Here is a 60948-nt window from a genome sequence, read left to right as displayed (position 1 = left end):
TAGAGCCTTCTACAGCTCTCTCAACTCTCTCCACCCCCCAAAATTTCGGGAGCTTGGCAGGACTCAGCATAATAAATTAACAGGAGAAGGTGGAAAAAGAAAGACTAAAAGTTTCTACACTAAGTGCTTATAAAGAATGATAATAATTGTTTTCAATATATGGGTACAAATAGTACCTAGCTAAAATTTTTAATGAAAATATTTCTAAACCCTGGCAAAATTCAGCCCAGCAATTGAATGAGATAAAATTATCTGAGTGATTAGCTTTTTACCTCCCCTTCTAAACCTTTGAAATTTCCTGTAACAAGATCTGACCTGTAAGTACTCTATGAAGAACTTCTGCCAACTTGCTTCAAAGAATAGAAAAAAATTACAGAAATTTAACAGTTTTAACCTGCCGATACAGGTTTGATTTTAATCACTTAAAGTAGAACAATGTTTTGATCTCAGTTGCTAATGATGATGGACTAATCTTTAAAAGAGCAGAGTGTGGGTTTACATGCCAACAAGCAACAGATCTTGTGTTGCCTCTACTTCAGTAGTCTATTTTACTTTCTGATAGCGCCTACTTTATAAACATTCATTAAATCTAATCGTGACGGTGCTTTGCTAACCATAAACATTTTACAAATTGAAATCATCTTGCTTCTACCTTACACTTTCTGTAGGAATACATACAGATCTTTGACACACTACATGCAGATATGCTAAAATAAATCGGTGGCCTTGAGATTTACATCAAGTTAATTTCAACACCATCTTTGGGTTTTTTTGCATTAATCTTTGTGCTGTGTTCAAATTTCATAATGTTATTTATTTGGTAATGCATAAAAGCCGATTTAGTTATTATGCAAAAGTGCCAGACGTAAATCATCAAAAACTCGTTAAGAAAGTGATCACTTAAGAAAGAATAGTGTCTTCTATAATTTAGTGTGATTTAATAGTTAAGTGATTCTTTCAAGTTCTTGGTGAGTTTATGTAATGCCTGTAGAAAAACAGGGGCACAAGGGCAAATCAAGAAGATTCTGAGCTCAAGAGAACAGGAGACCTGGTGGTTTTATACACCAACTGAAAAATCAATGCTCGATGCTAGCTACTGCATTATAGGAAGCAAGTAATAAATACTTGATGAATGTGTAGTTAAGTTTAAAAAAGAAGAGGCCAGGGTGCGGGAAGACCAGAATGGCCACAATAATGGCAATAGGTTGCTGTTGTCTCATTTCTTCATTGTATGCTGGACAAAGCCACACACCATGGCAAGGACTGAACACCCAGCAGTACCTAATGTTATACAAGCTCATTTTAACAATATACATGACCAACATAATGAGAATGAGATGCATTTTAACAAGGCCAGTGTTACATAAGACATTTTGTATTTCAGTTTTTGTAATAGTCATGACAGCTACCAGCTCCTTACTTCCAGTAAGTGGATATCGCCATTGATTTCCAGCGTGTCAATATCGCTGAGTTCTTTAAATCTGTGTTTGTACTCCAGGCTGTGTACACCATTTATTGCAACCTTGAATTCTCTAACATCACAATAAATTATCATCTGGAAGGCAAGGAAACATATCATTAGTGGTTCCCACTGATTTAGCAATTTTTGCTTTTTGCACACTAACAGTGTCAAAAAGTAACAACCATTTGGTTTGCTTTATACCTAGCGAAGGTCTTTGAGCCTGTTGCTGCGAACTTCCCTTCTGTATCATATAAGATCCTAATCGAACTAAAGTATCAGGTAGTGGCACTTTCTGCCTTGTCCCACTCAGGGACTCGGAACCCCACACATCCCTGGGGCTTGGCTGGCCTGCATTCCCTCAGCACAGTCCCTCTTCTGCATTCCTGACTGTTGCTTCTGGGGAAGCAAAGAGTTGCCCTTCCTCGCCCATGTTTGGGAACCCAAATCAAGGAGGAAAACTGCTGAATCATGGCTGCCATTCCTGGAGACATATGCCAGACTGTGGCAATTATATGTGTGTGTAGTACGGAGAAACCAAACAAAGGGTCAGACAGAGCAAACTAAGAGCTAACCCTAGGAAGCTCGCTGCAGAACTGCGGCTTCCAGGAGGGGAGGATAAAGGGTGAGAGGCAATGAGGAGGGAGCGGAATGGACTATGGTGGCAGACCCCGGTGTCTTGGTGCTGGTGTAGTGTGGTAACGACACCTGAGGGGATAGATCCTATACTTCTAAAATACAAACAATATGTAAACCAATGTTACCACAATAAAAAAAAAAAATGGTCAGTATTCTTTGAATCTATGGTGTAATTTAAATTAACATTCTGGTAGATTTCTGTTCAGTCATCACTGATGTTGCCCTTCACAGTTGTCTTTGCCTAAAACTCAAACGATAGAAAACAAAAGAAACCACTGCCCCTAAGTCACCTTCACAACATCCTCAGCCTTTGAATACCATAGTCCCAATGCCAGTCTCAAGATTCTACCATTTGCTTTAAATCCACGCTGAACAAGGCAGTTCAGTGAACCTCAATTCATCAAGAATTGAGAGCAGCAGCACAGCCTTGCTGCCAACCTGGCTCCACCCCCAGAGGCCAGAATGAGGCACAACATCTGAGTCTGCAAAGAAGCAAACTGAATCTTTACTCTTCTGACAGGAATAGTGGAAATGGCTACTAGGAGAAATTCAATGGATAAAAGAGCTGTTGATAAGATGTGAAGATTCTAGGGCCACGCAGAACTGGAAAAAATATTCATAAACTGGGATTATATGCCTACAAGGATGGTGAAATTCCAGTTTCAAGCAGGGTGGAGGGGACCTGTGGTAATGTACATTTAACAAAATCTCAAAACAGTCTGATGCTCAGAAGGGAAAACAAGTTAGCATTAGGTAGATGCAGTGAAAAGTAAATTAATTACTAATCAGAACAACTCCGGCGCCAACACACCACAAACAAAGGAAAAGACACAGGACACTGACAGGCAGACACACTATTGCACAACTAAATGAGAGAAGAAAAGTACATAATGGGCAAGACCCCCCAGTCAGAAGAAAACATGTAACAACAAAATCCCTCAGAAACATCTGATATTATTTAACAGCTGGTAAGAACATGATTTTGATTAAAAAAAGCCTCAGATGAATTTACAGAATTGAAAGATATTTTTTAAAGACTAAATAGATCTAATAAATTTGAAACAACAAGGGATAGAAAATGTTTAAAATCAAATAAATGACATAATGGAAAGATGGCATAATCTCAGCGTGTATTAAAAAGGCTGGAACCTGAGACAACAAAAAATCAACTCAGAAATTGAAAATCCAACAAGCATAATTCCTGGTCCTGAAGTATAAAATTAACAAATGATGATTTAAAAGAAGTTGTACTTTTTATTTTAATATAAACAATTTCAAACTTGGGAGCCAGACAGGTCAAAAAACCAGTCACTGATTTCCTGTCACCAACCACAAGAATCAACTTCCTTCAGCAGTGTTCAACTCTCTCCCCGTCCACTGAACCCCAAAGCGCCTTCAAAACCTGACAGCTGACCAAACCCTAATGCTGCCCTTTCTACCTCCAGTAATTAGTTCAAATCATCCTCAAAGTCTGGACAATTCAACTTTACCTTCAACCTCCTGCATCCCTTCATAATTCCAACCAATATCCACAACTTCCAGGGAACTTTCTATAATTAGCTCACATGTCTTTTAGTCCACAAACCGGGGCACTGCATTAGGCTGGGATGAATAAATACTGACGTCAACTCACCATTTTCTACTCAGCCTTGACATTCATGCTTTTAGCAACTAGTTTTGATGAATCCTTAGGAACTCAGATGGGCCAATGCATGTGACAGCATGTATTGCAGAAGCATGCCCTAAGTCAGCATGACATGAGCAACCACGTGTGGCAATAGTCACTTAAGCTGGTGAGTGAACTTGCCAACCCTCCAACATCACATGTCAAGGAGACTATTCTCTCTTCAGCATCCCAAAAACATTTTGGAAATGTTCTGTTACAATATTCACACCCTTAGGGACTCAGGACTACATGCTTTCCAGTTCCAATGATCTAAACATATCTTTCCTTTAATAGATAACACAAGACCAGCTCCTTGGAAGAAAGGACTGCGCCTAAAGCTGTGTATTACTGAGAAGGGAGACGGGATTGTTTAGGCAGCTGGATGGTTCTTATGTTCTCATGTTCACTTAGTATTAAACATGTTACTCCAATCCTGAGACAAGGTTCCTGTTAAAATGCTTATAGCCAATGTACAGCTACACAGCAATTTTCAATATGACAGCAAATAATTCCAAAAATGTGGAACTAATTCCAGTTCAAACAATTCCAACAAATAAGGTGGTACTCTACTGGCTTTGCCATTTATACTGAGTGGCTTTATAAAAGGGCACTCGGAATACAATCACTAGGTAAATCAAAGATCCCATACTTCTGCAGGACTTATTTGAATGCACCCTGCTGGCAGGATTCTTTTTCTTACCCCAGTTTTCAAAAAATATAATCTTACCTCAAAGTACATCCCAGGACTAAATGGGAAACAGGTAATATTTTTCTCTTCTTCTCCCCAGGACTCCTGAAGAAAAGAGTTTCTTACAAATGCTTTACTATTCAGGCGTGGGTTCAAGTGGAGAGCAATATCCTTTGATTTTCCTGATACTAGATCAACATTAAAACTTTCGAGAGAAAAAAAAAAACACATTAACCACAAAGAAGAGAGTTGTGCTGTTTCTGCAGAATTAAGCTCTGATTATAATTACACAAAACATATGCATGGACAGAGGAAGGCTGGTGAAGGTGAAATTTAAATTCTGAGTTAGCATTCCTGTGATATGTTATTTACAATATAAAAAATGTTAAAATCAATACTGAGATAATAGATCTGGTTGGGAAGAAACTGAAGGGTTAGAACAAAGAAACCAAATAATTACTTCCAGCTGCAGAAGTGTGGGATCCTTGCAAGTAGCTGTTCTCTTGTAATATTTACACGTGTCCTTTTATTTTGAAAGTGTACTGCTATCTGGGAAACAGTTCTAATTTCAAGCTTTTAGAAGTCTAAACATCTCTGGAGGTTTTTAAAGTAGAACTTTTATGAGGCACATGACAAGAGGAGTTCTAACAAAAGTTACCTGATCTTGGCCTTCCTGGAGTTCTACAAAGCAAGAACCAGCCTTGACAAATGCCACCCTCTTGTCTTTTTTTTAAAAAAAAGATATATTTATTTATGCATACAAGAACTGGGATACAGGCCAGAGGTGCAGGAGGTGAGAAGAGTCACCAGAGACAGTGTGGGGAGTGGAACAGGCAGATCTACTGAAATACACTGCTGAGGGGAGCAGTGGGTGCGACTGGAGAGGTCTGCTGCACCTTTGGGTCACCTACCTGGCCAGGGATCAAACTGGTGCTACAATAGTTGCAGATTGCTTCATAGTGCTGACACTTAACCCCGTGCACCACCAGGGAGGCCCGCCACCCTCTTGTCTAGCTACAAAAAGTCTAGATCAGCAGTGCAATTTCCTCTTGCATTCATATTCTCACTTTCCCAATGGGGGGTATGGCACTAGCGCTAGTTAGAGTTTATAAGACTATTATAGGGTGTAAAGCAATAAAGACATATTATTACTGGAACTTAGTGACACTGACCCTTTTGCATTTGTATTCACTTCTCCTTTAATGACAACAGTTCGTCCAGGGCCCATTGAGGTGTTCAACCTTGCAGCAAATGGCAGGGTCTGAAAAGAAACCATAGTCAGCACCAAGAAATCTGCAGAAAGGGATCTTATGGAAAAAACTGTCCAAAGACACTGGGGATTATTGAAAGGTCACAACCCTGTAAACCCTATGAAGGCACAGACTAAATATGCCTTGGTCCCAGACAGGTCCCCAGAGTCAACACTCCGGCTCACAGCACACGATGAGTACATTTCAGTCAATTAAATGAATGGACATGGAATGGGAACTGATGGCCTTTGTATGAGTGACACTCACTAAGAAAGTCACCTATGCCTGGGGCATAAAGCTGTGCTCTGCCTGAAGGGATGCAGTCAAGATGGGAGGAGTTAAAGAAATACTAATAGCTCAGAGACTTTATGCCTGGGTGACAGATATCTGTGCAGGGACAGCTGACAAATGCAGAGTGGCACCTTTAGGTTTCTAGTGAGGACAGAGGTTACACATACCAGTTAATTAAAACTTCATTTGTTATACAGGATTAAGAAAATTTGGGGTTCTTCAAACCTTTGGCAAACAGTTGATAGGTAGTATTTTGGCGCAAGTCAAAGTATGATTGGCAGTCGAACCTTTGCTCTTGGTGTAGACAGTTCTGGGTACGATTTTAGAAATATCTCCTCTATTACTAGGCTGTAGGGAAACAGTTCTACAATAAGGTATGGAATGAATGAAGCTGTCTTCCAAGGTTTAAACTACTCATTTCCTGGGCAATTTTATAAAAGGTTCCACATGTTATAATCCAGGCAAAAATACTTACTGAATTTTATTAAATTTATTAATTTATTAATTTTATTAATAATACTGAATATTATTCAGCAATCAAAAAAGATAAACTTATGCCATTCGCAGCAACATGGATGGAGCTAGAAAAAATTATGCTCAGTGAAATAAGCAAGAAGGAAAAAGAAAAATATCGGATGGTTGCACTTATAGCAGGAATATAGGGGAACCAAATAAGACATCAGTGTAAAAAAACAGTAACAATACAAACACAAAAAAACAATAACAGACAATTATAAATCAGAGACCAGAGACATCCTGCAGGGGAGGAGGAGGGAAAGGGATGAGAGGGAGGGAGGGAGGAGCACAGGGGACTGAGGTGATAGTGCACGGGTGCACTGATGAAGGAAATTCTATGGGGACACACCTGAGGTGGAGGGGAAGCAAATATTGTTTAAAAATGAACAATAATGTAAAAAATAAAACAAAAAGATACTTACAAGCTGTGACATGCCAGCATTTTGTACCTATTGGGAAAAGAAAGACAAAATGAGGACATCTGAAAGGGAAGAATTATTTTTATAGTAAGAGCAGTTCCCTTGGTGCTACGTGACAACTGGTGTGGAGCTGTAAAGGGGACTCCAGCTATGAGCAGGCTGCTGGGAGTGTTCACCTGAATGCTAGTTAACATGGTTTCACAGGACCACATTTGAGCTTCAAATGCATTTTAGTTGTTCCTCCAAGGTCCTCCCAATCTGCTGAGATTATATTCTATCTCTGAGGTAACAGGTCCAGTAAGATTTCATTTTATCCACTAACAGCAAATTTAAATGTCATTTGTTTAAAATCCATGTGGTAGTTCATTTGCCAATGTACTGATTGTGTTTAATATTTATCGTGTTCAATATTTATAAATACCTCACGACAGTACTATTCAACAGTTGAGAGTTCTTTTACAAAAGAAGAGTGGCAGGTGGTGGGCAGATACACTGGTAGTTTGAGCACAGCAAACCTCACAGTACTGGCACCACAGAAATTTACACTTCTTGTATAATTTTCAAATGATTACTCCCAGCTTATTAATATTAAAAATACAATTTCTCATATTAAAAATATAATTTAAAAAAGCTCAACCACCTGCCACCTAATCTACACTGCATCTAAAAGAGTATTTTTAAATTAGTGGTTTATTAAAAGATTTAATATTTACATTTTCTCTATTAATGTTCTTCAGTTCCAGATTACATGCTTGGCCACTTCTTAACTCCTGAAGAAAAGATAAGATTAATTTTAACACCCATCAGAATTCTAAATACAATCTACTTAACATAACAAAAAGAATTACAATGGTGCTAACCATGAAATATGCTTGAAAATTATGGTTCAAATACATATAAATAAAGGTCCTTCCCCTCCTCTCCCAAAGCAAATTGGCAAACATTAAAGAACTTAAGAATGTGACAAGTGGGCACTGATGCTGAGAGTGCAATTTCTCATCTTTTTGTGGGGCAGATTAATATTACCAAGCCTAACTTAAAATGCAAAAATACCTTTTGACTCACACATTCTACTTCTAGGAAACGAAATATTCCATTGTACTCCTATGCAACTATCCCTTATCTAGCCAAAAGGCTTTTTTGTTTTATTGTTACTGTTTGGGGCTTTCTGGTTAGAAACATAATAGATTTGAGATCCCTTAGTCGATAAGTAGCATCCTGCTAGTCTGGAAGATTTACTTCAAAAAATTAATATGCTAATGAGGGAGGCATTTATGTTTTTATCATCTTAGAAGATGCTTAAGCTGTTTCCTACTATTTCATCAGAAAACATCATCAAGAAGATCCCAAGCTACGGCAGGGCACTCACCGAGCTGAAGCGAAAGCCAACTGAATGAATATTCACTTTGCCATAAATGCCCAGAGTATCTATTTTCTCTGGGCTGATCCTATAGGAGTAGAGCAGCATGTGTCTTCCATTTACAGCCACCTAGACAGACACAGAAGACAGTCACACTCCCACACACAAAAGAACCATTAATAAATCTATTAATTTATTCATATTGAAATATTTTTTGGGTTTAATTTTGTACCATTTCCCACAGACCTCCACATTACCTATCTGCCCCAACTGAGACTGAAAGCATCCACAACACTAGCAGTGCTTAACTTCTCCTGGTCTGGTTAAATGTCATGTACCCTCTCCTCCCTGACAAATGAATGACACATTCAGAATCTATGTCTATATGCACATGTATACCAATTCATATACCAAAGAAAACCTGGGATTCAAAGATTCCCCAAAGTGCTCTAGAGGCCTCTGGACTCAGATTAGAGATCTGCCCTGCGCGCTTGCCACCCCACTGTCCTTGAGGATCCCAGTCTAGGAGAGGCCACCGTGAATGTGGCAGGCACTCAGTAAGTATTTGTTGACTTTGCTGAATGAATGAACATGGGCAGTTACCCAACTTAGTCTGAGATTTCTATTTGTAAGGACAAGTTCCCCCTGAAAGGGCTCCGATTATGAGGAAATAAGATCACCTCTGAGTCTCAGCACAGTGCCTGATGCAGAGCAGTGTCCAGCGCACACAGTCCCCTCCCTCCCCAATGTCAGATATTGTGTTAGGGAATGTCACGAAAATACAAGCAATGTACCCTGTGATCTCTGACCTCAAGGAGTTTAAAATTTCACGGGTGGCAATATGAGATAGGAAAACACCGAAGCACAATAGTGCAGTGTTCAAAAGCATGACACAGACACAAGCACTCAGAAGGTGTGGGAAGGGAGTGATGAATGGGTTTCAGATTTTGGGGCAATGTCTGGTAGCAGTTGAAGGACAGGAAAGAGCTGCACCAGAGGTGGGAAAGTCTTCACTCTAAGCAGTACAAAGATCTAGTTTAGGAGGCTGAACCTCTACAGTGGCAGAGCCTCTGGGACCATATTCTACCTTACATACCCACACCAGGTATAAAATGCTCCATGAAGCCTGTGACAGCATTCACTACACACAGGATTTCTAGAAATCTCCTGTGGGTCTAAAATCTCATGATCCTAAAGAACTATCTTGTGTCAGGACTTAACTTTAAAAAACCCTTGACTTCTATGCTAGGAGTCCCTGTCTGTCTATATTAGTTTTAGACTTTACTGTACTTTGGTCATGGTGGTTATAATTTAGTATTTCGTGATTAATATAATGCTGGGCCAATTCAGAAGTAAGCTCAGCCCAGCTTGAAGTATGTTAGAATAAAAAGATCTGGCAGCACTGAACCGACTGTATATTCCACGTGGCAACATTGACAAGCGATAGTGCCCCATCTCGAATTTAGGTACCTGCCTGACTTTGAGAAAAATTACAGTCAACCTCTTTCTCTGGATTTAAGAAAGGTAAGGGTGAGTTCACTAGTATGAAAGCTGCCCTGTAAGCCTATGATCATCCATGGTATTTTCATTCTTCAAAACCTACCTGGAATTTGTCTTTCAGTACCATAATTACGATTTCAAAAGATTTTTCTTTCGTGAAAGGCATGTCATAAGTGATCTCTTCCCATCCCCATTTTTCATTTTTCAGAGTATTGCAAACAATGCAGTTGGCCCTTTTGAAGCGCGGATTGAAATGAAAGGCCACGTCAGCTCGGGGCTTCACACTGCTGCCATACTGTAAGTCCACCTGGAATCTACAAAGGAAAGAGACACAGACCACTTGAGTCCTCAGCAAGCAGAACAATGCGGGCCAAGTGACCTATGACTGAGCCACTCTTCATATTCACACACAGCCTAAACACCTAGAGGCCTAATCTTCCTCTCCTCCTTCCTCAGTAAAAGATCTCTGAGCTGTAGCTGGGGTCCTATCTCTCCAGGATAAAAGTCTGTATTTTCTCACTTCCCTTAGTGGCAGGCACATTCACATGCTTAAAGCTCTGTCACAAGGTGGAAGTGTTCAAGGAAAACTAGTGCCACCTGCCTTAAAAGTTAGTTAGCATCTGCCTTTTGCCCCACCACCCCCTCCAATGCCCCATAAGCCATCCAGTCACCCACGACATGAGGTGAGTGCCAGAGTTCTGGCTTTTAAGTCTCATGAGAAAGAGACCTCACCCTAGGGGTAACAGAGGTGAGCCAAAAGAGGCCTACTTTTCTAACAACTTTGTCTCCTTTGGACTTATCTTTCACATATTATTGACAACACTGTTATTCAGGCACCAGTCACAAAGAGCTAAGCCCAACTCTGATACAGTTTGTATATCAGCCCTCTTTATCCATGAATATACAGTCCAAGAACCCAGTGGATGCCTAAAACGGTGGCAAACCTGCTACCAAAACCTACATGCACACACACCAGTGATTAAGTTTACTTTATAATTGAGGCATAGCAAAGATTAACAATAAATAATACTAAAATAGAACACTCATTACATACTATAATAGGTGTGTGAATGTGTGTGTGTGTCTCAAAATATTTTATTGTGTGTATTATTTTCCAACCTTGGTTGACTATAGGTAACTGAAACCGTGGATAAGGAGTTACTGTACTCATACTTAAAACTACAAGAAACAGCTTTTCAAAGGTGTAACTGTACTCTTTTTGTCCTCTGACCACAATTCCTTTCATTAACCATGTATCTAATTTTTTATATTGAAATCAGTCTTAACAGTAACAAAATAAAAAATTTAATCTTTCTTACAATCTCCTCAGCTGCTAACAAAAGCCAAATCAGGCCTCAAAATAGCAAAATGATCTCTTCCACATTATTTTTTGTTGTTGTTGTTTCACAATCAAAAAGAGACGTTCATTTATGTTCTTTCTTTCCTCTAACACATGATTTTACCTGTCCGAATCACTAGGAACATGTCCACGTATGACAATCAAACTTCCAGGCTCCAGTTGCTCAGAAATGGTCCCAACATAAGGAATTGTCTAGGGAAAAAATTTTTTACAAATGTATGTTTATATAAACAAAATTAAAAAACTACTTTTTTTTTGGTGCTGAAACCCAGGAACAAGAAAAACTTCATTTATATTTATTTATAATTTTTTTTTAATTTATGTCTTCTACATCGTTGTGTATTCCCCATAAAATTCTCACCACCAGTTCACCCATGAACCATAACCAGAATCCCTTGTGCTCGTATATCCCCTGTTTTGATCCCTTTTCCTGCCCCTCCCTTTCATCATGTCTCTTATTTAGGGGGCCTGCTAGTTTTGTTGTTTATTATTATTGGATTTTTTTTTTCTGAATATAGGTTCCCCTATATTCCTCCTATAAATGCAACCATCCGATATTTTGTTTTCCTTCTAACTTATTTCACTGAGCATGATCCCTTCTACCTCCGTCCATATTGCTGTGAATGGCATGAGTTTCTCTTTTTTGATTGCTGAGTAGTATTCCACTGTGTATATATACTACACCTTCTTGATCCAGTCATCTGTTTCTGGACATTTGGGTGGAGAACTTCATTTTTAAAGGCTTTGTATTAATCCACTCAGAATCTAGCATTTTCCATGTTGCCCGCACTATTCAAACAGTTACAATGGAACAACATAGCTAGGATGTTCCCAATACCTGCAAAGTCCTCTGAGTTTTTTGGGAATAGACACAAGATAAATAATAATAACAGAAATTTCTATTTGGCTAAGGGGTTTTGTGAAATAAAACTTCTACATAATAGGATAATTCTGATAGTAGAAAATTCTTGTCACAATGTCACCCCCCTTTTTTCCTTCTAACATTCCGTTGATGATCCCAACAACAGGATCAAGATCACGCCGGGCCTTACACTAATGTTGATGGAGGTACTGTCCATGGAGGGGCTCCAAAGTTAGCCACTCCTCCACACCTGGGATTTGTCAACCAACCTCTTTGCTGGGTTTCCAGACTGCAACTCACACAGGACTGCTAGAAATCAGAGAACTGCAAGATCTTAAGGATAAGTTCCAGGGGTGGTGAATCTCTCAGGACATGGCATTTACCTACCCTGGCCTGTCCAGTCTGCAGGCATGGGCTCCAGTAGGTGGTCCCACATAGTATTAAGGTCTCAACCTGACCCATCATTCCCTGGGACACAGCCCATTGTGCTGGGTCCTGACACTCTATCAGATCTTGTCAATCCCCTTCCCCAAAGGCAACTACCTCCTCCCTGTCCACTGGCTAGAAACCTGTGCTATGTGGCTGCAATTCCTATATCACAACCATCTTCTTCCACTTGGGAGCATCTGATGAGGCCAGCAGGCCAGATATCATAACGCCTTATATCAAGCTCACCCAAATTATGACATATCTGCTAAAATCCTTCCAAGGTAGATCTGATAATGAAGAAATAAGAAAGTGAGACAGGCCATAAAAAATGAGTTGTAAGCTAGTGGCTCATAAAGCTGCAAATCTGTTAAAATTGTCAATCTCTTCCATTGAGGGTTTTTCAGACTCCCCCTCTGTGGGTCCATGATACAACTTTATACTCTGTTGGCACACATCTCTAGATTGTCTAGATTATGAGTTGCATGGGACAAGACTGGATCATCACTTTCCACAACCTTTGAACAGTGGTCAAGAGATGATCGATACTACATGGTGAATGAATGGGCTCCCATGTGCCCGGAATCTGGGCCCTAGCAGGCCTCACATATGCAGAGAAGCAGCAACTCTGCAACTGCTGAAAAAACAATGTTGTTACCTTAAGCAACAACACAAGAAACTGCAGAAGCCAGTTTTCATCTGGTGTCCTGGTGACTGCTTGAAGGCAGAGTAGGTGGGATGAACAGAGCCCATTAGGTCAGAAAATGAAAATCACACAAATGGACAGACTGGTTACAGCTGCATATCTGAGTGGTTGGTTTTTGTGTGCAGATAAAGTAGAAGGAATTACACTGCTGCAATGATCTTTTAGGTACAGTGGATTCCACAAATAAGATAGCATTTTCCATAATGCAAATCTCTTCATAAAATGAGAACAGTTTTTTTTTTTTAATTTTTAATTTTTTAAAGGTTTACTTATGCATACAAGAACTGGGGAACAGACCAGAGGTGTGGCAGTGAGAGGATTCACCAGAGACAAAGTGGGGAACAGAACAGGCAGACCAACCAAAACACACTGCTGAGGGGAGCAGCGGATGAGCCAAGAGAGGTCTGCTGTGCCATGTGGGCAGCTCCCTGGCTGGGGATCGAACTCGTGCTGCAGTGGCTGCGGACAGCCCCACAGGTTGTGTCTCAACCTCTTGTGCCACCAGGGAGGCCTGAGAACAGTTTTTGTAATTTCAAACTTTATATATGTTCAAATTATATTTATGAAAAATTTTAATAATAAAATTAGTGATGTAAATATCCATGAAAAAGCCTACAAAACTTTATATGTTTTTGTATATAGTTAATAATAAATATAAAAAGAAAACACTAATGAAGTAAGCCAAGAATGTTACAATGGTTTTCTCAAAGGGTGGGATTTTAATGTTCTTCTTCGTATACTTTCTAGGCAACCCCAAGCTTTGCAGTTCTGATATTACAAAAATACTTTATGTAAAAAATTACAATACAGGGCCTCCCCTGGTGGCGCAGGCAGTTGAGCGCAGCGCTATGAAGCTGTCCGCAGCCTCTGCAGCGCCAGTTGGATCCCAGCCGGCCGGTGAGGGCCCCACATGGTGCAGCAGACCTCCCCTGTCTCACCTGCTGCTCCCCTCAGCAATGTATTTCGTCAGTCTGCCTGTTCTGTTCCCCACTTTGTCTCTGGTGAATCCTCTCACCCTCCCGTGCATCTGGCCCGTACCCTGGTTCTTGTATAAATAAATAAATAAATCTTAAAAAAAAATAAATAAAAATTGCAATACAGATCTCATATGATCTCATTGAAGACAAAACCGTAAGACTAAGCCCCAGTTAGGTTTGGTACTATTTGCCAAAACATCCTGATTGATATTTCTGACTTTTTCTATGCTGACTTACTAAATGTGTGCTCTAAGCAAGGATCTCTATTAGGTAGACTGCAGCTAGAAAGAGGTATGAGAGGCCTGTCTGTGAGGAACTTAGAGTATGTACAGTTGGGAAGAAGTCAGATGCTATGGAAAGATAATCAGAGCAGAAACATGATACTCTGTTCCAAAGCAGACTCTCTTTCCCATTTCTGGAAAATTCTCTACTTTAAGAACATTAGGCCTCTGCTATACTGGCAAGGGCATAAATTGACAGATAAAACTCTATCAATCAGTACCGCCAGTTCAGACTTTAAGTTAGAATGAGTGATAAGAAGGCTGGAAAGAGAGGAGCAGCTACATCCAGGGACAGAGGCAGCAATGGCATTGCTGGTGCTGCCAGTACAAAAACACGTAAGTTCATCTGTTCCCAGTGTTGGTGATAGATGTCTCTTCATGGGAATAATTCTGCAGCATGATTCTGGGTGCCATCTATGACTTGTAGTTGCCAAGCCTGGCTCTTTGGTCCTCCCTCAGTCCTACTGGAAGTTCTAAAGCTTTCCAATATCATTTAATTAATTCCTTTTCTGCTAGAGATTAGCTCCTGTACTTGTAACTATAAACCTTGACCAATATAAAATCTAGAAGAATGGGTCAGAGAAATGTTTCAAAAAAATGTATAAAGAATTCTAACTAAGGTAGACAGAGTTGATGAAGGAAGTGTGATTTGATCCATAAAGGCGTTTCGAACTGCTCTGTTTCTGACCTTGCCTGATTCACCCATATTTAGGCAACCCAGTGGTCCCGCTCCCAAGAAGTCACCCTAGTAACCAGAACACAGAATTCCTGGGCTGGAGCAATCCTCCTGCCTCATTCTCCCAAGGAGCTGGAGCTGCAGACACACACCACCAGCAGGAAATGTGATTTGAGCTGGGAAGTATATAGCTGAGTAGAAAGGCGAGGGAAGCCAGTTCAGGTAGAAATATCAGTTGACAAAAGCACAAAGTCAGGAAAAGACAAAAGTAGTGAGGGAGCAGTTAGGATAGGATATAATCACAGTCAGATTTTAGACTAACATAGGAAAGTGAGGCTTGAGAACAACAGTTGCGGGGGAGGGTAAAATATACTGGAAGGCAGGGAATATCTGGGAGACGGACATAAGTAATCTTGGCATAAGGAGATAAGGGTATAATCCCAGGCAGATGGCAGTAGGCACTAGGGAGTGAGGGCTGGCAGAGAAGAGAGATCGGAGAGATATTTCAAATGAAAATGTCTATATAGGGCGACCATCTGAAGTGGTGAAATTTAAAGGAAATAGACTAGAGAAGGAAGATGATGTGTTTAATTTTGAACACTTTTAGTGTGAAGGTTTGGTAGGATATCTAAGAGCCAATATACTAAAAGATTCAGAACCACACACTAAGAGAATGGCCAGAACTCATATTAAAAGTCATAGTAGAAATGATTATGAAAGACATCAAGGTACATAAATTGGGAGATAGCAAGATTTGGGGAAAACATCACTGGTTTGTAAAACTAGGGAATATGAAGAAAGAGTTAACAAAGCACTAACTGATAGGGTGGGCTTACTGTACCTAAACTTTGTAAACAGTATGATTTATGCTAAGTATCTGCTTTCTGTTTGGTAGTCTGGAATTTTGGTACATGTTAAGCAGAAGCTATCTTCAACAACCAATCCCCAAGACAAACCCTGGGCAATGAATCTCTAGAGAGCGCCCCTAGTAGACAATATTTCATGAGTGTCGTCACACATCCTGTGTGACTCTGCTGAGAGAATACCTTTCTAAAGGTATTCTCAGATAGTCTACCTTTTTTTTAAAGATTTATTTATTTATTTATACAAGCACTGGGTACAGTCAGAAGCGCGGGAAGGTAAGAGAATTCCCCAGAGCCAGAGGGGAGAACAGAGCAGGCAGACTGATGAAGTACACTGCTGAGGGGAGCAGCGGGCAGCAGGAGAGGTCTGCACGCCATGTGGGACCCTTGCCCGGTGGCCAGGGATCGAACTGGCCCTGCAGAGGCTGCGGGCAGCTTCGCAGCCCAGCGCTCAACTGCTGCGCAACCAGGGGAGGCCCTCTAAAGGTACCTTTAGAAAGGTATTCTCCCTTGCGCCACCAGGGAGACTCTTGTGCCAGTATTTTATAAGATGAATCTGTAAAAGTGAAATCACTGGGGCCTCCTGGGTGGTGCAAGGGGTTAAGATGCAACCTATGAAGCTAACCACAGCCACTGCAGCACGAGTTCAATCCCCAGCCAGAGAGCAACCCACATGGCACAGCAGACCTCTCCTAACTTGCCTGCTGCTCCCCTCAGCAGTGTATTTCAGTCAGTCTACCTGTTCTGTTCCCCACTCTATCTCTGGTGAATCCTCTCACACACACCCCCATCACCCCCAACCCCGCACCTCTGGCCTGTACCCCAGCTCTTGTATGCATAAAAATAAAAATAAAATAAAATACTGGCACATGTGCAAAAAGATGCATACAATATGATGTATACCACAGAGCTAGATACAACCGAAAAAGGAAAACAGTTCTTTAATAGGGGACAGTACATCCATATAGTGGACTTATGATGTTATCATTAAAATAAATGAAGAAGTTCTAAACATGCTGATGTGTTAAATGGGAAAATGCAGTGGGTAGAACAATTTGTAGAGTATGACATAAGCATGTAAAGTAACAAGATACGTAAAAAGTGATCCACAGGATCCACATTCTTGGAAATTCAGATATTCCCAAGAAGGACACATAAAAAAATGACAGAAAAATGATTAGCTTTAGGGCAGGGAATTAAGCACTAGGAAGAAGAAAAATTTATGTTTTAATGAAACCCTTATGTTTCATGTAAACTTTTAAAAATAATTTACATAAATTACTTTTGTATTTTCAAAATAATAATAATAAAGAAAAAGTTACTTGGCTTGACATAAATGATTTTTAAATTTTGAAAAGATTATCGTCAAATATCAGGGGCTTGTCAGCAAGTCAGGAAGCAAAAGTTAAAGAGCAGAAGGATACTGGCAGAAAATGGAAAACCACAGAAGGAAAATTGGTTTGGGAAGGTTAGTTTTGAGTTTAGAGTCTGGCATAACATTAAGAAAGCTGTAGATTCACATTAGGTGAAAAGCCAAAATTGTATATACACTGTAGATATATTCAAGAGGCTTAAAGGTGATCAGTAAAGATTTGAAATAAATAGAGGTTAAAGACAAGATTGGTAGACAAGAAATTAAGAGTGAAAAAAATCAGAGAGCAGAGCCAAGGGTAGGACTGATGTCAGAGCAGAGGGAAAAATCGACTCTTGCGAAGGTAGTCAGTAAGCGAAAAACCAAGGGACAAAAGCTAGAAGAGAACTCTCAGAGGTTAAAAGATTTTACTGTTTTGTGTTTTAATATTGAATCATAAGGTAGAAAGGGAAGTGTTTAGATTACTAAACAGAATCTTCGTACTGTGGAAGCAAGGTTCCCAAGGAAATTGGCATGAGAGTCTCAGAACCAGATGGGATTAATGTTAACAAATGGTGTATTAATTTGGAGTAACAACAAATCTGTTTAATTTCTAAATAATTTCTTAACCAGCTAACACTTAATCATATCTTAACTCCATAAACAATAAAATATTTAGGTAGAAACCAAGTTGCCAAACAATAGATTACATTGAGGGCATTTTTGGTGTGCAGTGAAGACAGTCTTCCAAATTATACACTCAGTATGAACAGAAAGAAAAGTGAGTCTGAGTTTTTTCAGTCTTGGAACTCAATCAGTTGAGCAAGCAGAGGAAATATGTTAAATGGAAAGAAGTGCATAGGCCAATTCTACAATTCACTTTATCTTTTCTAAGAAGAATTAACATTGGGCAGAATTTGTCTAACAAGATTATGGATAAAAACTTTAGAAACCTATAAAGAAATAAAAATTAAAAAGTGGCAGAGCTGTGTTTTCATAATGCTTAATAAAGAATATAGTAGAAACTCAATAAACACTACCTGTTGTTTAAACTGATCTCTAACAAAATAACCAATAATGCAAAAAATAAGTTTTTTAAGCTTATACAATAGCCTCATTGATTACCTTAAAATTTATAAATATCTAAGCCATTTTGCAGCCTCTTTTCCCCTCTATCATCTTTTGAAAGGGCAACTAGTTACACATAGGAGAAGAGTTTAAGAGCAACGTGGACACTCAAAGTTATCAATTTTAACAGTAAATGAAATTTATAAACAGATCAACATGTTACTTTTGCCACTGAGTTCAATCTTTCTACCTTTACCCTTTTATGCTTGAGAGAAGTAACTATAAAACAGAAGCAAAGCTAAAGCTATTTGCCAAAAATATTTACTTTGCAAACCAATTATGAACTACTCTTAGAAAGCAAGGAGGCTGTTTTGAAGCCCTGAATGCATTTTACTGCTTTCCAGGAGCACTACTCTCCAGGCTCCTTCATCAGGAATTGAACATCAACTTACTTTTGTTTCAACTCTATAGTTGAAGGTGCTAACCCCAGAAATTACAGAAATCATCAGTATGCTAATATCAAGATACACATTTTAATCTACAGTCATTTTCTAAATAACATTCAAACAAGTCATCTTTGTATGTGAGGGGCAGAACTGAACAGCATAACTTGAACATCCATTCCTCCTCCTGGTTTGATTCAGATTATACTTCAGTCACCCTTGGCAGGCAGCTCCTTTTTTTTTTTTTAAATCCTTGCAGAAAGTCAGAATACAACCTTGAGATGTTTTTAACTCTGAGACACACAAAAAAACATTTTAAATGACTCACTGACTTCAAATTCAGTAAGCTTTCCTTTTTAAATCTACTACTGTTGAAGGATATTTTTTCTAAAACTGAGTTTGCCTGATTTGGGGGTTAACCTCATTCTTACATAGTGACACTAAAATTCAGGGGAAAACAATTATACCAACAAGTACACAACAAAAAAACTGAACTCAGGCCTCCCTGGAGGTGCAAAAGTTTAAGACACAACCTATGAAGCAATCCGGAGCCACTGATGCATGAGTTCAATCCCTAGCCAGGGAGTTACCCACATGGCACAGCAGACATCTCCTAACTCACCCACTGCTCCCCTCAGCAGTGTATTTCATCAGTCTACCTGTTCTGTTACCCGCTCTGTCTCTGGTGAATCAGAAAAGAGAGATCGGAGAGCTATTTCAAAAGAAATATCTCATCCCCTACAGTTCTGGCCTGTCCCCCAGTTCTTGTATGCATAAATAAATAAATCTTTAAAAAAACTGAACTCATATATACTAATAAGACAGGTCTAAGGCCTTACATCCCTACTGCCCAAAGGTCTTCTAGGGTGTTTAGAAAAACAGCAACTCCATCTTAGACCTAAATTCAAGATTCAGCTTCAGACACAAGGAAAGTCTGTTATTTCCTAGATGTACAATAAAATTTCCAGAATTTATAGTCATTCAGGGATTCTTGGACCAGTCTAAGACCCAATAAGACACTTAATTTTCTCATTCTCCATTGTACGATTAGCTTCTGCCATCTTCGCTGCTTAAGTGTCAACCAGTATTTGAAAAGCAGAGGGGAAAGCTAGAAACATTACCTTCTCATGAAAAGGACTAATTAAAAAAGAAAATCAGAAACTGAGTAAGAAATCCAATTTCATTTGAAAATTATGTCTTATGATTATCTGAGCCTCCCCACCAAAAGTTGGCACTTTCTCCACTGTATACATGTTCTTGGTTCATAACACCATTCTCATGCCCTAGTATTGTAACCGTGAACTTACCTTTCACTAGTCTGTACTCTAAGAGACGTATCTATTTTTCAATCACCACTGCAGTCCCTATCACATAGTAGGTGTCTTTCATGTGTACAGAATTTGCCCCCATTCCCTGTCCCAAGTCATGGATAATTACTATCTAATTGGATTTACTCTCAGTGCTGCCACAGTAAGAGTGATTTTATAGAAATGAGTTACCGGGTTGTGGATGACATTCTGCAAATTCTTTAAGGACAACATCATTCTTTTCCACCTTACTGCTGACACAGGTTTCTCTTCTGATGATAAAATATTTTAAGCAAGTTTCATTTAAAGACTTCCCAGATTGAAACTGAAGCTACTTGCCCTGTGAAAAGTCAAAGCAGAAGGAAAGAAAAATAAGCATACATCATCTTTCTTCATATCATAACTATTTTTATTTTTTTATTTTTTAAAATATTTATTTATTTATTTATTCATTCATTCATTCATTCATTCATTCATTCAAGCACTGGGTACAGTCAGAAGCGCGGGAGGGTGAGAGAATTCACCAGAGCCAGAATGGGGAGCAGAGCTGGCAGAAGGACCGAAGTACACTGACAAGGGGAGCAGCGGGCGGCAGGAGAGGTCTGGGCGCCATGCGGGACCCTCCTCCGGTGGCCGGGGAGCAGCTGGGGATTGAACCGGCTCTGCAGAGGCTGCGGGCAGCTTCGCAACCCAGCGTTCAACCGCTGCGCCACTAGGGGAGGCCCATAACTATTTTTAAATTTAAATAATTTTACTGATATTTACCAAATAAAGAGGCTATCACAAAGATCTGACCCAAATTCTTACCTAGTGTGCTTACATATTAAATAACATTGGATTACAAATGCAGGAAATACCGGGCCTCCCCGGTGGTACAAGGAGTTAAGACGAAACCTATGAAGCTAACTGCAGCCACTGTAGCACGAGTTCCATCCCTGGCCAGGGAGCTACCCACATGGTGCAGCAGACCTCTCCTGACTCGCCTGCTGCTCCCCTCAGCAGTGTATTTCACTCAGTCTGCCTGTTCTGCTCCCCACTGTCTCTGGTGAACCCTCTCACCCACCGCACCTCTGGCCTGTACCCCAGTTCTTATATGTATAAATGAATTTTTAAATAAAATAAATTAAAATTAAAAAAATGGGGGCCTCCCTGCTGCGCAGCGAGTTTGAGCGCAGCACTGTGAAGCTGCGTGCAGCTTTTGTGGCGCCAGATCGATTCCCACCCAGCCCGGGAGATTCCCATATGGCACAACAGACCTCTCCTGTCTCGCCTGCTGCTCCCCTCAGCAGTGTATTTTGGTCCTTCTGCCTGTTCTGTTCCCTTCTCTGTCTCTGGTGGATTCTCTCATCCTCCCGCCTCTGGTCTGTATCCCAGTGCTTGTATAAATAAATAAATCTTTAAAAAAAAAAATAAAATTTAAAAAATAAAAAAATATTAGTAGAAAATTTGTAACATTGAATGTATTTATAAAAATACTGAAATAAAATAACAAATATTCCTGCACAACTATCAGAAATATTCATTTGGCTTTCCTCATCTATAAAATGAGAATATTTTTATTCATCCTATTGTTCTGAGGATTAAATGAATTAAAACAATATGTACCTTGTAAGTTTTTTCTATTATTGTTAATAGAAGGGATTGCTCTTCTGCCTTCAAATTAAACAAGTCAAAGGGAAAAATTCCAATCCCTAGTATATTATTGATACAGTATACTCTGCAGCTTCCAAAAGGGGTTTAGGGGGAGCACCTGCTAGTTTTAAAGATCACAGTACCCACTGATACGACATTTAACAGCTCCAGGGAAGGAAGCCTTTAAGATCAAGCAGAAATGAGAGAAGCAAAACCGAAACTTCCTACAATTTACTTCTTTTCAGCATTATGCACTGAACACATCTGTGTGTCTCTATTATGAAAAGCTGCATCCTTCTTGGTTTACATTATTTACAAGTGTTAGTCAAAACCTCAAAACTCTTGTTCTGCTTCCTAAAATTCAGAATGTTAGAAATTTCCCATTGATGTATTTTTTAAACCAAGAGCAAAAAGAACAATACATAACTGGCATAACCACATTCATAATTTATTTACATCGTGGTAGGAGAGTGACCCATCTTGAGACAGGACTTGCATGAAACCAGTCATTCCCCAAGTATCCATCGGACAGGTCCAGTTGTTAACACTAAGATTCGCTTCACAAGAGTCAATCACTAGCGTTTTGCAGACAAAAGCATTTTGATGACTCACATTTCCAAATGTTTACCGCCACTGTCAAATGACTCCGCATCTTAAAAGGAAACGTTAAGGGTAGAGGAGAGCAACCGAGGGAGGTCTGCCATTAAATGTAAGGAACTGTACCCAGAGGACAGAGAATCATGAATTCAAAAGGGCACCTGCACTCCTATTTTTATAGCAGCACTATTTACAATAGCTAAGCTATGGAAACAACCCAAATGCCCAAAAACAGATGACTGGATCAAGAAGATGTGGTACATATACACAATGGAATATTACTCAGCGTTCAAAAAAGATAAAACTCATGCCATTTGCAGCAACATGGATGGCGCTGGAAGGGATCATGCTCAGCGAAATAAGCCAGAAAGAAAAAGAAAAATACCGGATGGTCTCACTCAGCAGGAATTTAAAAAAAACTAAATAAGGGACCAGAAAAAAGACTAATTATAATAAAGTAAAAATCAAAATCAACAAGCAACTATAAACCAGAGACACATGGTGGGGAGGGGGTGGGGGTGGCGGGGAGGGTGGAGAGATTAGGGTCAAATTAAGGGTGGTGGGAATTGTATGGGGACTATAACCAAGATGAAAATGCATACATTGTGCAAAAATGAAAAAGGATGTAAAAAATATACAAAATAAAATAAAATGAATAAATGTAAGGAACTGTCATTGAAAATTACGGCCAGGAAACTTTCCCCGGATCACTCTGCGAGCAGGTGGCTCTGGCCCTCGGGCTGGGAGAAGCAGGTGAGCAGGCAGCCCTGTGGGGTGGGTCTGCAGCGGGGGGCGCCCCCCCCCCCGTGCCATCAGCCAGAAGCCACGAACTCTGGGAAGCGCCGTGACTCGCGAGCACAGCTCTTATTTCCCCAGCCGCCCAGCCCGCACCGCTGTTTCCCCGCCGCCCAGTCTCGACTTGGAGGCGGCGGCGAGGACGGGCGGGAGAGGGGTGACCCGAGACCGCTCCTCCCACCAGAGTCTGCTCCGTACACAGCGACAGCCGCATCCCCTCCGCGAGGGACGCGCCCACCACAGCCGCCGCCGCCCCCTGCGAGGTCACCTCTCGGCCACTCACCCCGGGACTAGCGTCGCGAGCGCTCCACGCAGGCGACTGTCTGGCGCGACTAGTCGCCCGGCGCCCCGGCCCGGCGTCCGCGGGTGACTACGGGAAGCGAGAGGAGTCAGTCCGCGTCTATTTCCTGGTTCGCGCGCCGGGGGCGTCGCCGTCGGCCGGGAGTCTGCGTCCAGGCCGCGCCCGCGGCTCCTCTGGACTTGTGGGCCGGCCCCGGCGCGCCGCCACCCAGCCCGGCCTCCTGCGTGGCCGCTGCGGACTTCGATCGCGAGCGGCTTGCTTGGGACGAGCCAAATGAGAGTGTTTTAAAAAAGGCTGCGTGGCTGTCTGCCGCTGTTCGGACCGCGTGGTGGGAGGTGGAAGGAAATGCAGCAGCGCGAGTTCGAGCCCTGGCTGGCCAGGGAGCTGCCCACATGGCGCGGCAGACCTCTCCTGACTCGCCTGCTGCTCCCCTCAGCAGTGTATTTCAGTCTGCCTGTTCTGCTCCCCACTCTGTCTCTGGTGAATCCTCTCATCTTCTGCATCTCTGGCCTATACCCCAGTTCTTGTATGCATAAATAAATAAATCTTTAAAAAAGAAAAAAAAAAAGAAAGGAAAGAAAACCTGCTCTCAGGCTACCTGGTTTTCACCTCCCACCCAGCCAGGTGTCCCCAGCTGCCACCTGGGAGGACCAAGGGCGCTTGAGAGTTGGTGGGCACCACACCAGCATCCTACTTTAGCCAGAGGCCCACGGGGACTCAGGCGGCCAGAGGCAACATCTCTGGCCATCCCTGGTGGCCAGGTCGTTGGGGTCATTTACCAGCAATTTCTCAAGTTTTGCTTCCTTGTCTGTCTTGAATCAGAATACAAGGTGCCATAATAACCCATGTGGGAGACACTTTTTTTTTTTTTTTTTTTTTTTGCCAGTACACACCATTGGGGGTAATTAAATGGTGGGGAAATGGGTTCAGGAAAACTGCACTGTACCCAAAGCCCTCCTCAGTTATTTAACTTAGACGTGCAGTCACTGTGGATTATTGGTCAGTTTTTGCCCACGTTGTGTTTTCTGTCAACACTGCCCTAGGAAAAGATGTGAGTAATGTGGAGCACAATTCCCAGCCTATTAGATGTTCAATAAAAACCTGACTTCTCAGTCAAGTCCACATTGGCCTACTTAGGCCTCTTGACTATAAAATGCATCAGTGAGAAATGTAAGCTACTTAAGCAGCTGGTTGCTGTAAATTGGGTTCTTGTTAGGGAACCACAAAGTTTTCACCTTCCTACTTGTCTGTACTTGGGTTTTATCCACTTTTTAAAAAAATTTATTTATTTTTATACAACAGCTGGGATGCGGGCCAGAGCCGCAAAAGAGTGAGAGGAATCACCAGAGAAAGAGCGGGGAGCAGAACAGGCAGACTGACTTAAATACACTGCTGAGGGGAGAAGCAGGCAAGACAGGAGAGGTCTGCCGCGCCATGTGGGATTCTCCCTGGCCAGCTAGGATTGTATCTGCACTGCTGAGGCTGCGGACAGCTTCACAGCACGGTGCTCAACCCGCTAAGCAAGCAGGGAGGCCCTTTTTTTTTTTTTTTTTTTTTAAAGATTCATTTTATTTATACAAGACCTGTGGTACTGGCCAGATGAGCAGGAGGGTGAGAGGATTCACCAGAGACAGATGGGGGAACAGAACAGGCAGATTGACTGCTGAGGGGAGCAGCAGGCGAGACAAGAGAGGTCTGCTTCCATGTGGGTTGCTTTGAGGGCGGGGGGATCGAACTGGCACTGCAGAGGCTGCAGACAGCTTCACAGCACTGCGCTCAACCGCCTGCACCACCAGGGAGGCCCTCCAAGTGTACTTTTTTTTTTTTAAAGATTTATTTATTTATTCATACAAGCAATGGGTACAGTCAGAAGTGCTGGAGGGTGAGAGAATTCACCAGAGCCAGAGCGGGGAACAGAACCAGCATGGCAGAAGTGGTCTGTCGCGCCATGTGGGACCCTCGCCGGTGCCCGGGAATCGAGCCGGCACGGCAGAGGCTGTAGGCAGCTTCGCAGCCCAGGGCTCAACCGCTGCGCCACCAGGGGAGACCCCCTCCAAGTTTACTTTTAAAGCTTGTTTTGGTGTCACTGTGGTGGGCTTTCTCCTCTAGCTTTATTATTATTATTATTATTATTATTATTAATTATTTAAATCTAGAAATTAATTATAAATCCCATATCAAATAGCTCATGTTGGATTCACTTTCCTCTCCTATTCATCTTCCAAGTTCAATTCACTCTTTGGGATCAAATTTAAATACAGTAATCTAACCTTCATGAGAAAGGGGGAATTCATGTCAAGACCTCCCAGTGTATGCCTCAAACCAGACATAGGAGAGAACCCCATACCTGCTGTCTTTCCCGGTACATGCCTATGATAGTTTAATTTATAAATGAGGCACAATACAGATTAATAATAAAGTAGAGCAATTTTAGCAACAAACTGTAATAAAGCTAGGTAAATATGATCTCTCTAAAATATCTTCTTTATATAATCTTTTCAGACCAAGATTGACCATGATGGAAAGCAGAAAGCAGGGAAAGGAGCAACTTCGGTAACTGCACTTAACCTTAGACTCACAGTGCCTTGGATCTTATCTTTCTGTCTACAGTGTTTTATGTATTCCACTTGATTGTAAATTGAGAAAAGGAATTTGTCCTATGTATTCCCCAATGTCTAGTATAATGATTTGCATGAAATAGATGCTTAAATATTAGGTTGATATTTTAGGTTATCGGCAAGGTGGGGTGCAATCGAATGCCTTACTATTTTGCCTGGGTTTAGTACCTCTCCTTTACAAGTTAAAATAAATACACTTCAGTGGGCTATTTCCTTAGCAAATGGTCTAGGTGTAAAATGGGACTGAGTAAAAGGGTCAAATTGTGTTAGTGAAATAATTGTGGATTAAAATATCCACAAATCCAGAGAATTTATTCTTAGAAATAACCCACTCTTTGGTCCTTGCTTTATCCAGTGAATTCAGTATGCTTTTTATATCATTTAAAATTAACAAATATGTACTGAATGTCCAGCAAAACTAGACACTGTGATAAGGAATATGAGTATACAGAGGACTTTGTTGTACTTACCTCATGGAATCTTCTATTTAAAAGTGACACAACTATATGGAAGTCCCACCTCTCTTCTAGATTATTGCAGTTGCCTCCTACTCTCTCCCTGCTTTTTGCCCTTGTCCTGCCATCTGTTTATCAACACAGCAGCCAGAGAGGTGATAATTCAAATGTTACTCCTCTGCTGAAACTTTGCACTAGTTGTTACTTATTCTTCAAATAAAGATCCAAGTCATTTCTTGATCTGCCTCCCACACTCTGACTTCATTTCCAGCTACATACCACTTGCTTATTTTTATAGCAACCACAGTGGCCTTTTTGGTATTACTGCAAGCCTATCACACACACAGTCACCTCAGAATCTTACATTTGAGGTTTCCTTTGCCTCCTTCAAAACTACTCAGTATCAGTTCTGAGTGCAGCCCTTCCAGACAACTGAGTTTCAAATTGCAAACAACCTCATGGTGAAACAGACAATTCCTGTCACTCTTCCTTGCTTTATTTTTCTCTAGCACTTATATTCTCATATACTGTATGATCTACTTGACTTCACCCACCAGACTAAATTCCATGTGGACAGGGAATTTTGACTGTTCTTGTTTTCATGGACTTACATTCCAGTGGATGATCCAGGTAATGATGTGTTTTGGAGAAGATTAACAATAGAATGATGTAATTGGGAGCATTTGAGTGGCTTCTTTAGCTGGGTGCCAGGGAAAGTCATAAGAGGTAAAATTTAAGTTGCTGATAAATGAAAGAATGGAGGTAACCATATGAAAAAGGACTGGGGAAGAACTAGGCTGAGATAACAGCTAATGTAAAGTCCATAAGTTTCCTGAAAATGCATTTAATTTGTTAAGGAAATAGAAGTCATAATGACCAAGACATAGGCAATGAGGGGAAGTGATATGAGGTAAAGTGATTGAATTTGATGAAGTCACCTAGGAAAGTAATTAGATTGTGAGGTCGACCTAGGGAGATAATTGAGAAGAGAAAAAACTAATGAAGGAGACTGAGAAGGGACACCATGAAGGCCTGCAAAAAAAGGGATCAGAACTCAAAGAAAAAAGTTGTAAGAAAGGAGAACATGGGGGCCTCCCCTGGTGGCGCAGCAGTTGAGTGCTGGGCTGCGAAGCTGCCTGCAGCCTCTGCAGTGCCGGGGATCCCCAGCCACAGGCGAAGGTCCCACATGGCACGCAGACCTCTCCTGCCCCCCCTCCCCCACTGCTCCCTCAGCAGTATATTTCATCACTCTTCCTGTTCTGTTCCCCGCTCTGGCTCTGGTGAATTCTCTCACCCTCCCACGCTTCTGACTGTACCCAGTGCTTGTATAAATAAATAAAATAAATAAATCTTAAAAAAAAAAAAAAAGGAGAACATGGGCCTCAAGCTATTGGCAGCATCCGCAGCATGAGTTTGATCACTTTTCTCAGTGGGCTAGGGAGCAACCCACATGGCACAGGAGACCTCTCCTGTCTCGCTGGCTGCTCCCCTCAGCAGTGTATTTCAGTAGATCTGCTTGTTCTGCTCCCCACTCTTACTCGTGAATTCTCTCACCCCCACATCTCTGGCTTGTACTCCAGTTCTTGTATACATAAATAAATTTTAAAAAATTTAAAAAAGTAGAACAGTCAGTTTTGCTGAGTGCTCTTGAAAGTCAAGGAATATAAAAATGACCATTGGATTTAGCAACATGGTACCATTAGTGACCAACTCTGAAGCAGGTTGAGAAATGTGAGGCGATGAAGTGGTTGAAATAGTGACTATAAATATTTCAAGAAGTTTTCTGTAAAGAGGAACAGAGAAACTTGCAGCTGAGGAAGCAGTAGGGTAAAGGAATGATTTTAATTGTTTTGTTTTTATTTTTGCTTATTATAAAGGGGGAAGATATTACAGGGGTGCCTTTTAGATTTTTTTCAAGTAAGCAAGCACAGTAAGGACTATATTTGCATTTTGTTGCTATAGTTACATCATTCTGACTTGTTACATACTTGTTATATATCTACTTAAAATCCTGGAAACAAACAAATTACATGAAATAATACTCATGTTTGAAGCATCCTAATTTTTCATTTAAAAAATGTTGCTTATAACTCACTAGAACGTTCCCAAGACCCACCCATGAGTTGTGGCTGGAGGCTTGAAAGACAAGACACTTATAGTTGTGTAAATGAGCTAGATCACACCACTTTGCCAGGACCCATTTTGTACATCTCTCGTTTTGGCACCTTGAAATTGACCAGAATAGGAATTTTTACACCATGGAAATAGACAACTACTGCAACTTAGGTCTTTTCCTCACATATCCCCGATTCCAGAAAGCCAGATGTTAAGCATTTACCAATATACTACTGACTATACTTTCATGTGAATGATCCAATACAAAAGACAAAGCGATTGGTGCAGGAGAGAGGGCATGGTTACAAAAGTGGTTCTTGAAATAATTTTGCCCACAAAACAGGAATAAAAGTTGAGACTATCAAACTATAACAAAGATGCTACCAATTATTTACATGCGATTGCCTTAGAGTTTAAAAGATGAAGGGATCATTTCTGATAGAGAAAAAAAAATTATCTTTATTATCCTTTATCCTTACCCAAGTAGCTACATTTATATAATACAATGTGACTGTAAATTTAGTAATAGTATAATATAAAAGTGTAAGTCATATAACAAAATGTGAAATAATAAATTTTGCCCCCAATTTTAAAAAATTGAGTAAGAATAAACTTATTTTAGATTTATGAATTGAAACTACACATGTTCTTTTACTTAGCAGGAGTAGCCGATCAAACAGAAATACCTGCTATCTTTGGCCAATGATGTAAACAATCTTGTTTGAAGGTAGGAAACTCTAACTTTGTATATAATTGTGCTGCTGTGTTATTTTTATTTATAACTGAAAATAATACATAAATAATTGTAATTTATAGATCTAGTTATTTATAATTTAAACAATTTTTGACCCTCCAAGAAAATCTGCCCCTCCAATTAACCATTTTGGAATACAAGTTAGATGTGATAAACTGTAAAGAACTTTACATAAGTGCTTGATTTTTCACTGTGAATTCAGGAGCCAGCACTCTAAAATCTTTAGCAACAATAATAAATAAAAAAAAATAGTAAAATAGAAATTTGCCACAATAGCTATACACTTTTGAGCTCTAAGAATAACACCCTGCTTTCCATTTATTCTCATGAGAATAGTAGTCTTCAATTATGCAAGTTTCAGATTATGCAGCCTTTAGGAGTACACTCTTTACAAAACCACAGCAGTCATATTTCTTATACATATGCCTGCTTCCCAAGAGAATGTCACTGTTGTTGTCCTCAACATCTTCTGACTATCCTCTTCAGATGGACTCATTTCCTCAGAATCCTCTTGCTATAAAATAATCTCCCCCACATCCCAGTACTAGCACCAGTAATGAGCCCTCAACCTTTTTTTCACCCTCCAGGTCCCCTGTTCAGATTCATCAGGCTTACCTCTTATGTTCTACAGGATCATGCCCCTAATGTAGTCTTTTCAGATGTGAGAAACAAGCTTCTAGAACTATGATTTTGTCATAAAATAGAAGAATCTTGGAGATGGGAGAGATTCATCCCAATGGCTCAAAGAATGAGATGCTGTCCTACTTTTTAAATAGTTTTTTGAATGGTTTGGCAGACCATGGTGTTTTAACTAGAAAATGCCATATTGTTATTTGACATGAGAATAATGGATCTGAGATCATACATTTTAGAAGTGAAAATAAAATACTTAAAATTCCAGTATACTCAATGTGTGGGGCACTAGCGACACAGTGGGTAAATATATATCTTATCCTGGAGATTAGGCATTCAGTAATTTCACATAGGTATTTTCAAAAGTGCCACAAAATGGTATTAGTTACTGCTAATGCTTATTGTGGTCTCTGTTCCTGCAAAGTTGCTGAGATTCATATGACTATTAAAAGGCTGTGCTTGGTGACACAATCTGAACATTTAACCAACCTTTCTTGTACAAAGCTAACCCTCTCGCAGCTCATACCTACACAGTTTATTATAAGATAAAATGACAAGTCAAACCTGAGGGAAGACTTTTGTGATAAGTTGAAGCAAGCAAGAAATCTAGGTGGTTTTTCCAAATAGAAATATATTATGGCATCCAAGTACTTTAAAAAACACTTTTTATTTTGGAAAATTTAGAACATACACATTAAGAGATGGCAGGTGAATTCCCATTCAACACATCCATTATGGACATGGTCCAACCTAATTTCATCTATATCTCACCTACCTCCTCCCTACCACTGCCTTATTTTGAAGCAAATATGATTTCATTTAATCTGTAAAACTTCAAAACTGATTGTTAAACTTAAAACTGATTGTTATACTTGAAGTTGAAATAAGATTCAGGTTCAACTTTTTGGGCCTGAAGACTTCATATATGGTAGAAGGTAGAAGATCACTGACAGAGGTCCATAGATGGACTACCAGTTGCATCAAGAGTCATTAATGTCTGGTTGTTTTTTTCTTTTTTTTTTTTTTAAGACTGATCAGTGGTCTCAGATGTTGTTAGCCTGATGCATCAATTACAAAATTCCCATTGATTTTTGATCGATGGTTTTAGCAGTTAGTGCTGGATTATCATTGACTAGATCTATTATTTAATTAGGAGATAAAAATGGTAGTATATCAATTTTACCATTCCTCATGTATTTATGACTAGAATTTGCAAGGAAATACTGCTTCCTTTATCAACTCTTTGGGAAACCCAAGGTGAAGTTTATACCAGAAAAACCCTGGCCAGGAAGACAGGATAAGTGCTTGATTCTTTCCCTTTACTCAGCAGTTTTCTTACTGTTAAGGCGTTTCCTCAGCCCAGCAAAAGGTAATGAGTTGGTTTTTAAAAATGTTATGAATTCATAATATTAACATAGTTGATGTGTTTCTTATTTTTTTCTAAAAATTATCTCATATTAAAGCAGGTGGGAATTCTTTGAGTTGGCTTCTGGGTTCTTTTGGCACAGCCCAGTAACCTTAGATAGTTGTCTTGCTTTCTGTAATGACAGGATGTCTTATGTGTTACTTTCATTTCCTGCCAAACTTGGACTCAGCAGTTTCTCCAAAGAACCTTTTAGTGGGAAATGATATGTAGAAACCATAATTTTGACTAGGGATACTTGTCATAACTGTGTTTGATTTCCAGACTTCCTCAGTGGGTGAAAACTAAGAAAACCAAGTTTTTAAAATCTGAATTTATACTGATTTCTTTTCATTACATTTAAGATTATAATTTTTTTTCTTTTCTAAAATTTAATTTATTTATTTATACAAGCACTGGGTACAGTCAGAAGCGCGGGAGGGTGAGAGAATTCACCAGATCCAGAGTGGGGAACAGAACAGGCAGAGTGACGGAGAAATACACTGCTGAGGGGAGCAGCGGGCGCGGCAGGAGAGGTCTGTTACCCCATGTGGGACCCTCGCCGGCAGCCGGGAATCGAACCGGCGAGGTTGTGGGAAGCTTCGCAGCCCAGAGCTCAACCGCTGCGCCACTAGAGGAGGCCCAAGATTATAATGTTTTCATTTAGCTTTTTAATTTATATTTATACCCCATTTTCAAAAAAAAAATCTTGATTTCTAACAACTATACTTATGTTGGAATTATATATATATGTATACCTATATACCATAGACATGTAAATAATTATAATTACTTGCTTATAATTACTTATCATTACTTATCCTATTATATATAATAGTTTCAGGATTAAAAATTAAATGTCATCCTAACAATATCATTATAAAATAAAACCAAGGTTTATTTGCAGTTTTTTTTAATCTGTAGGCTATGTCTCATAAAAAAGATATCAAATTATCTGCTTTAAAGTAATTTGATGATTCTACCCAAAGTTATCAGCAGATTCACCTCAATCCCTAGCAAAATTACAACAGCACTTTTTGCAGAAATAGAAAAAATATCTTAAAATTTATATGGACTCTCAAGGGACCCTGAGTAGCCAAAATAATCTTGAAAAAGAAGAAAATGTTGATAGTCTCATGCTTCCTGATTTCAAAAACATATTACAAACTAGTACCCAAAATAAGGTAGTAATGGCTAAAATGATATATAGACCAATGGGACAGAACAGAGGGTCTTGAAGTGAACTTTTGCATATATATGTGTGTGTATACATATATATGTATGTGTGACCATATATATATCTATATGGTCAAAGGTTCCAAGACCACTCAAAGGAGAAAAACACATTCACTTCAACAAATGGTGCTGGGAAAATTAGATATATATATATATGCAAAAGGATAAATTCCCCAAAAATGTGGAAAATGGAACTCTGCATTACCTCTGGTTCAGGCATTTAAAGCTGGATTCTTTTACAAATTGAATATTTCGGGTTTTTTAAAAATTTATTTATTTATACATACAGGAACTGGGGTACAGGCCAGAGGTGTGGGGGGGGGGGTGAGAGGATTCACCAGAGACAGAGTGGAGAGCAGAACAGGCAGATCTACTGAAATACACTGCTTAGGGGAGCAGCGGGCAAGACAGGAGAGGTCTACGTGCCATGTGGGTCACCTCCCTGGCTGGGGATCGAGCTTGTGCTGCAGTAGTTGCGGACAGCTTCATAGTGCTGATGCATAACCCCTGGTGACACCAGGGAGGTCCCAGAAACTGAATATTTTGAATGCAATGAAAGCAATGACCCTTAAAATCTATTACAATCCCAAATGCCTTTTTTTCTGGGAATATCCACTGTCCCCCCAGTGACAACCTATAGGAAGAAGGGAAATCAGTAGGCACTGAGAATATGGGGCAGACTGCCTGCTAGGATTGACACTCCAGCAGATTGAAGGGCTGAAGTTGAAAGACCAGAGCACAAAGACACCCAGGTGGTACATTAGAACAGACTCTTAACCAGCAGTCTTGAGGCCCTGGGCCAGGCAGTAGGGTTCTTCTGTATTATTTTAGTGTCTGAACATTGAATTGATGATCTGCATGGGAGTTGTCCTTGGTTAAATATCTACCAAACAGGTCAAAAGAACAGGAGCTTCACCAGCCGCCTCCCAAGCTCCATCCATAAACTCACACTCTTCTTTCTAGAATGCCACCCTGGGGTGAAGTTAATAGGTTGCTTTAAAAAACACAAGATTAAACCCAGCTAATGCTTCAAATCTAGTTGCTGGCCCAATTTCTTTTGGAATGTGTATCTTTAATATAAGGATAACTTAGTTTTAGATCTTAACCCTTTGGAAATAATTTGTATTTTGAAGTGTTTAAATGAAAATTGTAATTTTGGATTTTAAAGGTTATAATAGGAATCTCCCCCAAAATACAAAGTCTCACAGCTTATAAAATTAAATAAGAAAATTTTGCTATGCAGTAAAGTAGTCCCTGCTGCCCAACATAACACATTATATGTTTTAAATATCTGGAGATTTACTGCTTCTTTTTGATCTATATGAACAAATTGGCAAATCATACAATGAATGTGTTTGCATGATAAAACAATTATTTACCCAGCTCTGAAATAGAGAACTATAGCACATAGACCTTAAAACTAGGGAGGTATTCATTTAGTTCTCTATCACAACAGACACATATTGAAGCCAATCTGTTAGGGGAATATCATGTCCAAATATTTAAGATAATTTCTGGCTGTTTAATTTAGAATTTTCGGTGCTGCCAGCTGAACACACTGCCAAGAAATACAGCAAGCCTAGCAAAATGACTGGCTCCTTCCTATTCACTTGTGTACATGTGGAGCTACATGGCATCCTCAAAAATCACTATATTCCTCTCCACATTCATTCATCTCTGCCAACCTTGAAATATAGTATTTTATTTCACCAAAGGAAAACTCAGTGCCTGCTCTGGAGATCTTAATTTTCTTTATGAGTGTTTCAGAATAATTTGTTCCAAATATATACTTGCTTCCTCTCCCTTTTACCTAACAGTTGGGAAGCAGTTCAGTAAAGAGTAACAGATGCTTTTCCAGTAATAAAATCTTGTTTTGGGTTCCATAAAAACTAGGTAGGAAATGGCAGATTTATTCTACTACATTTTAGAAAATGTCTTCACTTCTCCTAGATTACTTAACTTTTTTTTTTTAAGATTTTATTTATTTATACAAGAACTGGGGTACAGGCCAGATGTGCCAAAGGGTGAGAGGATTCACCAGAGACAGAGTGGGGAACAGAACAGGCAGACTGACTGAAATACACTGCTGAGGGGAGCAGCGGGCAAGACAGGAGAGGTCTGCTGCGCCATGTGGGTAGCTCCACAGCTGGCCAGGATCAAACCCATGCTGCAGAGGCTGTGGGCAGCTTCACAGCGCTGCTCTCACAGTGCTGCGCTCAACCCACTGCACCACCAGGGAGGCCCAATTACTTAACTTTTTTATTGTGGTAAAATATAATAATATAAGATTTACCATTTTAACCAATTCTTTTTTTTCCTTTTTATTTATTTATTTAATTTATTTATACAAGCACTGGGTACAGTCAGAAGTGCGGGAGGGTGAGAGAATTCACCAGAGCCAGAGCAGGGAGCAGAGCAGGCAGAGTGACGAAGTACACTGCTGAGGGGAGCAGCCGGGGATCAAACTGGCGCTGCAGAGGCTGCGGGCAGCTTCGCAACCCAGCGCTCAACCGCTGCGCCACCGGGGAGGCCCCATTTTAACCATTTCTAAGTGTCAGTTCAGCAGCTTTACATACATTCACATTGTGATGTGACCATCACCACTGTCCCTTTCCAAAACTTTTTCATCTTCCCCAGCTGAAACTCTGTCCCCATTAAACAGTGAATCCCCAGGTCCCCCGGCCCATTCAGTCCTTGACAACCACCATTCTACTCCTAGATTATTATTATTTTTTAATTCATTCAGAATGTTTATTGAGAGCAGAAGGTGGGTATCTACCTATGATGCTGCAGCATGAAATGCACACATACTGAGGAGACTCCACAGAGCTAACCAAGAACCTTTCAACAGTACAGAACCAGAGATTAGAAAATTAAAATGCAAATGATCCCCCCACATTTGGCAGGAAACAAGGACCATAGCAGGCCTGAGATGGAAGGGCACTTGCTTTTCCATAAATCGTTTACAACATGGAAAAAGACACCCAGACACTCATAGTATAAAGGACAGTGAAATGGCCTGTCATTGGACAAGACAGTTCACTCAGTGACAGCAGCCAGAGGGTTCCTGGTGTAAGATACAAGCTGGATGAAATAACTGACTGGAGACAATCTAATGAAAAGGCACACCTAAAGCACTCTTGCCAGGCATGCGCATCTGCTCACCTGTCCTAGCTCAGGACCAGGATGAGAGGCTGGGAGTGGCAGGGCCTCAGAACTGTCTGTCCAAGACAGGCCAGCTGAGGTCCACGGCCACCGAGGACCACTTAGAAGTCTGACCAACAGGCCATAGAATATAACCATTTCCTGAAAATGTAGACTCCAGGACAGCACTACCTCTCCCACTAGGCTTCTGAAGTCAAGTTAGAGCCTGGGTCTATCCTCCCTTACCTTGCATTTTGCAAAACTCAGCTGGCTGCCTTCCTAATCATTTCACTTTACACAGGTCTCTGTGGGTGTGTCTGCTGTCTCTGGGGAGCTAGGCTGGCCTGCAGCAATTCTGCTCTGCTGCAGGGACTCACGAAGTGAGGGGCTCTGTTGCTCTGGCTGAGTCATGCTGAGTCGGAAGGGCCTCAGGGCCTGACTGTGAGGGAAGGCTTGGAGAACTAGGTTGTCCTGATAATGCTGTGAGACCTCAGTCAAGTCTGCTCCATTTCCCTTAGACTACTTTTTTTTTTTTTAATTTATTTATGTATGCAAGAACTGGGGTATAGGCCAGAGTGCAGAAGGTGAGAGGATTCACCAGAGACAGGCAGATCTACTGAAATACCCTGCTGAGGGGAGCAGAGAACAAGGCAGGAGAGGTCTGCTGCACCATGTGACTTAGCTTCCTGGCCAGGGATTGAACTCTTGCACAGTGGCTGGTAATAGTTTCACAGCGTTGGGACTTTAACCTCTGTGCCACCAGAGTGGCTCTTCCTTATAGAATACTTTTTGAGTTAGTTTCTCTTTCACTTAATAGAGAGAGGTTTCATTGCTGACTAGGATGCAGGCCTTCCTCCATATATGATTGAGTTTATTGTAAGAAAGACTCTCATCTTTGGGCTTAGAGAGAGAAATGGAGGTGGATAGGGATTTCATAGTGGGTCTCCTATCCACAAGCCTTGGTCTCCCTACCATGGATATGCCTGATTCTCATTAAGAAGTTGAATTTTCAAGCCATTTCCATGTTATATACATATGCCACTATTTTCATAGTTTTCCCTCTGTTGCTTCCAGCAAGACCTTTCTAATATGGCTTGCTTAATGTCCTGTTGAGGTTCAGTGAGTGGGATACTTGCGTTCCTCTGAGAATGATTTCAGCAGAGTTCCCACTCTGCGGCTCACAGAAGTTTCATTAAGAAAAAGCTGTTTGCACAAGCACGAACAGGCAGAGGCTGCATTTTTTAAAGGGCAGGTTTATTAGGAAAAAGAAATAGTTGCATAAACATAAATGGGCAGTCTTAGGGCAAGATCTATTTTGTCAGGGCAAGGGATATCCTTATATATTGTGCTTTGGGGGAATTACTTTGTGGAATTTACCAGTTTGGGGTAAAGTTGGGCTGGTTTTCTATAATGACAGATGATCTTTTCTGACCCCACCTCTGATTGATAATCCTTTCTGCCCCCACCTTTGATTTCTGATCTTATGAAAACCTCCATCCTAAATTTTCTACTCCAAGCTTCCATGATCTTCAATGAACTCATCCAAGGTGACGATTCTATTTAGGATCCTGCAGGTGTTGTAGAAATAAATTCTAGCCTTTTTCCCAGGCAGGGGAAGAATAAGCGGCACTTCAGGAATGGTGAGGTCAGGGGAAGCTTTATTACTCATGCATGAGGTCCCAGACCTGGGTGGCCCCGTAAGGTCTGAGCACCCGTTTAAAGACCAACGGTTCCTTTTATATACAATCATGTCCATATCTGTCACATGGATAACATCGTTTTTCAGCAGACACAACCATTTGGGGCAAAGTCCCCAGACAAGGGGGGCAAGGCAAGGGGGAAAAGATGCAGGCATTCGGGGATGGCCTTGGAGAGAGAGACCAGCTTGGCCAGCTGCCCGACCTTGTAGATAAGAGTACTGAGGCCCTGGCCATGAATCTTGAAGGGGAAGGAGCTGTTAAGTAAGCAAACTTGTTGATTATGCCTGCATTAGAATGTTCATTGCACCTGGGCTGGAAGTTCTGCTGGAATCTTTATTATATTCATTTAGTCAATAATATATTTTTGCTTCACAGGTACATTCTGCGTTCCCTTCCTGTACCATTGCAGTCTTAGCAATGAACTGCAAATGTTTTGCTGTAACTTTGAATTAAGTAAGTATTCCGGTACATATAATTGACCTGCAATTGATACCAAACTGTTTCTTTGATTTTTTTTTCAAGAGAAAAGAACTTTAATACAATTAGTGTGCAATAGAGAAAAGAGAAAGAATATAGTTATAATAGTTTCCTTGTGAAACACTGACAGTTACCCATACTCTTGTGGGTAAATGCCCAATCAAAAAATGTTGGTTGGCTCAAAGCAGGACCGCTGAGGCCCAAAAGCTCTCCACAAGTCTAAGGCACCTCATGGTAGGGACCATAGGAAAAGGGCAGAGGGGTCAAATATGTCTCCTTCCATGTCCCCCAAATCCCTGGTACAAGTCCAACACTGAGATGCAAGTGCAGGTTCTTCACATGTCTCTCTGCTCCATGTGCCTCCTCCAGGTCTCCTTCTTGATCTCTCCTTCCTTCTCTCAGTCTTCTTTAGCTTCTCCTCCCTGCCCAGCTCCACCTTTCCTTTACAACCAAATAGATCCAAGAAGTTAAGACCGCCAGGGTGCAGTTCTCCACGGTGTTTCTGTTACTGGGGCCCTATAGTTGCACTGTAGGGCCAGGCTGGCATTTTAGGAAGCTTTAGTGGTCCTTGATTTTTATATCAACTTACATCTGCCTCTTCCTTTTAACTGAGCAATGTGTCTGTGAGCGCTATAGTGAACACAGTTGCAATAGGGAATTTGGTTGGGTACTGCTGATGCAAAGATACTTAATTGTAATTGTACACTGACTTGGATATACAATTCTGTGTGTGTGTGTGTGTGTGTAGAGAAGAAATGAGGTGTAGGCCAAGTTGCAGGGCATGAGATGATTCACCAGAGACAGAGCGGGGAGAAGATCAGATGGGTCTGCTGAAATACATTGTTGAGGGGAGCATGCTGTATGTGGACCAGCACTCTGACAGTAGCGGTGATATCAATGAGACCTAACTGCTAGGCCACCAGGAAGGCCCTATCATTTTGTTTTTAATGAAATCATTTTTATTATGTTTTAGTGACATATATTAGTTTCAGGTATACAGCATAACGATTTAATATTTTTTATATTGCAAAGTGATACATGTCCAGCTAACATCCAACCCCATACATAAATTACAAAAAATATTTTTCTTGTGATGAGGACTGAAATTATTTTTCTTTGCATTTCTTTTTTTTAAAAAAAGATTTATTTATTTATGCATACAGGAACTGGGGTGTAAGCCATAAGTGCGGGGGGCTGGGTGAGAGAATTCACCAGAAACAGTGGGAGCAGAACAGGTGGATCTACTGAAGTACATTGCTGCGGGGAGCAGCAGGCCAAGCAGGGGAGGTCTGCTGCGCCATGTGGGTTAACTCCCTGGCTGGCTGGGTATTGAACTCCAGCTACAGTGGCTGGCGGCAGCTTGACAGGCTGTCCTTAACCCCTGTGCCACCAGGGAGGCCCTTACTTTGCATTTCTAGCACAAAGTCAGCACACTTTCATTCTAGAAAAAATGTATAAATAAAAATAAAAAGAACAAATGTACCCATAGTTACTGGTACCCAAGGCACCACAAAGAATGAACATCTTCATGTCAATAAAAATGCTGTGCTTTTTCTGCAACATCATTTTTATGCATAGAAATTTTGAATGAATTCCATTGTGCAGTTAAAAAAAAACATTATCAGGACCTCCCTGGTGGTGCAGGGGTTAAAGACAGAACTATCAAGCTACTGCCAGCCACTACAGCATGAGTTCGATCCCTGCTGGCCAGGAAGCAACCCACATAGCGCAGCAGACCTCTCCTGTCTTACCCGCTGCTCCCCTCAGTAGTGTATTTCAGTACATCTGTCTGTCCTGCTTCCCACTCTGTCTCTGGTGAATCCTCTCACCTCCCGCACCTCTGGCTTACACCCCAGTTCTTGTATGCATAAATAAATAAATCTTTAAAAAAAAACCCATTATCTTTTCTGATAATCTAGATCCTCTAAATATTTAATCTGAACTTTTAAAAACATGTCATGTACCACTAATCTGATTTTTTAAAAAATCAGGTAATCTTGGCAGTATTTAAGGATTCCTAAAAGTAATTCTAGTTGTCCTTCACAAAAGCACTGCACCCAAATTGTTAGAGCTGTGTGTGAAAACTATGAGGCTTGTTCTTTAAGATTTCTGTTCCAACTGATAATTTATAAAATGTGTTGGTAATGTAGTTTATATACTTATCCCCCCCACCCCCCAAGCAATTGCCTCTCTTCAGAACAAATGTATGGACTCAAGTAACTGTTTAAGAACTTTAATAATACTAGCCACATAATGAAAATTTTAGACCCTATAAGGCAATACTAACTTCTCAAGGCCCCCTTCATTCCAGATATCTCCCCTAAGTGGCCACTGTGCTTGGCATTTTTGCTGTACCTGGTCTGGGTTTTTGTTAAATGTTGTGTGAGTTAGGGGCCCAGGTCAGGGGATAGACCTTGTGGAGCAAGCTGCAGGAGGAGGGAATCCCAGTCAAAGCAAACCATTCCATTACCTAAAGATAATGTCCATCATGTATAAAGCAGTCTGGCTAAAGTGATCTCAGGAAATAAGGGATTAATGTGTGTGAAGAGACAAGTGTCTGGACTTCAGTGTGCCTTCTGTCTGTAAGCCAGGAACCACTGATCACCTCTTTTTTCTTCCTCAAAATCCCAAAGGCTGAACTATTACAGGGCAGGGAGAGGGGCACCCAGACCCCGCAAACCTTCCTGCTCTAAATAGGTTCTGCCACCTGCTACATCAACACAAAACATATGAGACTTTAATGGGAAGGAACTTTGATGCAACTAGGAAACAATACAGGAAAGGCAAAGAATCTAGTTTCTAAATCAAGCACCCAAAGTTACCTGTCCCTTCGTGGGTAAAAGTCCACCCAAGCAGGATTGGCCCAGAGCAAGGCCCCAAAGCCTGCCACAAGTCTAAAGCATCTTCCAGTGGGGACCCACAGAAAAGGATCAGAAACTACCAGACAAGTCTGGAAGGAAAAGAGCAAAATCAAAATCAAGACAAAAACTGCCATTGTCACCTCTCCAAAGGTCTCTCACCCACATCTGTGTCAACCAGTCCACAACCAAAAGGCAAGTGCAGTTTCTTCACGTGTCTCTCTGCTCCATGTGCCTCCTCCAGGTCTCCTTCTGGCTCCATCCTGCTTCTTTCCTTCCTTAGTCTCCTCTGCAGCTTCTCTCTCTCTGCTAAGCTCTACCCTCCTTTTTGGGTGGGGCAGGAAACCTGGAACCTCCCCTTTTCTGGGGACCACCCTGTTACATTTCCTTCCCATTAAAGTCTCATATGTTTTGTGTTGATGCAGCATATGGCAGAACTTATTTAGAGTAGGCAGGTTTGCAGGGTCTGAGGTGCCCCTCTCCCTGCCCTGTAACAGAACCTGTTTTCTTTTCTTTTCTTTTTTTTTTGCCTTTTTATTTTTTTAAAGATCTATTTTTATTTATACAAGAACTGGGGTACAGGCCAGAGGCGTGGGAGGGTGAGAGAACCCACCAGAGACAGAGTGGGGAGCAGAACAGGCAGATGGACTGAAAGCACTGCTGAGGGCAGCAGCGGGCAAGTCAGGAGAGGTCTGCCGGACCATGTGAACTGGCCAGGAATAGAACCTGTGCTGCAGCTGCAGCAGGAAGGCCTTTTTTGCTTTTCTAAAGCTATTATAGTCACTTGGGTTGTCACCCACCACCCCCTCAGGCACAGTGGAGTAGAATGCAGCCCTTCAGGGCTCCCTCTAGCTTTCCTGCCACCTCAGGGCTTTTGAAAAAGAACAAGAGGAGTGACATTACGGATGATCTAGTAATCTTATGACTTCTTTATGGTATTCATTTCTGAATGTGTCTTTTTCTACTTCCTGTCCTTGGGTTGTTTCGCAAGCTGGCAGAGTGGTTCAGCACAGCTGACTAGTGGAATCCAGTTCTCCCACCTACTAGTTGCATGACCTTAGGGGAGTGATGTAACCCTTCTGTGTCTTGGTTTTCTTATCCATTAAGGGAGAATAAGAGGAGTCATTACCTCATAAAGCCATAAGGATCAAATGAGTTAACATCTGTAACATATAATCATGCAGTAAATGCCATGTAAGTACATTAGCATTTTCAGTTAGTATTTAAAACTTCTGGAAATCCCATATCCTTTGTAATTTGGCAATGACTTGGTCCTGAGAAATCAAAATATTTAAGTGTCACAAGGGTGCTCCAGAATAGTTCCCATGGTAACAGCAAATAATAGGTGACACCATGACTTCCCATTTATCATGTTTACATAGACCTTTCCTTGCAAAATTACATAATCTAAGAGAGCAACACCAGTGAGGATGGCAGGAAATGGGAACATGTTTTCTCCTTTAATTTGTACAATAAAAGTAGCTGCTAGTGTAACAGGGTGGTCCCCAAGGAAAGGGGAGTTTCTAGTTCCCTGCCCCACCCAAGGGAGGGTGGAGCTAAGTAGGGAGAAGGAGAAGCTGGAGAAGAGACTGGAGAAGGAAGAAAGATGGAAAGCAAGGAGACATGGAGGAGAAAACTGCACTTGCTTTTTAGCCTTGGTCTTGTACCAGGGACTTGGGGGACATGGAAGGAGACACTTGAAAGAGACAGAGATGTGGATGAGAGACCCATGGGAAGTCTGACAATGGCAACTTTTATCTTGATTTTGGTTTTGCTACTGGTGCCTTTTCCTTCCATATTTAATCTGGATGGACCCTTCTGCCCCTTTCTATGGGTCCGCACCAGGAGGTGCCTTAGACTTGAGGCAAGCTTTTGGGTCTTAATGGCCTTGCATTAGGCCAACCCTGTTTGGATGGGCATTTACTCACGAGGGGTATGGGTAACTTTGGGTGCTTGATTTGGAAACTATATTTTTTGTTTTGTGTCTTGGTTGCACACTAATTGCATTAAAGTTCATTTCCATTAAAGGTCTTATGCACTAAAGTAAGTTTTGTCTTGATGTGGCAGATGGCAGAACCTATTTAGAGTGGGCAGTTTGGGGGTTCTGGGGTGCCTGTCACCCTGCCCTATAATGCTAGCCCAACCAGTGATGGGGATTTAGGAGGGGTGGTTAGACCAGTTGTAGAAGATGACACAGGATTCACCAAGTAAAAGGAGATCTTATTCATTAACTACTCTTGGCATTTAATGTCTCTTGATGTTCTCATTAAGTATTCATCCTTGTGCCATTCTATTTTGTGACATGGAGAATGAAAAAAAAAGAACTTCACAAAAGTGAATCTTAAAGTTAGTTTACTATCTAACAATTTGATCAGTAGTGCACTTTTAAAAATATAATTGAAATATGGTAGTACAGGACTCTACTATTTAGTTTTCCTGCCTAGGCAGAGCTCTAAGAAGGGAATTCCTGCTTTCACTGACTCTTGTCAAGTCCCCTCTTTCTGATAAAGACCTTTATTGTAGACACTTGAAGGTGAAATCTGATGATTCCCTAATCCTTCAATAATTTGTTTTTTAATGTATTAGAGGGTTGACATTTCCTAAAAGTATCTGGGTTCAGCCAAAGATTGATGTATTTTGATGGTTTTTTTATATGTCAACCTGGCTGGGCCATGGAGCGCTCAGACATTTGATTAATTCTTCTTTTATTATTTTAAAGACTTATTTATTGATGCATACAAGAGCTGGGGTACAGGCCAGAGGTGTGAGGGTGAGAGGATTCACCAGAGACAGAGTGGGGAACAGAACAGGCAGATCTACTGAAAGGTACTGCTGAGGGGAGCAGCGGGTGAGACAGGAGAGGTCTGCTGCACCATGTGGGTCACCCCCGAAAGAGGCTGCTGTTCACTTATTCTGAGTGTCTGGAATGGTGTTTTGGATGAGATTAAAATTTGAATTGTAGGCTGAGTAAGCAGTTTGTTCTTCCTAATCTGAGTGGGTCTCATCCAATCAGTTGAAGGCCTGAACAGAACAAAAGTCTGACCCTTCCCCAAGTAAAACTTGAAGTGAAATGTCAGTTCTTCAGTCTTAAACCTGGCAGCTTTCAGACTGGAATTTATACTATTAGCTCTCTGACTCACCCTGCACATCTTGGGAAATGATCCACACGAGTGCACCAATTCCTTATAACAAATCTCTTTCATATTATGTTTTATGCTACTTATTCTGTTTATGCTACTTATTCTGTTTCTCTGGAGAAATCTCAATAATGCATGTGCATTTTGGAAATTGCCTCTTTGTTCATCATGATGGGGAAAACCTGGCCAGGTAGGCCTGACACAGCTTCATCCATGACTCAGTGGGGGGAAGGGGTGGTGTTAAAAAGGCAGAGCACCAGCATGGGTTGCTCTGGATCCTGGGCACATTGTCCAGAGATTGAGGCCACATCTGACTAGTTCAGAAACCAAAGACCCCCCCACCCCCTTAGGGTTCCAGTGCTTGGCCTCAGAGCATTGCTCACGGGCAGTGCAAGTGGCAGAAGGTGGTGTACATTTTACTGCCTGCTACCGGTGCCTCCACTGGGGCTCATGCTGCAGGCAGAAGCCAGCAATGATGGCAGGAGACAGTGGTTCCCCTACAATGCCACTCCTGCTCCTGGTTCAGGGCTGCAGGGAGAAACATGGGTCCCCATGGGGTCCGCTCCAGTACTGAGGCTCTTCCAGCTGCAGGTAGTAGAGAGGCCTGTAGATTTGGTACATGGATCGTGGAATGGTCCAATCAGCCATAGGATTGAAACTGGTTCAATCAGACTATTAAGTGGGGAGACTTGGGAAGAGGAGATAATGTAAGAGAGAGGCCAGTTTGGGACTCCTGCACTTCTGCACTCTCTGACTTGCTCAGACTGAACTGCCTCAGAATGGACTCCCACACTCCCCCACTCACTGGGCTCTGAGACTTTCTCACTTTGTGCTTGAGAACGATGCTATTCCTGGCCTCTGAAGAAGAAACATCTAGAAGCTGACTTCCAAAGAAGAAAAGCTGAAAAGCTTCACAGAGGCTGGGTTGGCTGCACCTGCCTCCAGCCTGCCTTTGACATCGCCTGAAAGTGTTATAGAGCAGCCCCGATATTAAACGGGTTCCTGGCTGTGGGTCCTCACCCGCGCGCTTTAAAGGGACTTATGAATACTCTACTACAGACACACACAAAAGGGTTAATAAAAGGTTTATTTACAAGAGAAAAGGAAATAAGGAAAATGTACAACTCAGGGAGAAAATAGGGAAATGAAGTCTTTAATGCGTCCTACCCGATCCGCCAACCTGGAAACCCAAAGTCACTCTCAGAGCTGGCCGGACCTGGAAACCCAAAGTCACTCTCAGAGCTGCGAGCTGGCAGAGAGCCAAAAATGGGGATCCTCCAAAGCCCACGTGTCTGCCTTTTATATCCACCTGGCTGCTTAACCCCACCCTCAGGTCCCAGCCACCTTCCCTTTGGTGGTGATGGGATTTGGAGTTCCCAGTGTCTTTGACTTTGACCTGGGGTGGGGGTGGAGTCCACAAAGCCTATATGGAATTAGCTTTGGGACATCCTTTTCCCCCTAACAAAAGGAGTACCACGTCCCAGGCCTAGTGTCTCAAAGAGCTGTTTGTTGTTGGTGTGGGCCAGCAACTCACACAAAGCTATATCGCTAGTGAACAGGTGACTGGTACTACGGTCAGTGCTGTCCAGTATTGTTAACAGGTGATTGGCACTCTCTGTCTGGGTCACTTCTGAGAGCTATTAATCATCCAGACCCATCTCTGTGGTGCTGCTGTATCTGTTACTGTCTGGTCCAGTGTCTGGTGCTGCCCATCCTGACCTTCAGACTGTTGCTGTGGTGTCATCTCAGTGACCCTACCTGTGAGCACCTCCAGCTGCAGTGGGTTGGCTGGCTGATGTGTCATGAGCTCCAGGTCCTTGCTTGCAGGATGGCACCATCTTGCATGAGCAGCCTTTTGTTTGGGACTTTTGGACGCTGTGAATACTCTCTGAGGTGAGATAGCCAGCTACCTGTGGCCTTAGAAACTCTTTGTTTTCCCTGTTTGTTAATAAACCCCACTGTTGTCCCTGAGCCTCAGTGGTCTGCAATTGTGAGTGCCGGTGAAGAACCCACAGACAGTGACCTGTCCTCTACCAACCACTATCCTTGGATGGCTACAGACCCCTCCAGCCCTGTTTCAGGTCCTCAGGGCCTGACACAGTGCTTGATATTAGCCTTATTTGTTAAATGAATGAAACTTCCCAGTGAATACTTCCTCCCATTTGATAGTTTTCGAATTCAATATTTAAGTGTTAGTTTGGAGCAAAACACCATCTGCATAGTTACCCTGCTTGTTAAGACAAATTGTCTTTGTAAAGAACAGGTAAAGACTGTCCATTATGTATTTCTTTCTGAGTGGTGAGTAAAAAGGACTTTTTGTTTTCATGAATGGGAGTGAAAAATAGATCCACTAAGGACCTGAACAGAATATTGCTTCTAGCTACCAAGACTGTGTTTGATTTGGACTGAGTTTTTAAAATTGTTTTTAAGTTGACTTTTAAATTGTAATTAGACCGTGTGACCATGAGGCTTCATCACTCTGGCTTGAATAGTCGTGATACATGAGCTCAGGACAGAGATATACCACTTCCCAGGAAAGAGTGAAAACTGTCCCTTTCAGAGGCAGTTATTGTATTTGGTTGGTTGGTTGGGAGGGGGAGCAAACCAAGGAATTTAAGAAGGGTAGTAATTTGACTGGATTTTGATTTTGGATCACTGTAGCAGATGGAGGAAGGAGGACCTGAGAAGGGGGTGGTGAAGTGTAAAGGGACACCAGTGTGTCAGACACCAGTTATGATTATAGCAATGAGCTAGGTAAGGCATGAGACCATATGTTCTCTGTAGGGTAGGGGCTGAGGCAGGGTCATCAGGACTGGCGATCAGTAGGATGTGGCCAGAACGAGGGTGACTCCAAGTTTGAGATCCTACTTAAGTGAGCGCTCTTCCTGAGATGGTAATTTAAGGGGAAGGGCAGATATAAGGCAGAAAGTGGTGTCCCATTTTAGATGTGCTATATTGAAGCTACAATGTTTGAAGAACCTGAGACTTCCATGAAAAGTTGCATAGGAGGCATAAAGGGTGTTCAGGACTAAGAAATAAAACTATGAGTTAGGGCCTCCCTGGTGGCGCAGCGGTTGAGCGCTGGGTTGCGAAGCTGCCCGCAGCCTCTGCAGCGCTGGTTCAATCCCCGGCCTCCGGAGGAGGGTCCCACATGGCGCGCAGACCTCTCCTGCCGCCCGCTGCTCCCCTCAGCAGTGTACTTCGGTCCTTCTGCCTGCTCTGCTCCCCGCTCTGGCTCTGGTGAATTCTCTCACCCTCCCGCACTTCTGACTGTACCCAGTGCTTGTATAAATAAATAAATAAATAAATAAATAAATAAATAAATAAATAAATAAATAAATCTTTAAAAAAAAAAAAAACCCATGAGTTAGCAGCAGAGACTTTGAAACCAGAGAGATTGAGGACAACATGAGAAGGGCAGGGAAGGAAAATGGCAACACTGAGGGGCACCAACATTTAATGAGGCAGGCGAGGAAAAGGAGGCTTCAAAGGAAATGAAGAGGGAAAAAAAAGTCAGTGAATTAGAGGAGAACCAGCAGTGAATGGAGTCTCTGAAGACAAAGGAGGATGAGTTACTATTAAATGTGCAGAAAAAATTCTTCCTGGCTCTTTACTTCCAGCCGCAGACATGAGGCCCTTGGCACCTGCAGTCTTCTCCAACCAGAAGTGCTCCTTGGGCGCATCACACCTGTGCTGCTCTCCATGGGATCTTCAGGCATCCCTGGATAAGGCATTTCCTGCTGAGCAGAATGGATCCTTCTCCAACCATATAGCTGTGGCTCCAAAGCAGGATCAAGGTCACTGCTGCCCCTCCTTCTGCCATTCATGGTTCTTTCGGCCCTTGGCCACCCTGAGCAGTCAAAGTGCCAAAGTTTCATGAAGATTTGTGATGGAGGGAGAGAGCATGGGTCCTTCCTTAAGTCAAAGGTTGTTAGAAGTGTGTTATTTGTTCAGGGTGTGAAGCCCTGAATATTCCCCCCACCATGTACCCAGATCCAGTCTCAGCAGTGCCCTGGATATTGTACAGCAGTACAATGGGTCTATCAAGCCATTTTGTCAAGGAATTTGAACCTTACAAGTGGGCACTAGACACCATGCATGGAGTTGGCGAGCCCTTTTCTACCTAATGAGATGGCCTGTTGTGGCGAAGGGGAAGGCTGCGGTGATTAGGGGTCATTCTTCATCTCTGCATCTCTGCAGCCACTTTTATTTAAGTCAGGCTTCAGTGAGGTACAGACTCCAGTGGGAAACAAGAATTCCAAACAGAAAGAGCAGACAACTTTTTTAAGATACTAGGCTGTGAAGAAAGGGAGGAAGCTGCAGACGATCATAACGTTGATTGCCTTTTTTTTTCTGAAAATGCTGCTTTATTTTTTTATGTTATTTTATATATTTTTACATCATTTTTTATTTTTTGCACAACGTATGCATTTTCATCTTGGTTATAGTCCCCATACAATTCCCATCGCCCTTGTTTTGATCCTATTCCCTTCTCGCTCCTCCCCCAGAGTGTGTCTCTGGTTTATAGTTGCTTGTTGACTTTGATTTTTACTTTATTATTATTAGTCTTTTTCCTGGTCCCTTATTTAGGTTTTCTAAATTCCTGCTATGAGTGAGACCATCTGCTATTTTTCTTTTTCTTTCTGGCTTATTTTGCTGAGCATGATCCCTTCCAGCTCCATTCAGGTGGAAGAATTTTGAATGGAAGAAAAATAACTTTTTTTTGTCTTTAATTACACTCCCATTTATGTGGTCTGGATGGTTCTCATATGTCATTTGCATCCACGGCAAATATAATTATCTATAAGTTGTACAAGTCCAAGAGCTACATCTCTGACCATCTTGGCCTTTTCAGTGTTTTGCCCTGTCCTGGGTGGTGGTAGCTGTGGAGAAGGGATAAGAGGCCAACAGGATAAAGTGGTTGGAAGGAGCGAAGTCCCTAGTTCTACAGACCTTCTGAGGAATAGTATCTTCAACACTGAGTCAAAAAGAAAGTATGGAGAGCAGGGTTCCAGAGGGTTCTCGTCACCTTAGCCATCACTAAGGACGTGGAAGGCACATGGCCTGCTGGGCTCACAGAGCACAGTTTTCACCGAATGTCAAACCAGCCTCTTCTTCAGCTTCCCTCTTCCTGCTTCTCCCTGCTCCCCCAGTTTCAGACTCTGGTCTCTAATCTGGGACCTGCTTCTTCCTCACTTCCTCCTGCAGAGAGAATTATTTTCTTTTTTCCAATTGGAATATCATTCAGATATCAGAAAATTCACCATATCAACCATTTTAAAGTGTATGATTCAGTGATTTTTAGAATATTCACAATGTTGTTCAATCATCACCATTATCTAATTTCAGAACATTTTTGCTTTGATCTTTTAAACCTGGAAGATGAACGGAGAGGGCTGAACCTTATCAAAATAAACAAAAGTTTCCAGTGTACCGGAGGCATTCATGTTTGGTAAGCAATTTCCCTCATTTTGCATTTTCTATTTTTGAGCTTTTTCAAGAGTGGTGAATTGTCTGAAAGGCGGTACTTTATTCAGTTTTTATTTATTCATTAGTTCCTATTCATTCATTCAGCATGTTCAGAATCTCTTCTAGACCACTAAGTACAGATGGTGAGTTAGTCCCAGAGGTGACTAAGCAAACATGGTCCCTCAGGTTTGTTGTCCATCAGGGACAATGCTAGCAATCTAGTTATTACTAGTGTGATGAGTAATTAGGGGTAACTAGTAGGAAGACAACCAGGGCTGGGAGTCAGGTGTAATTTTTCTGAGACGGTATAAAGGGTGAGACTTGGGAGGCTGAGAAGGATTAGCTAGAGGGCAGAAAGTCCAGGTGTGAGTGTAAGTGTGCCAGGGAGAGGGATATGTAGGTGTGGACAGAGTAGAGGAAGCAGCATGGTGGGGAGAAGCCTTGGGCAGGAAGGAGAAGGATGGCCACGGGGCCCTCATTCTCCAGAGTGGCAAGATGATGCTAAGTGGAGGAGGGAGGAAGAGGTAGGCCATGTTGACAATTTGGGATCTTATTTTCAAAATGGGAATCCACTGAAGGTATAACTGTGGAGATGACAGGAGCCACCCACCATATGGAGACCAACTGGGAGGCCATTATGGGTTGAGATTAAGGGTGGCTGCTTGCATTTAGCATCCCAGTCATGAGGATGGAGAGGAGGGAAGACAGTTAAGTGGTATTTTGGAGGTGGAATAGTAAGGGAAGGAGAGGGAGGGAGGTGATAAGAGAACCCTGGTAGGAAAAAGTTTAGAAGGAAAGCTCATGGGTTCAGGTTAGGGTGGGTTGAATTCGAGGTGCCTTCAAATCATCCATGTGGAAGTGTCAATAGTTTGGGGTTTGGGATGTCTGGCAGCTCAGAGGACAGGCCAGGGCCAGAGACAGGAACTTAGGAGAGGGGGAAAGTAAGTGTGAAATCACCTTTCACATGTAGATATTACAGCATCTGAAGCACTTTATTTACCTTTCTCCCTACCTCAGTGATTCTCAATATTGTTCTCAGTGCTCTCCCCAGGAATGGCTCTCACTGTGTTCAATGTCCCCTATTCTGTCGGTTTCCTGAGGGTTGAAAGGTGTGGTGGCTTAATCCTTGTATCCCCAGTGTCCAGGACACATTTTGGACTCATTAGTTTTCTGATTGATGCCTGGCCAGTAGAACATAAGAAACTATGATCGTGTGGAAATCCACAAAAGAAGCACCAGTCAGAGGTAGTGAGTGGTTGACATCAATTTTTAATTTCATAGGACCCATTAGCGTAGCTAAAATAATCTTTATTTCTTAAAAAAAGTATAAATTGACACAGGAAAGTGAAACAAAGGCAGTTTAAAAAGTACAGAACAAAGCCTTTACATGGAGTATCACAAAATTTCAGTAAAGCATCGCCCTCAACAGCTCAAGAAGTGTCCTCTATGGACACTGCCTCTAAGGAGAATGATCACTAGCTGTCACATGAAACAGAAGAGCATGGATCAGCTCAAGATCCTTTTACCCTTTCCCCCCACTTCCAAAAAGTTTGAGAAACTCAGTCATTACATTTCAGGCAGCATGATTTACATCTTTGATCTCTTCATTGTAGAGTTGATGTCTAGGGGTCATCCTCTGATAATATGGCCACGGGAAGGAGGAGAACAGGCTCCTCTGCCAGGAGTCTTTCTCTAGGTGGTTTGTGACATTCACTCTCTGGAAAGCTCCAGTGGGCCCAGCACACAGCTCAGATCATGGTCACCATCCTCTCTAAAAACAACAGAAGTAAGACTTGCTCTCGTCTTTATAACCAAGTGCATAGGATGGAGAAGGTAGAGTCTGAACACTCAAGTAGAAGTCATGGAACCAATAGGGTGAATGTTTCTCGGTTGCTACTTTGGGTGCATATAGTTATGTGTCAGTTACAAGGGTAGAATGCAGTTTGAACATTATTAAGCTCAATTTGTCAAGAAAGGAGTAAACCAACAAATTCTTTCTGCACATGTCAGTGATAAAAAGCAGATATTAGCCTGTAGCTGGAAGAGAGAAGACCATAGTCCCACAGAGGAAATAGATTTGAGAAATGAGTGAATGACTCTAAAATAAGCCACACTAAGAGCAAAAACATGGACCCAAAGGAGAGGAAAATTATAGAAGAGGGAAGGCAGAAGTGAGGAAATGTTAGGAAGATGATGATCCTGGCTCAAAACTAAGTGAAACATCAATACTTTCTTAAAAAAGAAAAGCAGGGGACCTTAGCTATTAATGTTGTGTTTAAGAGAAAATATTTTCATGTGCTATATATTACAAAGGAAGAGGTAAGTCTGGTGTTCCTGGCCAATATCTGCTATAACCAGGGGAGACTAATCCCTTTGCCTTTTTACATGATAGCTGCTGTTTCCCAGATGTTAAAACTGGAACAAATTTCCACACATGGTTAACCCTAAATCTACAGGGGGTTAGAGTGTTTAGAAATAATTCTGAGCGTATGGACTTGTTATTAGAGTTGATGTTTGATAGAGAGCTGAATGATGTGATGCCGGAATGGGCATCTTGAGGGAACTGAAATCTTCACATTATTCTCATTCAAATAGAAACAAACCTCCTCCTGCTTATATCGGGCAAGTGACAAAATAATTGCTCTCTTCTTATCTCTTAGTGGGCTAGTTATTAGGGTTCTAACATGCAGCCAATAATTAATAGATTTGTTCTGGGCTGGTCTTAGGACAGCTGCCAAACCAGAAAGGATGTGTGCATTAATTATATATTCCAGCAGAGGGCAGCACTACATAAAAAGTGCTACTAAGGGAAAAAACGTGCAGCATGTTTTGCCTATTTTCAAGAATTTTTTGTTATTGAATCATTATTATTTAGTGTCACACAAATAGGTGACTTGTTCATAAAAATTATCTTGACTGTTAATGAGAAATCCTGCCAAACATTTTAAGGTCCAACACTTTAAGCTCCTAACAATTTTAGCACTTCCTAAGGTATATGCCAATAGATACAGATGTTAGTATCTGCAAATGATGGTAGTCAAAATAAAACACCATTTTTATCAAATTCCCTATTAAAAGAAAATCTCTTTCACCCTGGCCATACCCCAGGGGCATTTCCACCACTTCCCCCATGCAATTATGGTGTGAATATCAAACGTTTGCAGCCAGTGGTGAAAATAATTAGTAATAAAGACTTTGGAAATAATGACAAATAGAGAGATGAGTGAGGTCCTGTGGTCACAGTGTTCCTGTAATTCCTGAATTTAAAGATACAGGTACACAGTCAGCCCTGCCCAGGTCTGATCCACCTGAATTCTGTGTCTTAACATTTTAAGCTTAATCAAAGCTAAGCTCAGTAGCCATGTCTAAGATGTGCATGATAAATTCAACTTAAAGTCAGCTTTGAGATTTGAATTTTGAGTTTGGAATTTTGGAAATGTGTCCCATAGAAGCAGTGCTAATAGGGACCAGTGCTCTTAAGCCAGCCCATGAACAACTTTTAATTAAGAAAATTTTGAAGGACAGAACAGACCCAGAACCTAGTCACCATGTATAGCCATGTTTCCATGTGAAAATTCTGCCACACTTTCCAGATTTTAAATCTGGGATACTGAGAACTTATACTAAATTTTAAAAAACTTCTACATAGCTTGAGGTCCACTTTGCTGAGAACCTGGGCGATTAGGGAAGTGCACAGGGCAGCAGGGAAAGGGACAGGGTTGGGGCTGGGGGCTGGGAGTCATAGCCATACCCCCCTCCCTCAAGTGATCTTTTTCTAGCTGTTCTTCTACCCTGTCAGTCAGAGGTGGGGGGATCCTCTGTAAATATGGGCACCCTTCCTATCCTCCCTCAATGGAAATGATGGCTGGGGGTGGGGGAGCAGGTTCCACCTGTTATTTTCTTTGGACTCTGTCTGGGGGAAGTTGAGGCCTGGAGATGGGAGGACAAAGGAGTAGGCTGAGGAAAGGGAGAAGAAAGGGGTTTTCCCTTCCATCTCTTCCCTGTCCCTCCTCCCACTGACTCTGTGGTGGTCACAGAACCTTCCTGCAGGTACTGGATTGAGTTAGAATTGGAGTTGTGGGAGGGAGGAAGGGAAGTATTAACTGAAGGAGGAGAGAGAGTTCCCCAGAAGCCTGGGGAAGGAAGGGACTTTCTGGTGGCAACTGGCCAGGCAGAAGTTAGCAGGACATTGGTCAGTGGGGGACCCACTCCTTGTATCCCAAGGGGGTGGCATGGTACCAGGACGACCATGGGACTGCGGGCATCTGCTACCACACAACGCGAAATAACAACAACCTTTCTAGTTCCATTTCCCTAAAATGTTAATAATGAATGCCAAGATGCATGGCTACTTTCCCGCAGTAAATTGGGGGCTAACAAATGAGACCATGTTACGTGGAGCATAATGAGAACATAGTATGTGACATCAAATTCCTCAAAGACTAGAATCCCCATCCGAGTTCTGTACAGTCCTGGGACAGGGCTGACAATAAATAAATAGCAAGCACCTCATTGGATATCAATTAGCAAAAGAATCTGTTTTTAAAAATCTCTACATTTTATTACTGGCTGTTATTTAAAATACATCTTGTGATAAATCTGACAGTTATCTGATAAATTTGACAAGAGAATATGAACTGGGTGTGATTAACATGGAATCAGAAGGGATGAATATGTCTTCATACATGATTTTGCTAATTTAAAGCTTATATTTGATGATGAAGTTGACTTTATATATTAGCAAACTAAAAAAAACCCAACTGCTGTAATTGTTAGTGAGGGTAAAATGGTGGTGATTTAGAAATTAACTTTCTTTTCAGTTAATCCTCATTTTCCTTTTATGCCAATCACGTTATTCATCATTTTTGCTTATTTTAATCAGGAACTTACACAGAATTTCTACACCCAGAGCCAAAATGAATGCTGTGATTTAATTTTCTACAGCCATAGCCAAAATCAAATAGCACTTTTATGAAACTGTTGAACGTAGCCTTTGCCTTCTCTCACCTTTTTCCCAGAAAGCCTAGAAAGTCTGATCTCTTCAATAGCTACTTCTCCATACTTTCCCTCTCCCTAAATTATTAAATAAGAACATCAGATATTCTTTGAGTCTGATTATTTATTAGGTTTAAAATCCTTTAAAAATTGGATTTTAATACAGCTCTTTTTTCCCTGCAGTAAAGATTCCTCCTTGGCTCAACTGCTGTGTAGTGTTAATGGGCCTGGTTAAGCCAGGAGAGCAGGTGCCAGAGGTGGTACATTTCACCTATGAGTCAGGTGATCTTTGTTTCTTTCGTAACTGAGTTTCATATCAGGGATGAAACACTCAGAGTTCTATAAAAGACATAAAAGTCAGTATTTTAATTTTAAAAAGTCTTGGGTAACCAAAGGGCAGTGTAAGTACTCAAATACTTTCCCCATGGTGCTTATTATTACCCTACTAATTCTTAACTCTGTCTTTCCAAGGCCATTTTTGTATTTCTTTCAAAGACACTTGAGCAAATGTCATTTTGATAGTGCACAGGTAATAAGGTATTTGAATAAAAAAGATGGCACGTATGTTCTGAAGGGTGTCACACATAATACCAATATTCCATTAATTCACCTAAGTACTTTATAACAACAACAAATAACAATCAGAACAAGCAGGCAACATCTCTTTGTTGTTTTCTTCTAAGCTTAAGAATGTCATTAATCATGAAGGATCTCATGGATGATGGTTGTTTGGGTCCATCAACAATCTTGGCTCCTATGTCAACCTTCAGCAGTATTTAAGGGAGAGGGTAATTTTATTGACACTATGGCATGAATCCACTCTGATTGTAGGTTTTGGTGTTGGTCTTTATGAGCCCACAAAATATTTTCCCCAATTCCAGAATCAAATATTAAATTAAAACAGATGTGCAAAAGCAAACAAATGAAAATCTACCCCCAAAACTTAGCCTACTCCTCCACAAAACCACCAGTTTTGGGAAAAACCACTAATCCATATTTTTATCCTAAACGCTTAAAAAAGAACAAATTCACATTTCTCCTTAACCCGAGGTTGTTTCAATGTTCAAAGAAGTCAACTGGCAGGAGAAGTGCTCTAGATGTTCCTGGGGTAGTCTCCAAGCGCTCTCTTGGGCCACTCCTCATCCACCCACCTGCGCAGAACTTTCTCCACATCAGCCCTGTGATAGTGCCGGCAGAGCTCCATCAGTTGGCTCACTGTCCTCTGACTGTTTCGGAGCAAGAACTCCAAGGTGGGGCTCTGGGGCCTCTGCTCCAGGAAACACAGTTCATCGTAGGGCATGCCCCATTTGCTTGCAAAATTACGCCAGTTTTTGACTGTTGGATGACATGGATCCAACTTTATCCTGATCACATCCAATAAGTCTTGATCATTGAGCAAGTCACTTATGGTGGGGACGCGGAGTGAGCAGGAGGAGCAGGTGCAGTTTTCCTTACAGGAGTTGTCATTGCTTACATCTGCAGGAACAAACAATACCGTCCACATATCAGCAGGCGGTCTAAGAGAAGCGATCATCTCCTCTATCCTTTATTTTTCCATGGAATTGTGAATGGCATCAGTGTAAGTACAGAACAGTGTGTCGTACAGAGCAATTATTTAGGCTACTCATTTCTTTATGTCCACATAACAGTGTATTATTCCTTACAGCCAAGGATGGTTTGCTTTGCTGGGAGCAACAGTTAGATTTTATAAGGCTGGTTTCTCTTTCTTTTCAAGACTCTCTGTGTCTTACAATGTGCATTTGTGAGATGAGGACCTTGAGGAGCAGAGACATCTGGGGCAGATCACCTGTCCGCTGGGGTCAGACTCTGCTGTCTCAAGAACAAACCAGCCCATACTTGCCCACACTCCAATCCTATTCCTTCTGAGTTATGAGTCAGCTCTGATAGCTTTTTAATGCCAAACACAGCATGTTAGAGTATAAGGGATTGCACAATTCTTTAAAGGTATTTTTTAAAAGTCCAAAACACAAAAACTGGAATATCCACTCCACATACATATTTGAAAATGAGTGATCATTGATAATACCAGCAAATTTATTTTTAAAATTTATGGTCACCTTATCATCCTTTGCCTTTATCTGTGTTTTCTTCACCCATGGGGCTGCCTTTGAAGTGGAGCCAACACCCTGAGGTGTGTGCAGTGGGTTGGAGGAGGAGGCTTTTGAGCTGAGGCTCACCAAAGAGAGCCCCAGCTTGGAGGAAGGGCAACATTCCTTACTCAGTCATCTTTAGCCTTATTGTAGGCTAGGAATAGTGTTAGTAGGAGGATGAAGTTAGTAGGCAAGAGGTGTTGGCAAGTCATTTATAATAAAGCTGTAAGCAGTGTCTACACAACATGGCAATGTGAGCAACTCAAATTCTGCAAGAGCATTGGCTCTCCTGACATCTCTGACCAGTGATTTGAACAGCCAAATGCTATGACTTGGAAATTTCTGGAAGATTATGACGACCTTTATACCATACTAAGCTGTTAATTTCCCAATTTAGGAAAGTAAGAATTTGAAAAAAAGGGAGTCACTTAGGTGATTTTAAGGTTGAGACCCAGCACTTTAAGATATAGCAAGAGGGCCTACCTGGTGGCCTAGGGGTTAAGTCTAAGCGCTATCACGATAATGGCCTGAGTGCGATCCCCGGCCAGGGAGCTACCCCACATATGGTGCAGCAAACCTCTCCTGTCACGCCCACTGCTCCTCTTAGCAGTGTATTTCAGTAAAAATCTGCCTATTCTGCTCTCTGGTGAATCCTTTTACTCCCCACACCTGTGGCCTACACCCTAGTTCTACACACACACACACAGCCATAAAAACAATGTTTATTATATTCTTTGACTTACTAATATTACAATCAGGAATCCAATCTAAAGAGATAATCTAAAATATATGATTTTGTTATTCCAGTCTTATTTATATTATCCATTTTTAAAACAAATTGAATGGCAAAGTTAGGGGACTAGTGAAATAAATGATTGCTACTACTTGATGGAATATTATTTCATTGATTATGAAAACTTGTAGTAGCTGCCTAGAAAATGCTTATGCTGTAATATTAAATGAAAAATTCAAGGTGTAAAGAATGTATGTACTCTGTTATTAGAACTATGTGTTAATATTACTGTGGAAAATGTACAAAAATAATGATAAATGTTGTTAAGATGATAGGATTATGTTTCCATTTTCCAAGTTTTCTCTGTGGTTTTATAGTTCTGTGATAACTAAAACAATACATTTTTTAAAAAGATTTATTCCATCTATGCATACAAGAACTGGGGCACACGCCAGAGGTGCGGGGATTCACCAGTGACAGAGTGGGGAACAGAACAGGCAGACTGACTGAAATACACTGCTGAGGGGAGCAGCAGGCAAGTCAGGAGAGGTCTACTGTGCCATGTGGGTCAGCTCCGTGGCGGGGGATTGAACTCATGCTGCAGAGGCTGCAGATAGTTTCATAGGTTGTGTTTTAACCCCTTGCACCACCAAGGAGGCCCAACAATTGCTACATTGACAAATACACTGTTTAGCTTACCACAGAGAGGACACCAGTGGGGCATGTCTCCTCTCTGCCATGCTTTATGACATCTAGAGTCTACTTCTTCCCACCTTCTCTGCAATTTTCATCAAATACCTCCTTTCTTTCCCCTCATTGTCCAGCCACCCATCTCAACTGATCACTTTCCTTTACCTACTAATATGGGTAGGACTCAACTCCTCTATCATAAAAAATAAGAACCTCAAACCAGTCTCCTCTGGTTTCATAACTTTATGAAGCCACTTTCCCTTATTCTTTTTTTACTTACTGTTAAACTTCCAGAAGCAGAATTCAAAACCCATTGCCTCGCATGCCTCACCATCTTAATCTTCATCTTCTATGGCTTCAAGCAGCACCTGACCCAGTCTAATTCCTGCCATACCTTTCAGAGACTGGATCCAATTTCCTGCACCCCAACCACTCTCCAGAGCCCAGTTCTGACTGGGCAGGAAAATCCGGAACAGAGAAGCAGATTCCCACCTGACTGAGGATCACCTGGCCCTCGTACTGCTGCTAGTACTGAGACACTCCAGCTCCCCCAGAATATCGCTACTAATGGAACCAGGCCCCCAAATATTTTGCCCCATGGACACTGTATATTGAACAGTGTCCTCTTGGGGGTCCCCTTGGACAGCCAAGCCCCATATCCTGAGGCTCATCCCACCCTGTCTTGTTGGTGACCTCTCTTTTGTCTTCCTGACTTGCCCACATTCCAGCCTGTCTAACAGCCTAGTCCTTGGGAATTACTAGAAGGTACTGTAATTCTTTCTTTCTTTCTTTCTTTTTTTTTTTTTTTATAGAGGCATGCTTTATTTATTTATTTATTTGTTTGTTTGGTTGGTTGGTTATACATGCACTGGGTACAGTCAGAAGCGCGGGAGGGTGAGAGAATTCACCAGAGCCAGAGCGGGGAGCAGAACAGGCAGAAGGACCGAAGTACACTGCTGAGGGGCGCAGCGGGCAGCAGGAGAGGTCTGCGCGCCATGTGGGACCCTCCTCCAGTGGCCGGGGAGCAGCTGGGGATCGAACCCGCACTGCATAGGCTGCGGGCAGCTTTGCAACCCAGCGCGCAACCGCTGCACCACCGGGGAGGCCCTCTTTCTTTTTTTTTTTAAAAAAAAGATTTATTTATTTTTATACAAGAACTGGGGTATAGGCCAGATGCGTGGGAGGGTGAGAGAATTCACCAGAGACAAAGTGGGGAACAGAATAGGCAGACTGACGAAATACATTGCTGAGGGGATGCGAGACAGGAGAGGATTCCCGCGCCATCTGGGACCTGCGCCAGCCCGCCAGGATTGAACCGGCACTGCAGAGGCTGCGGACAGCTTCACAGTGCGGGGCTCAACCGCCTGCACCCCCAGGGAGGCCCTGTAATTCTTTCTTATCCCTAAGTTCTCTTCCATTTTTTCTTCCTTTGGTCATTTCCTCCCTTTGCCCCAGCTTATACAAAATTCTATTAAAGTAAAAGTTCCTTTTTCTTGCATCTGCAAGATCCAGCCTTTGGCATATAGTAAATGCTTAGCCAACGCTTATCAGATGAGTGTGTGAATACATGAGTAGACGAATGAATGGTTGGCTCTGCGTACTTGCCTGGACTCCAAAACAGACTACAAGAAAGCTCCTCTCAATGTCCAGACTTCAATTCTAACTCAATGGACCTATAACATCCCCTATACTTAGCATCTCCTAACCCCCCAAAACATCCCCAGTCCTCTAGCTACACTTACAGTGCCTTGGCGTTCTTAAAGACTTTTTCACTGTGCCCCCTCCAGGTGTTACCGCATCCCACCTGCCCTGGAAGCTCTGTGCCACCAGAGATGTCCTCTCCTTGCTACTCTTCCTCTTTTATTTCCCACGACTGTCTTTTTAATTTTTATTTTATTTATTTATTTTTTTTAATACAAGAACTGGGGTACAGGTCAGAGGTGTGGAAGAGTGAGAGAATTCACCAGAGACGGAACAGAGAGCAGAACAGGCAGACGGACCTAAGACAGTGGCCAAGGCAGCGGGCAAGGCAGGAGAGGTCTGCTGCGCCATGTGAGTTTCTCCCTGGCCAGCCAGGAATCGAACCCGCACTGCAGAGGCTGTGGACGGCTTCACAGTGTGGCGCTCAACCCCCTGCGCCACCAGGGAGGCCCTCCCATTACTTTCTTAACAAAACTTATGCTCCAGACAAGTTGGACTACTCCATTCCCTGAAGAGACAATGTGTATCTTTATTTTTTTCTATTTCTATATATAGCTTAAGTAACTTAAAAGAAAAACTAATATAAGTTTAGTGTACACAATGTAGAAATTATGTATATGGTTTATGGATTTTGTATAAATGATTGAACACAGGGTGTTCCCAAATTTTTGTGATTATGACTAATCGATGCAGACCCTTGCATATGGCTTTTTGGCCATGTCTTTAATCATCACACCAGTAATGGGATCATCAGCCTAAAATGTGAGCATCCTAAGGCCATCAATGCAGGTGCCCCAAATTATTTTCCAGACTCAAAGGCTATACCAGTTTACACCCCAACCGGGGTACAGTGATGGTACAGATCTCACTTCACCTTTGTGAGCACCAAGTATTAGTTTTAAAAAGTCTCGTCAGGGGCCTCCCCGGTGGCGCAGAGGTTGAGCGCTGGGTTGTGAAGCTGCCAGCAGCTTCTGCACCGCCGGTTCGATCCCCAGCTGCTCCCCGGCCACCGGAGGAGGGTCCCACATGGCACACAGACCTCTCCTGCCGCCCGCTGCTCCCCTCAGCAGTGTATTTCATCAGTCTGCCTGTTCTGTTCCCCGCTCTGTCTCTGGTGAATCCTCTCACCCTCCCACAATCTGTCCTGTACCCTGGTTCTTGTGTAAAATGAATAAATAAATCTTTAAAAAAAAAAAAAAGTCTCTTCAATTTCATGGTTGGAAAAAGTATACCTTCTATTTCTCCACCACCAAGGCTTTTCTGGTGTTTTCTCTTTGATCACTTTCC

General features: G+C 41.7%; 2 protein-coding genes across 2 annotated transcripts in view; both read right to left on the bottom strand.

Annotated features, from left to right (window-relative positions):
• Nucleotides 1-1405: 1405 nt before the first annotated feature.
• LGALS8 (galectin 8) lies at nt 1406-20345 on the bottom strand (the record flags this gene model as incomplete). Its single annotated transcript, XM_084253568.1, has 10 exons — nt 1406-1555; nt 4492-4657; nt 5625-5713; nt 6219-6341; nt 6932-6958; nt 7642-7698; nt 8298-8417; nt 9892-10102; nt 11252-11340; nt 20301-20345. 10 exons carry the CDS (start codon nt 20343-20345, stop codon nt 1406-1408), a joined length of 1077 nt encoding a protein of 358 aa, XP_084109694.1.
• A 35174-nt stretch (nt 20346-55519) lies between these two features.
• The window catches only part of EDARADD (EDAR associated via death domain), a gene marked incomplete at both ends in the record, with an annotated part of 54694 nt that continues 49265 nt past the window's right edge, over nt 55520-60948 (bottom strand). Inside the window, one exon of the mRNA XM_084254035.1 lies at nt 55520-55902. Coding sequence (XP_084110161.1) covers nt 55520-55902 — 383 coding nt within the window. The remainder of the gene's footprint in view (nt 55903-60948) is intronic.

The sequence above is a fragment of the Talpa europaea genome (genome assembly GCF_964194135.1).
Source record: "Talpa europaea genome assembly, chromosome: 14".
NCBI classification, from domain to species: domain Eukaryota; kingdom Metazoa; phylum Chordata; class Mammalia; order Eulipotyphla; family Talpidae; genus Talpa; species Talpa europaea.
The sequence above is the reverse complement of the archived record's forward strand: the minus strand, read 5'-3'. Positions and strand labels throughout refer to the sequence as shown.